The sequence below is a fragment of the Capra hircus genome, chromosome 6 (assembly GCF_001704415.2).
Source record: "Capra hircus breed San Clemente chromosome 6, ASM170441v1, whole genome shotgun sequence".
Taxonomy (NCBI): Eukaryota; Metazoa; Chordata; class Mammalia; order Artiodactyla; family Bovidae; genus Capra; species Capra hircus.
The window spans coordinates 115,969,634-116,021,805 of NC_030813.1; the positions used below are offsets into that span (position 1 = coordinate 115,969,634).

Sequence of the window (52,172 nt, forward strand, 5' to 3'; positions counted from 1 at the left end):
TCAAGAGATGGAAATACCAGACCACCTGACCTGCCTCTTGAGAAATCTGTATGCAGGTCAGGAAGCAACAGTTAGGACTGGACATGGAACAACAGACTGGTTCCAAATAGGAAAAGGAGTGCGTCAAGGCTGTGTATTGTCACCCTGCTTATTTAACTTCTATGCAGAGTACATCATGAGAAATGCTGGGCTGGAAGAAACACAAGCTGGAATCAAGATTGCCGGGAGAAATATCAATAACCTCAGATATGCAGATGATACCACCCTTATGGCAGAAAGTGAAGAGGAACTCAAAAGCCTGTTGATGAAAGTGAAAGAGGAGAGTGAAAAAGTTGGCTTATGCTCAACATTCAGAAAACGAAGATCATGGCATCTGGTTCCATCATTTCATGGGAATTAGATGGGGAAACAGTGGCAGACTTTGTTTTTTGGAGCTCCAAAATCACTGCACATTGGTGACTGCAGCCATGAAGTTAAAAGACGCTTACTCCTTGGAAGGAAAATTATGACCAACCTAGATAGCATATTCAAAAGCAGAGACATTACTTTGCCAACAAAGGTCTGTCTAGTCAAGGCTATGGTTTTTCCAGTGGTCATGTATGGATGTGAGAGTTGGACTGGGAAAAAAGCTGAGCGCCAAAGAATTGATGCTTTTGAACTGTGGTGTTGGAGAAGACTCTTGAGAGTCCCTTGGACTGCAAGGAGAGATCCAACCAGTCCATTCTAAAGATCAGTCCTGGGTGTTCTTGGAAGGACTGATGCTAAAGCTGAAACTCCAATACTTTGGCCACCTCATGTGAAGAGTTGACACATTGGAAAAGACTCTGATGCTGGGAGGGATTGGAGGCAGGAGGAGAAGGGGACAACAGAGGATGAGATGGCTGGATGGCATCATGGACTCGATGGGCATGAGTCTGAGTGAACTCCGGGTGTTGGTGATGGACAGGGAGCCCTGGCGTGCTCCCATTCATGGGGTTGCAAAGAGTCAGACATGACTGAGCGACTGAATCACCACCAATGTGATGAGAAGCCTGCACACCACAATGACTGCAACTAGAGGAAACCCACACACAGCAACAAAGGCCTAGGACAGCCGAGAATAAAAATAAATCCCGGATTATGTGATCCTGAAGTTCATTTGAGTTCTTAGCCAGTTAGCTCTTTTACCAATTAATTTTGGCAGGACCACATACCTGCAGTACACACATGCTCATGGATTCCTACCAACAGAGATCCTGGAGTTTTGAAACCAAACAGGACCCCATGGGGCTCCTGGACACACACCCTTCCTGACGCGCCCCCGCCCCCACCCGTCGGAGTTCTCAGGGTGTTAGCGGTAGTGGCCCTCTCTGCTCAGCAAAGCGATAAAACTTTCCTGCTTCACTTAGAACTCTCGTCTCCAAGATTCAGCCCAGTGCTGGTTCACAGAGACTGAGTTTCGGCATCACTTTGCATCCCCAAATTTCATCCGTGAATCAGGTACAGTAATACAAAACCCATCGGTGGCAAAAGAGGCTGGTTGCCCTGGCGGCCTAGTGGTTAGGATTCCAGGCTCTCCCTGCCGTGGCCTGGGTTCAATCCCTGGCCTGGGAACTGAGATCCTGCAAGCCTCATGGTGTGGCTAAAAAAAAAAAAAAAGTTGGATTCAAACTGGGTTTCTGACCGATAGAACAAACAAAGGTCCCCTGTTTAGATGGCGAAAGTCTTTTCACTAATACTCATGGAGAAGATACAAGCGTTGTCTTGTCCTTGACAAATCAAGTTTCAGGTTACCTATCCCACTTTTGTTTCTCTCTTTTGAGAAGAGTTACTTTCCTGAAATTTGCAGTTTCAAAAGGTGGTCCAGATAAGTGTTTCTGGAGAAGACCAAGTGGGCCATTGACATATCAGAAGCAGAGGAGGAAAAAGGCAAGTTCTAGGAGTAACTTCAGTTCCCTGAAGGCCACAATATTAATCTGTAATATATATATAATATATTTAAGCCTCAGGCTAAGTAAGGGGAGTCTGAGGAGCGGTAAAAAGACTGATGGGCTTTGAGCTTTCTGGAGCCTCATCTCAGTCCTGTAAAGACTAGACTTGTGAAATAAGGACAGCTCTTTTAATTCATCAAAGAATGGGGTGGCCACTTCAGGGAAAATGATACCAAAGTGCTGACATACCTGTCCACCTGCTGGCACGTTGTATCGTTCAGTTGCTCTGTCGTGTCTGGCCCTTTGCGACCCCATGGACTGCAGCACGCCAGGCTTCCCTGTCCTTCACCGTCTCCCTGAGTTTCCCAAACTTCTGTCCATTGAGTCAGTGATGCCATCCAACCATCTCATCCTCTACCACCCCCTTCTTTTGCCTGCAGTCTTTCCCAGCATCTGTTTTTCTCCCAATAAGGTAGCTCTTCACATCAGCTGGTCAAAGTATTGGAGCTTCAGCTTCAGCATCAGTCCTTCCAATGAATATTCAGGGCTGATTTCCTTCAGGATGGACTGGTTTTGTCTTGCTGTCCAAGCGGTGCTGGAATGCTTCACTTTCCCTCATGCAGCTTAGCGGAGAAGGCAAAAAAAAAAAAAAAAAAAAAAAAATCTCCCAGGCTCTGAATATCAGCTACGTTTAGTTCAGTCAGACCAGTAGCCTTTGACCTTGGTAATCTACTTACAAAAACCTAAGAGGATCCTCAGTTCAGTTCAGTCTCCCACTTTGCAGGCAGATTCTTTACCAGCTGAGCCACCAGGGACGCCCAAGAATCCTGGAGTGGGTGGCCTTTCCCTTCTCCAGCGGATCTTCCCGACCCAGGGATTGAACCCAGGCCGCCCTGTTCCTGGGAGCTGAATTAATTCTATCTGCCCTTTCACTACCAGAGGGTTTATTCAGACCATCTAGCGACTTTTTTTTCCAGCTTAAGCAAAACTTAACAAACCGGCCACTCCTGTTTCCCTGGGCCTCCTTCCTCGTCCTCCTGGGTCCCCAACTAGGAAATGCACCGGCCCGGAAAGGCTACAGGTCAAGTAGAAACTGCTTGAATAAAAATGTCAGGATCATCCCTTAAGAGCAGTGAAGGTGGCCAGGGGGAGAGCCCACCGGAACAGCCGAGGGGTACCAAGGAGCCAGTGGGCCCCGCGGTCCCCATGGTCCTGAGCACAGGGTCAGGTGTCAACTTAAACAAAAACAGTCACAACCCCAAAGTTGAGAATTACATTTTATTTGGTGGGAATTTTTAGGACTTTAAGCCCGGGAGACAGCATCTCAAGTGATCCTGGGAGAACGGTTCTGAGGAGGCGGATGGGGTGGAGAGAAGTTTGTAACAAGCGGCGGTAGTCTGAACAGCAAAGGGTTTTTGTCGTTAAGGGAAGCCAGGCGTCTCAAGCGAAGCCAGGCGTCTCAAGCCAAGGCGTTTCGTGCGTCTCCATGCGTGCGCTCAGTCGCTCCGGCCGTGCCTGACTCTGCGATCCCAGGGACTGTAGCCAGTCAGGCTCCTCTGTCCATGGAGTTCTCCAGGCAAGATTACTGGAATGGGTAGCCATTTACTTCTCCAGGAGATCTTCCCAAAACAGAGATGGAACCCAGGTCACCTGCATTGCAGGCAGATTCTTTACCATCTGCGCCACCAGGGAGGCCCGGGAATACTGGAGTGGGTTGCCATTCACTCCCCCGGAAGATCTTCCCAACCCAGGGACCAAACCCACATCCCACGTCTCCTGCGTCGGCAGGCAGTTGCTTTTCTTTTCTTTTAACTGGAGGATAATTACTTTACAATATTGCGGTGGTTTTTGCCATACATCCCCATGAATCGCCCACGGGTGCACGTGTCCCCCATCCTGAAGCCCTCTCCCACCTCCCTCCCCACCCCATCCCTTGGGTTGTCCCGGGAACTGGCTCTGAGTGCTCTGCTTCACACATGGAACTTGCACTGGCCGTTTCACACGTGGTAACAGGCAGCTTTCAGCACTAGGCGGGCGGGTTCTTTACCGCCAGCGCCAGCTGTGTACGGGCAGATGCAGGCGTCTGGGCTCCCTGAAATCACTCCTTCCACCTCAGCCTTCTGGGCCAGCGTCCTGCGATTGAGGTTATCCGTCCTTAGTTGCTTGCTCACTGTAGGGAGTGGCGGCAGCTCATGGTAGCAGCTCACTGGCTGATAGCAGGCTCTGTTCTTGCTGGGCTCAGAAATCACGTTTGGGGGGCCGAAACCCCTGACGGCCAAGATGTCTTTGTTTATTGACGTGGCTGGAAATATTCCATTTCACAGGGGCGAACTCCAGCTGTCCTCTGGGAAGGGTGGGTTGTCTCTGATACCCCAAGCCAGAATCGGCAGAAGACTCGTCCATAATTGACCTAAGAAAGAAAGGGAGATTCTTATTGGCACCAACCTGAGGATCCTAACCCGGGACACAGTCTTTCAGAAGCTCTCAGGCCTGCCCGTCAGAGGTCAGAGCGAGGCATGTGAGCTGTTGAGACAGAGGGCTGTACGTCTGACGACTCAGCCACGGGCCATGCAGTCCAGGCCTGCACACCCGGCGAGGGTGGGCCGCGGCGCCCCCTCACGAGGGCAGGAAGAAAGGTTCTTTCCTGGAGTCTGGTGAAGGCAGGCACTCAGCCCCTACTCGAGGGGCAGGAGGGGGCCCAGACGGGCACAGAAAAACTATACGTTCAAATATTTCTTGTTTCGTCCAGAATCACGACACAGAGAACAGACCGCGGTATGGGAAGCTGCAGCGAGCAGGTGTAAGCTTTTATACCTGTCAATGGAGCGAGCAGACACCACGGCCCTGGTGCTCAGCAAAGGCAGCGACGTTCAGCGTCCTGTATCAGTTTGCTGCAAGGCAGGAATGGACACAGCGTTGTAAATCGGCTATACTTCAACAAGAAAACGGAAACAACTCCGTTTCGTCATAAAATACGGGTTTTATCTCATCACACTGATCTCTGCTCTTTTCCATTTCATTAATTTCCGCTCTCAACTTCTTAAAATTCTTTTCTTCTGCTGACTTTGGATTTAACTTGCTCTTCGTTTTCTCATTTCCGAAGGTGGAAGCTTAGATGGTTGCCCACAGAGCCTCTTCTGTTCTGATACAGGCAAGCAATGCTATAAATTTCCCTCTAAGCACTGCTTTTGCTGAATGCCACACATTTTGATAAGTTGTGTTTCCTCTTTATTCAGTCATTTAGTTCAAATTATTTTTAATTTCTCTTGAGAGTTCCTCTTCGATTCACGTGTTTTTTAGAAGTGTGCAGGTTTTCTTGTGGCAGTTGTTTTCGGACTTTCGGGGGGTGGTTTGTGGCTCTGGTTCAGCTCCTGGGATCTTGGTTCCTGATGGGGGATTGAATCTGAGGCCTTGGAGGTGAAAGCATGGAGTGTCCTAACCAGTGGGCTGCCTGGGAATTTCTAAGGTCTCCGAGTGTTCAGAGATTTTCCAGCTGTCTTCCTGTCACTGGTTTCCACTTCCAGTCCACTGCGGTCTCAGGGCAGGCACTGATTTCTGTGACTCTGAGTTTGTCAGGGAGTGTGTTTCGGCCCAGAGTGCCTGTCCTGACAGGTGTTCCCAGTGAGTGTGAGAAGAAGGCACCTTTATTTATGCATTTCTTTACTCCCGGCTCTGCTGGGTCTCCGTTGCTGCACCGGCTTCCCCGAGCTGTGTGTGGGAGCAGGGGCCCCTCTCGAGCAGCGGTGCGCGGCTCCTCAGCGTGGTGGCCTCTCTCGTTGCAGGCCATGAGCTCTCAGCTGTGCCCAGGCCTGGCTGCTTCACGGCACGTGGGACCAGGGGCGGAACCTGTGGTCCCCGCACTGGCGGGCGGATTCTTAACCCCTGGACCGGCAGGGACGTCCAGGAGGAAGCGTGTCTTGCTCTGGAGCATGCCGTCTATAGATGTCTGTTATGTGCAGTTCTCGGCGGCGCCGTGCTCACCCACAGCCTTCCCGACCTCTGCCTGCAGGCTCTCCTTGCTGCCCGGGGCGTGGCAGCCTCCCACCATCACAGTGGGTTCATCTGTGTCTTTTCTGTGCTCGCCTTAAAATCCATTTTATCTGATGCTAACGTAGTGATCCTAGCCTTGCTTTTTAAAGAGTATTTACATGGTATAGCTTTGATCCATCCTTTTTTAAACAAATTTAGTTAGTTCGTTTATTGTCGGCTATGCGGGGTCTTCGTGGCGATGCTGGGCTTCTCGCTGGGCGGCTTCTCTTGTTGGGGGGCACGGGCTCAGCAGTTGTGACAGGCTCGGGGACCCTGCCACAGGTGGGCTCTTCCCGGGCCAGGGACCAGACCCGTGTCCCCAGCGCTGGCGGGCGGATTCTGGGCCACCAGGGAGGCCCCGCTCGTTCCTTTCCTCCCACCCTTTCTGCCTGCTGAGGGTGCAGTCATGTCCCGTGCAGAAGGCGTGCCGCGGGGCTGCTTTCCTTGCCGCTTCTACGAGTGCCAGTCTTTGTCTACCACCTGGAACATTCTGTCCGTTATTGTTGAAGAAAAATCGCTGCTATATTGGTTCTCTCCCTTTGTGTTTTCCTCTGGGCTGATTCTCCTCACCATCCATGTTGTCACACACACGAGTTTAGAAGCTATTCACTGTTTCTCCCTTTTTTCCAGTAGTTTCCCCAGCAAGCACAGTGGGTCTGTTTCGCTTATTACAGTCGAGAATGCGTGACACCAGTTCCAGCGTGTGTTCACCTGGCCGCCTCCTGTTGTGGAAATCACACAGTTACTGTCGTCCAGGGGCACAGTCGTGTCCGACTCTGCGACCCCGTGAACCACAGCAAGCCAGGCCTCCCTGTCCATCACCAGCTCCCGGAGTCCACCCACAGCCGTGTCCGTCGAGTCGGTGATGCCATCCAGCCATCTCATCCTCTGTTGCCCCCTTCTCCTCCTGCCCTCAGTCTTTCCCAGCATCAGGGTCTTTTCTGACTAATCAGCTCTTCGCATCAGCCTACGACTACTTTAAACATCTAAAAGTACTGGACGAAATACAGACCGAAGCTTTTCAGGTGGAGAGAAGCACTGCAGAACAGTGGGGGAGGCAGGCAGCAAGGTGGGCCCAGGGCCGGCCGACCGGCCCCTTGAGGAACGTTCCGGCTGTGGGGCAGGGAGGGGGAACCCCAAGACCACTGACTCAAGGAGGCAGCGCTCTGAACTCAGGGGCCCACGGGGACCGGAGCTTCTAGGGCAGGACCGTAGAGAGAAGAGGCTCAGCTCTCCGGCTCTGCCCTGTGTCCTGTCAGGCCCTCAGCGTGTGAACTGAACAAGGCTGGGCGCAGCCCCGAACAGCCCTCACGGGGCCAGAGAGGGGCTGTGTCTCCAGCGGCCACGGGGCGTCGAGCGGAGCGCTCAGAAAGCTACTGCTTTAGTGATAGGGTCAGATGGGCCCAGACCAAGGAGTTTTCTGAGCTTCCCTGGCAGCTGAGATGGCGGAGAATAAGCCTGCAGTGCAAGAGCCCTGGGTTCAGGCCCTGGGTGAGGAGTATGCCCTGGAGAAGGGAGTGGCAACCCACACCAGCATTCTTACTGGGAGAATTCCGTGGACAGAGGAGCTCGGTAGGCCACTGTCCATGGAGTCACGGAGTCAGACACGACTGAGTGCCTAACACACACAGACACACAAGGAGTGCTCTGAGCCCGTCTAGTGCCACCTAAAAGGATCAGGTTATTTCCAGGTAACTTACGTGCACTCCAGGACAAAGCTCAAAAACATTAAAAGAGAAGCAAATCCCAGTGACCCAACATGATGAACATTACAATATCTGGCACACAGCTCATAATGAAGAAGAACTCAACCGGGAGCTGAACCAGGAATAAGACAGACGGCAAGGGGAGACGCACGGGCATCAAAGGCCTTACAGCCATCTGAAATAGCTGGGAAGCTAGGGGAAACATGAAAGGGTATTAAGTAGTGATATTACAAACCCCAAATGAAAGCACATGTCCCTATGAAGAATTGTACGTGAATACTCAGAGCAGCTTTACTTGTAATGGCCAAATGCTGGAAATTACCCAAATATTTATCATCAAACAAATACACAAATTGTGGTTTTTCCAAACAATGGAACACTCTCACCAATAAAAAGAATGCACTATTGATGAGCCCAACAACACAGACAAATCGCAAAGTAATTTTACTAATTTAAAGAAGTCAGACAAAGGGACCTCCGTGGCGGTCAGTGGTTAAGACTCTGCTCAGGAGTGCAGAGGACGTGGGGGTGCAGGAGGCACAGGGGACCAGGGGTTCAGGGGATGCAGGGGGCACAGGGGGCACAGGGGGCGCAGAGGCACAGGGGATGCAGGGGTGCAAGGGCACAGGGGCACAGAGGACGTGGGGGTGCAGGGGGCACAAGGAACCAGGGGTTCAGGGGGTGCAGGGACGCAGGGGGCACGGGCACAGGGGGCAGATGGCCGCAGGGGCACAGGGGGCACGGGGTGCAGGGTGTGTGGGGGCGCAGGGGGTGCAGGCGTGATCCCTGGTGGGGGAACTAAGATGCCGCATGCTGCATGGTGTCGCCAAAAAATAAAAATAAAAACAGACAAAAAGTGGAATATATGGCATGATTCCACTTACATAAAGTTGTAGAAAATGCAAGCTAGCAACAGAAAGCAGACCAGTGGTGGTTTTGGGGGAGAAGCCAGTGAGAGGAGGTGGCGACCAACAAGAGGCTGAGGGTGCTCGGGTCGGGGTGGGGTGGGGTGCTCCCACCTTCAGGAGGTGATGGCCTCACAGGTGCATGCTGACCTTAAAAATAAAACAGTTATCTTACCAGCAAAACTGAGTTTGTTGGAGAACAGCGGAGAATTGCAATGTGGGACAAACATGAAATACAGAGGCCAGAGGCGGGTCTAACAAAGGAGAAGCGCTTTAGTTTACAGAGAAAAAGGTGGATGTCGGGAGGGGTTGTTCTGAACCAAAGTCCAGTGGAGAAAAGTGAGAGTTCAGAGTGGGGACGGTTTCTGCCTGAGTTGCTGGGGTGGTGAGTCCTTGTAGGAGATGCTGGCACGTGTTTCCCTGTGAAATTGAAATTGAAAGTCACTCAGTCGTCTGACCGCGACCCCATGGGCTGTACAGAATGGAGAATAGCAAAGAATTGCAGTTTGGGACAAACATGCAATACAGAGGCCAGAACACGGGAGTGGGCAGCCTCTCCCGTCTCCAGGGCATCTTTCCGACCCAGGAATCGAACAGGGGTCTCCTGCATTGCAGGCGGATTCTTTACCAGCTGAGCCACGGAGAACACGGGAGTGGGCAGCCTCCCCCTGCTCCAGCGGGTCTTCCCAACCCAGGGATTGAACCCAGGTTTCCCACATTGCAGGCGGATTCTTTACCAGCAGAGCCACCAGGGAAACCCAGTTTTCCTGCGGGAACCTGTGATGAATTCTTGCGGTGACTGATTTTGAGTGGTACTGCAGAGAGTGCCCCCTTCTGGCCTCCCGACTGCATTTTAGTGAGGTTTCCCTTTATTAATTTTCCCACCTATACATATATCAAAATTGATCAAATTGCGTATTAACCTGTCAACCACACCTGAATGAACGTTAAAAAAAAAAGTGAAAAAATATATTTAATGATGCTTTCACTGTCCTACCAGAAATACAGACCCTTTAAAGGGCATTTTATCCAGAGCATTTTAACCCCATTCACCCCTTCTTGATTTACATGTTGTCCCATATTTTAATTCTATTTTCCTGCTGCTGTTTAGCCGAATCACAGCCTCTTCTACACTCACTCCCAGGTTCTCCTCTCACGGCGCCCCGCCCCCCCCCCAGTTCCCGATCTTCCGCTTCGGGTCTCTTATCTCAGCCTGAACTACATCCCGGCATTTCCTTCCTGAGGACGTTCTGTCTCTCTCTGAATGCGCGTCTCTTCCGTGTCATTCTTTGTTTAGAACTATACCTAACTCTTCTTAGTAAATACGTACAGGACCGTGCACCAAGCGTGAATACACAGCTGATTTTGCACGAAGTAAACGCACTGTCTCTGACACCGGGACCAGGAACGGGAGAGCCGCCCACGCCCTGCGATCACTGCTGCGCCGGCTCCCAGGGCGGTCCTCCTCCTCTGCTGCTGAGTCCAGCATGCTTGGATTCTGTCGAGGAGTTTTGCCTCAACGTCCATAAGAACCGTTGGTCTGTGGTTTTCTTGTAGGTTCTCTCTGGCCTTGGTAGGCTGGCTTCATGGAGTGAGCTAGGAACTGTTTCACACTCTTCAATTTGGGGAAGAGTTTGAGAAGCCTTGGTGTTAACGCTTCTTTAAGTGTTTGCTCGCATCCGCCACTGAAGCCGTGGGGCCCAGGGCTTTGGGCTGTTGGGAGACTGTTGATCACTAACGCAGTCGCCTCACTTCTCCATTGGCGCTAGGAATTTGCGCATTTCATCCAGCTGACCCGACCTGCTGGCGCACAGCTGTTCACAGTACTCTGTTAATCCTTTTCATTTCTGCTGAATTGGTAGGAATGCCTCCATACTTCGTGTCTGATTTTAGTAATTTGTGTCTTCTCTCCTTTTTTCTTGGTCCATTTGGTTAACTAGAGATCTCTTCAAGAAAATTAGAGATACTAAGGGAACATTTCATGCAAAGATGGGCTCCATAAAGGACAGAAATGGTCTGGACCTAACAGAAGCAGAAGATGTTAAGAAGAGGTGGCAAGAATACACAGAAGAACTGTACAAAAAAGATCTTCATGACCCAGATAATCACGATGGTGTGATCACTCATCTAGAGCCAGACATCCTGGAATGTGAAGTCAAGTGGGCCTTAGAAAGCATCACTACGAACAAAGCTAGTGGAGGTGATGGAATTCCAGTTGAGCTGTTTCAAATCCTGAAAGATGATGCTGTGAAAGTGCTGCACTCAATATGCCAGCAAATTTGGAAAACTCGGCAGTGGCCACAGGACTGGAAAAGGTCAGTTTTCATTCCAATCCCAAAGAAAGGCAATGCCAAAGAATGCTCAAACTACCGCACAATTGCACTCATCTCACACGCTAGTAAAGTCATGCTCAAAATTCTCCAAGCCAGGCTTCAGCAATACGTGAACCGTGAACTCCCTGATGTTCAAGCTGGTTTTAGAAAAGGCAGAGGAACCAGAGATCAAATTGCCAACATCTGCTGGATCATGGAAAAAGCAAGAGAGTTCCAGAAAAACACCTATTTCTGCTTTATTGACTATGCCAAAGCCTTTGACTGTGTGGATCACAATAAACTGTGGAAAATTCTTCAAGAGATGGGAATACCAGACCACCTGACCTGCCTCTTGAGAAATCGTATTCAAGTCAGGAAGCAACAGTTAGAACTGGACATGGAACAACAGACTGGTTCCAAATAGGAAAAGGAGTACGTCAAGGCTGTATATTGTCACCCTGCTTATTTAACTTCTATGCAGAGTACATCATGAGAAACGCTGGACTGGAAGAAGCACAAGCTGGAATCAAGATTGCCAGGAGAAATATCAATAACCTCATATGCTGATGACACCACCCTTATGGCAGAAAGTGAAGAGGAACTCAAAAGCCTGTTGATGAAAGTGAAAGAGGAGAGTGAAAAAGTTGGCTTAAAGCTCAACATTCAGAAAACTAAGATCATGGCATCTGGTCCCATCCCTTCATGGGAAATAGATGGGGAAACAGTGGAAACAATGTCAGACTTTATTTTTTGGGCTCCAAAATCGCTGCAGATTGGTGACTGCAGCCATGAAATTAAAAGACGCTTACTCCTTGGAAGAAAAGTTATGACCAACCTAGATAGCATATTGAAAAGCAGAGACGTTACTTTGCCGATTAAGGTCCGTCTAGTCAAGGCTATGGTTTTTCCAGTGGTCATGTATGGATGTGAGAGTTGGACCGTGAAGAAGGCTGAGCGCTGAAGAATTGATGCGTTTGAACCGTGGTGTTGGAGAAGACTCTTGAGAGTCCCTTGGACTGCAAGGAGATCCAACCAGTCCATTCAGAAGATCAACCCTGGGATTTCTTTGGAAGGAATGATGCTAAAGCTGAAACTCCAGTACTTTGGCCACCTCATGGGAAGAGTTGACTCATTGGAAAAGACTTTGATGCTGGGAGGGATTGGGGGCAAGAGGAGAAGGGGACGACAGAGGATGAGATGGCTGGATGGCATCACGGACTCGATGGACGTGAGTCTGAGTGAACTCCAGGAGTTGGTGATGGACAGGGAGGCCTGGCGTGCTGCGATTCATGGGGTCTCAAAGAGTCGGACACGACTGAGCGACTGAACTGAACTGATTTGGTTAATGGTTTCTCAAGTATGCTGATCTTTCCAAAGAACCAACTTTTTGCTCCGCTGATCTTTCTCTCTGTCTTTCCTGGTCTGTGTTTCGTTCTTTGTGTCTCCATCCTAATTTTTCTTCCCTCTGTAGGTTCTTTCTTTTTGGCCACAACTCCCAGCTGCCGGGACCTCATTCCCCGCCCAGGGATGGAGCCCGTCCTTGGCAGCGGGCGTCGAGCCCTGGGCCACCGTGGAATCCCTCCTGCCTGGCTTAGGTTGCTTGTTCCTCTAGCTCCTTAAGCTGTAAAATCAGGCTGTTGATTCGATCTTTTTCTTTTAGCGTGTTTATAGCTATAGCTTCCCTCTCATCACCGCTCTCGCAGTGTCCCGTACGTGTTGGTGCGTTTTGTTTCCCTTCCATTCCTCTCCAAGTCACTTCTAAGTTCCCTTGTGATTTCTCCTCTGACCCTCTGGCTCTTCAAAGTTCCGCTTTTCCTTCTGTTATCGAGTCCCAGCACCATCCTGCTGTGGTCAGAGAATACAATTTTTACGGCATCGAGCTTTTAAAATCTATTGATGGGAAATCCCTGGTGATTCAGCGGCTGGGATTCTGTGCTCTTGCTGCTGAGGACCTGGGTTCAATCCCTGGTTGAGAATTAAAATCTCACAAGCTGTGCAGTGCCTCCCTGCCCCCAAATCTGTGAAGACTTCTTTAGTGAAAATGTTTCTCCTGGAAAGCATCCCACGTGTGCCTGAGAAGGATGGGTGTCATCAGGCGGGTGTCCTGGGCACGTCCGTTACGTCTGGTTGGCGAGTGCCGTCTCCTCCTTGTCCTCTGGTTGCTCCATCCGATCCTGTGAGTGGGGTATTCAAGTCTGTTGTTCCTGGAGAACTGCGTCTTACATTCTGTTCGTTTTTGCTCCGTGTATTTTCAGTCTCTCCCTGGGTGTGCTGACACTGATGCCTGTCTTACCTTCCTGCCCTATCAAGCCTTTCATTGACGAGAGAATGTCCTTCTTTGTCCACTGCAAACCTTTCTGATGTAAGCTCCTTTTTGTCTGGCGATGGTTTACCCACCCTGGCTCTCTTCAAAGTATCATTTGCAGGGAATACCTTTTCTCATCCTTTTGCCTTCGATCTACTTGTGTCTTTGGATTTAAACTGAGCCTCTTTCAGGGATGGACTTTGCTGGTGTCCAGTGGTTGAGAATCTGCCTGGCAAGGCAGGGGCCGGGGGTTCGATCCCTGGTGGGGAACAAAGATCCCACAAGCTGGGGAGCGGTAAGCCTGCCCTCTGTGACTAGAGAGCCACAGATAGAGTCCCAGCCCGGCAACCAACGAGGACACAGCTCAGAGCTGACACAGCCTAATAAATAAACACGCTTTTTAAAAAGGCGCAAATAAAAAAAAATTAAGTGAGCCTCTTGCAGACAGCATGGAGCTGGAGTGTGTGTTTTTACCCATTTCACTCCAGTTTTCCAAGGACCAAGGTGAAGATGCTTTCTTCCAAGTAGCATGTGAATTTTCTTCTGCCACTTGCGGGAGCATCCCTAGTCCAGAGCCATTTTTTAAATACCTTCCGCGCCGACACAGTCTCGGTGCAGTCAGCGGTGTGGGTTTTGTTTGTGGCGGCTGTGCTGCGGCTGCTCTTGCCCCTGCAGCGTGGAGACAGTCCGCCCCCAGGCTTGCAGGCGAGCAGAAGAGGCCTGCGCGGGACTCACGCTGCGCCCAAGCCGCTCGCCCTGGGTGCCGCGAAGCCGGGCTCACACTCCTCTGTCGCTATTTGCTGGCAGAGCCTCTGCCGCTGGAAACCAGCCTGCCAGCCCCCCACCTCCCAAGCACATACACCTTCCCCTCCTCCCTTTCTGTGCCCGCTTGCTCACTGGCAACCCCCCTGGGCTCCACCTCCCCACTGGGCTTCCCCTGGCGGGGGTGGGGGGTGGGGGTGGTGGTGGTGGTGTAAGTGCAGGGGGGTCGGTGACAGCCTAGAGTGGGCACGGTGAGTCTGGGGGCGGATCTCCTCCGGACCAGGGCCAGGGTCACCAGACGACGCCCGCGGCTGCGCGCACGAGGAGCAGGAGGCAGCTTCCTCCCGGGCCCTGATCAGATGCCCCTGGCCGCGGCCCCACAGTGGAGGGCGCCGAGGGGTTGGGGGTTCTGGGCCATCAAAGCCAGCCGCTCCCAGAGCTTCCTGGACCCACGCACCGGCCACGGTCACATGGACCACACCCCTCCGCGTCCATCTCCAGCCAGAAAGCTGCTGGCAACCCAGGCAACAGATGTGGGCTCGAGAAAGGACTTGCCTGGTGGTCGAGTGGTTAGCAATCCGCTTGCCTACGCAGGGGACACAGGGTCAGCCCCCGATCTGGGCAGACTGCGCCCGCTGTGGGACCACTGAGCCCGAGCTCAGCAGCAGGAGAAACTGCAGGGAGAAGCCCCCGCCAGACGACTAGACAGCCTGCCCGCAGACCCAGAACAGCCAAAACTGAAGGCATTTTAAAGAGAGGAAGGGGGAGAAACTGGACGGGGAGGAGAAGTGATAGGGAGTCGAGGGGCTCAGGAAGTTTGTTCCCCTGGGATATGAAAGAAATCACAGCCGGCTTGAGGAAGACCCAGTGGAGACGGAAGGTCCGCATCCGGGGAGGGCGGGGGCCGGCGGGGCGCAGGGAGTCCGGCGCGGGCGGGGGCGGGGCAGGGATTCAGGACCCGGGCGGCGCGGTCCTCTCGGTACCCGCTCGGTCGCAGGGAGGACGCAGCCGGGGGCCCGACAGCGAGCGGGGCAAGGACGGTGAGGCTGGACCGCGCCGCGGGGCTCCGGGCGAAGGGCAGGGAAACGCGCGCGTCCGGGAAGGCGGCCCGTCTGAGTTTCCGGACGCCCCCTGCCCAGCCCGACGGGGAGCAGAGCGTGGCTATCGCAAGCCCTGCCCAGCCCCTAGGCCAGCGCGCCCGCGTCAGGTCGGGGCCGCGAACGTCCCATCCCGTGCCCGGCCGCCACCCGACCCAAGGCCCGGGGGTGGGGTGGAGGCCGTCCGGCCCGGCGCTGCCCGGTGCCGCGCGGGCCGCTGGCGGCTCCAGGGCGCACGGCCGGGAGGTCGCCGCCTCCGCATCGGCGCTGCGCCTCGTAGTAAAGACCGGGTGGACGCCAAGTAGGCAGCACCCTTCTCAGAAGGACGGGTGGTTCCCGCGCGCCTCGGGGCGCCCGCGGGGGCCACACTCGGCTCTTTACTTCCCACGACCTTGTGCGATCGCTAGGGAGCAAAGGGCGCAGAGAGGCCACGCGACCCGTCCCAGGCCACGCGGCCGGCGTGGAGTGTGTCCAGACACGGAGCGCTGGCGGGGACCGGGCAGCCCGATGGCTTCTTACCTGCGCCTCTGGCCTGAAGGTCAGGCGCGAGGCTGAGCCGGGGCGAGGGGCGGAGCCCGGACGGCCCCCCGGGCCTGGGTCGCTCCGGAAGCCGATATCCCCGGCGCAACCCGCCCTGACTGGACCCACTGGCTCACTGGGCGCAGAGGCCGCGCGTTTGCCGTCGCTGTCCCCCAGCCCCGGGCGGGCACCGAGCCCTCTCCCTCGGTATCGGTCCAGGGACACCCGGGTCTCCCGGCCGCCGGCGGCGGCTCTGGAGCTGCTGCGCAGGTGCCGCCTCCTGCAGGCAGCCCTCAGGAGCCCACGCCTGTAGGGTAGGCCTGACGGCGCCTGGGTGCGGATCCCGGCCGGGGCCGCGAGCACCCCGTCCGGAGCCATCACCTCGGTCCCTTTAAGCGAGCGGTTCGCGCGGTCCCGGGGTTTCCATGACGACGACGTTGGACGGGGGGGGCTGGGGCGTGGTCGGGGCGCATGCGCGGTGCGCGGCGGACGCAGCGCGTCTTTCTCGAGTCGCCGCGCCGCTGTCGCGGGGTCCCCCGAACCGCGGTAAGGGCGGGCCGGGGACTCACTGGACGGAGGACGCGGGAGAGGGAAGGGGTCGCAGAGCCCGGGGGGCGTGGCGGGAGTTGGGGGTCGGTGGCGTGGGGAGCCTCCAGGCCCGGGGGCGGGGCCGGGGGGTTCGCTCGTCCCAGGGGGCGGGGCCCTGGAGGTGGGCTCACGGGTCCCGGGGGGTCGGGGCGGGTGGGTCGCCGAAGCTGAGCTCGGGGTCGGCTCCGCCTGCCCAAGGGGCGGACGCCGCAGACCGTCGGCTCCTGCAGGGCGCCCGGGCTCCCTCCGCTCGGCCATGGCCCCCCTGCCGCCGTGCGGACCCCCGAGGTCGCCGCCGCCGCGGCTGCTGCTGCTGCTGCTGCTGCTGGTGCTGAGCGCCACGCTGCTGGGCGCCCAGGCCCGCGCCGAGCCCGCCGCCGGGAACGCCGTCCCCGCGCAGAGTAGGTGCCGCGCGCGCACGCGGAGGGGTCCCCGGGGGCCCTGACCCCACTCGGGCGCCCGGGAGGGGCGTGGCTCGCCTTTGTTCCCCGGTGGTCCGGGCGCCCCCGCGGGCGGGAGGCGGGGGGCACACGGAGGCCGCTGCCCGGGGTTGGGGGGACCCGGCTGCGAGCGTGCCCTGACCCGGACCCCCCCCCACCTCGACCCCCGCGCAGGCCGCCCGTGCGTGGACTGCCACGCTTTCGAGTTCATGCAGCGCGCCCTGCAGGACCTGCGCAAGACGGCCTACAGCCTGGACGCTCGGGTGAGCCTCCCAAGGGGTGCACGGAGGGTAGAGGGTGGAATCTGCCCAGTTCGGCTCCTCCCGGTGGCCTCTCTGGCTCCTTTCCCGGGGTCACCGGAAAGGACAGCCTGTCCCAAGCCAGCCTTTCCCAGTGGGCAGAGAGGGTGACGCAGGAGACCATCCGGATGGGCTGGAAGGCCAGCTTGTGCCAAGCTGTCTGGGGGCTTCCACCCCGGACCCCCGCCTCCTCTGCAGGGAGTGGGTGCAGGCCTGGGGTGCCCGGAGTCACCCCGCCAAGTCTGGAAGCCAAGGAAGTTCTCGTCTGTGACAAACAGGTGTATTTCTGGGAAGGGGGAGCACTCGGAGAAGTAGGAAGAAGGGGACACCCTGCCCTGCTACCTCTTCTCCCAGTTCCCAAGGGTTTCCTCAGACCTGGAGTGCCCCCTGGGGACGCTTCTGGAGCCACGGCCAGCCCACCCTGGGGGGCTGGAGGAGCTGTCAGGACAGAGGGGCCCCTGAAAGAGAAGCCGAAAGAGTTGTTTAGGTGTGGGGCTCAGGGAGGCCAGGCCCAGGGCAGGAGCAGCAGAGGCAGGGGGAGTGCGGGGAGGTCTAGGGGCAGCCGAGGGTTCCCTGAGGGTCTCCTGCAGTCAGTCTGCGGGGCTGGGGCTGGGGGGTGTCCGGACGCAGTTGGGTTCAGGCGTCAGGAGTCCTGGGAGTGGGCAGGTCTTGGGGGGCAGCCAGGAGCTGGACGGCCCCCGAGGTCTAGGTGCTGCCTGGCGGAGTCCTCACACCCCTCGTTGCTTTGCAGACGGAGAGCCTCCTGCTGCAGGCCGAACGCCGGGCCCTGTGTGCCTGCTGGCTGGCTGGGCGCTGAGGACCCACACCAGCACATGCCCTCACCAATAAAAGCTTGGTCCCCACACCGGTGTCCTGTGTCCCTGCTCTGGCCACCAGGGCCCACTGTCATCCCCCGGAGTCCCTGCCTGAGCCTGGGTTTCCCCGCCAGGCAGCTCTCCCACCCCGGCACCAGGCTGGGGTGTGCACCCGTGGGCACCGTGGCCACCGCCCTCCAGGGGCCTCCCCTGTTCCGTTTGCACTTCCTTTTTATCGCGGAGGGTGCACTTGGCCTGGCGCTGCTGTCCCAGGTGGCCAGAGCTGGACACTCCTGGTCCCCTGCCCGGGAGGGCGACCCCAGTCCCTGGCCCAGTCTGTCCTGCCCTGGGGGTCTGGTGCACACAGCCGTTCAGATGCTTTGCCCAGGCCCTTCCTTGCCCCAGTGGCTTCCCAAGCCTTGACCATGACTTCCCTCCCATCCTCGATTCTCTTCTGCTGGACCCGTCCAGCCTGCGGGTGCTGCTCCAGGCGTCAGGACCTCAGGGAACAAACCAGAGTCCTACCTTGGCTTCACGGGGAGCTGAGCTCGATGTCTGAGGGGGAGGATGTCCATGGGCTGGTTTCAGACAGGCCAGAGCGAGGCTTGGGGGAGGGCGAGCTGGAGCCGCGGCTGGCCTCGGTAGCCTTCGGGCCTGGGCGTGGGGGCAGGGACTGGGGCCGACTGTCCTGGGGCCCCCAAAGGAGCAGAGGGTGGCAGAAGCAGGCACCTCCATCAGGGCGCTGCCAGAGAGTACCCACGCCCCACGGCTTGGCCTCCGTCACGTGGCCATTCCTGGCTGCCAGGGAGCCCAGATTCCCAAACACGAGGACCGCTGAGCCCTTCTCGGGGGCAGCAGGCAGGCATTTCGAGTGTGAGCACTTCTTAGTGTAGCATGTCCCAGGAAGTACTCAGGACGCATTTAAACTGAAAATCACCGGTTTATCCAAGGTCGAAGTCTGACTGGGCCGGGCAGCCCCAAGGCCTGGCTCCAGCTAGAGCCCCTGCGAACAGAAGGAGGGGTCCTCTTTGAAAAGCCTCTGCAGGGGGTGCCCTTTGGGAGGAAGAGACGGCCCCACCGGGCATGGCGGCAGGGGCCGAAAGCAGAAGGGCTAGGCGGTGGCAGAGCCATCTGCCCGAAGAGGGTTAGAGAGGTAGACAGGCTGAAGTCTGTCTAAGCCAGACCTTCCTGGCTGCTGGCCGAGGATGGACTCGGGTTGGGGACAGAGTCGGCACCGTCGGGAGTGAGGGGCCAGGGCTGGGGGACATGGGTGAGCAGAGAGGCCCAGGAGGCGTGGGGAAGACACACCTGGGAAGGCGCTGGGGAGAGAAGGCCCCTGGGGTTCGGGGGTGGGGGTGGGGAGGGGACGCCCCCGAGGAGGATGTGTTCACAGGGCAGGGAGAGAGTGGAGCCCCAGGGGGGCTTTGGGCAGAAGCCAGCCTGTCACAGGCCCTGGAGGCTGGAGCCCCAGGTGGGCCCCCTGGGGTGGGCAGCAGGAGCAGAGTCTGTTGAAGTGGGGAAGGGCCTCTGGGGGTGGCGCTGGAGAAGCAGCTTGGGCCCAGGGAAGGGTTTAGCCTTGTGTGCAGTCAAGGTCAAGGACATCCTGGCTCTGTCCTGAGCAGTGCCGCCGCTTTCTGCTGACTGGACCAAGCGCGTCTTTGTGGCTATGTAGGGGCCGCGTGAGCTGGGATGGCGTTGCCTCTGGGGCAGCGCTTGCTGCCCCAGCAGACTGTTCACCCGATCATTCCCTCTCGTCTGCCTTCGTCACACCCGTCCCTCCTCCAGCAGTCCGGTCCTTCCCAGCGTGTCCCCCCCGGCCTATGCCCTCTGGCTCCCAACCAGCTGGGCGTCCCCGCCGCCCACCTTCACACTTCTGGTTTGGAGGCACTGCTTCCTATATTCCACACCATCTTCTCACGGTGGGCTGCCTCCAAATAGCTTCCTCGACAACCGGGTGGTAAATTAGCCGCCTGAAAATTTCTGCGAGCACGTTGGCCTCCTAGCCCCCGCCACCCCCAGGCCTTCGCACGTGCTGTCCCTCTCCACGCAGTTCCCACGCAGCCTCCCCCACCCACCTCTTTCTTCAGCCCTGCTACTGCTGCTGCTGCTAAGTCACTTCAGTCGTGTCCGACTCTGTGCGACCCCATAGACAGCAGCCCACCAGGCTCCCCCATCCCTGGGGTTCTCCAGGCAAGAACACTATAGTGGGTTGCCATTTCCTCCTCCAATGCATGAAAGTGAAAAGTGAAAGTGAACAAGTTGCTTAGTCGTATCCGACTCTTAGCGACCCCATGGACTGCAGCCTACCAGGCTCCTCCATCCATAGGATTTTCCAGGCAAGAGCACTGGAGTGGGGTGCCATTGCCTTCTCCATCTTCAGCCCTTGTCCCAGCCTATTCTCCTTGGTCCCGAAGTCCAGCTGGAGTGCCGCCCTCTGTGCCTGGCGGGCTCCTGCACCCAGCCCCTAGCCTGGAAAGCATTAGGGGAGCAGAGCTTCGGCGAGAAGGCCGGGTGCTGCATCACAGACTCCCAGTTAGGAGCAGGCAGCCGGGGTACCGCGGGTGGTCAGGAGCGTCACACCCTCCCTGCCCTCAGGAGCACTTGGAGCCCAAGGCCCAGGCAGCCCCCTGGAAGTTTCTAAGCGGGGGCCCCAGACCTCCAGCTGGGCAGGCGTTTTCCCTTGCTTCCTCCCCTCCGCGGTCTCTGGGCCCTGGCCCCCCTGCCCAAGTCTGCTCCTGGTTTTCTTCACCTTCCATGCTCCTGGCCCTCCAGCCCACTCCCGCCAGCACCCCACCACCTCTGCAGTCCTCCCAGGTCCTCCTTTCCTCTCCCTAGGGTCCCGGAGATCCTCTCTGCCCTGGGTCCCTTTCTTCGCCTGGGCTGGGGGCTCTCCCACTCAATGAACGGTCCTGTGCTGGGCCCTCTTCCTCCCCACTCTGGGGTCTGGGCAGGGGTCTCGCTGTGCTTAGCGGACCCCTACTACCCCCGTCGGGGACCCATGGGGCTCTGGTAGGTGTCAGGCCAGGGTAGTCGGGTCAGCCAAAGTCAAGAAGTATGGGCAGGAATTTGTGGGGTGGGCCGGGGTGGGTGACTCTGGGGGTGCTGGGAAGACAGCTGGACTCTGCCCACCCCAGGCTCCCGACAGCACCCAGAACCCTGCCCCCAGTCCAGCTGCGCCTGACAGCGTGAGGGGACTCCCCTCCCTGGGCCCTGGGCCTTCTCCCCAACTCACAGCCCCTTGAAGTCCAGAACCCGGGCAGGCCTCCTTACGGGCCAGCCCCGTCCCTCTTCACCTGGTCCTGGCGCTCTCCCTTCCCAGCCAGGGGCTGGACCACTGCCTCAAGGCGCTGCGGCCTTTCCCAGCCCTGTGCAGGCTGGAGGGTGAGCTCAACCCACCAAGGCAGGAGGGCACCCTACAAGGTCAGGCTGAGTGGGGGCCCAGGCCCCCCTCCGTCTCTGGGCCTGGTTGTTGGGGTAGAGGAGGGGCAGGGCTGGTTATGCACCCGGGAAAGATTTGGCGACTCAGCTGGTAAAGAATCCACCTGCAGTGCAGGAGACCTGGGCTCCATCCCTGGGTCGGGAAGATCTAGAGACGGGCATGGCAAATGCTGCAGTATTCTTGCCTGGAGCCTCTCATGGACAGAGGAGCCTAGGGGGCTACAAGGGTGGGACATGACTGAGCAACTGAAAACGGCCAGCAGAGGCCGCAGGCTGGAGGGACCCCCGCAGACCCGGACCTAGGGGCGGGTGTCAGGACGCTGTCCGGGTGCTCCCACCCCCGCCCCCTTCCTTCCTGGACTCCTTGCACGCTCCTCTGGCTGCGACCTTCCTCCTGCCGTGGAGCCGGCCATCCTCAGAATGCCTGGGAGCCTGGCCTGCGGTGCGGGGCAGCCCGGGGCGGCGCGTGGAGGGCTCTCTGAACGGCCGGATGAGTGCCCCTGACATTGTCCGTGATCCCACCCGGCTCTCCTGGAAGGTCACAGGCAGACCCCGGGCAAATCCTGACACACGAAAAACGGCGAGCGCGTGACGCCCCAGCTCGGCTGCCCCTCCCGCTACGACCCAGCGCTTTGGGCCCCGGGTCCTCCCTCTTCTCGCGCCCCCTGGGTCCCTCAGCGCGACCTCGCGAGGGGCGGTCCCTTTCCTGGCCTCTGGGTGACCGCCGCCACCTCGTGGGCCCCAGCGGCCCGAGGGTCCTCAGGCCTGGAGCCCGAGGCTTGCTCTCCACTCGCGCGAGTGTGAGCTCCGCTCCAGGTCGGCCCGCGGGGTCACTTGCAGGGAACTGGGGCGTGCGGGGAAGCGGGGTGCGGGGATGCCGAGGGGCTGGGCTCGTCAGGCGCTGGGGGCGGGCCTGGGACTCCCGCCCTTCCCCTTCCACTTGGCCCCCTCGCCCCCTGCCCGCGGCGTCGGCGCGGGGGCCTCGCGGGGTACCGGGGCGCGCGCCGAGCGCCCTCCCTGCACCTGCACCGAGATCGCGGGGCGCATGCGCGGGCCGCGGAGGGCGGGGGCCGAGCCGGGAGGGGTCCTGCGGGCCCCGCGCCCCCGCGCCGGCGCTTGGGATCCGGCATCGGAGCGCCGGGACCCGCTGGGCTGCGGGCGGCGTGGGCATCGGACCCCGCTCTGACCGCGTCCCCGCGCCGCCAGCCCGTGCGGCCCCCGGCGCAGGTTTCCAGGGGCGCCGGGCGGGGCAAGCCGGGGCGCCCCCTCCCCAGGATCTCGGTCAAGCGCCGCGTTCAGACAAAGGGGCGGGAGATGGAGACGGAGACGCTTCCGTGACAGCGCCCGGCGGCCGAGGAGGAGGAGCAGGAGGACGAGGCGCTGCGGGGTCCGGCGGCGCGGCCCCAGGTCCGAGCGCTCACCGGCGGCGCGCGCGGGGGCGCAGGGCCCGGGCGGGAGGCGCCGGGCCGGGAGTCCTACAGAGCGCCCGTTCCGGGCCGGGACCCCGGCCGCACGCTCGCTCGTCCCCGGCCGGCCTCGCGTGGGCTCGGCCGCTCCGTCGCGCCCCGGGGACGGCCGCGCCGCCCCCAGCCGGCCGCGGTGCAGCGCCCGAGTGTGCCATCGGGCGGGCGCGGGGGCGGCGTCTGCTCCCACCCTCGAGATCACATGGTGACCCTCGGCAGCCAATGCAGTGGACGCTAGGACCCTGCGGGACCCCGGGCGCCGCGACTGCACCGGCGCCGCTGCATTATAAATACTTCTCCAAAATGCGGCGCAGCTCCCTGCGCGCGCCCCGGCCGCCCGCCGCCTCCGCCCCGCGCTCCTGAGCCGCCGCCGCCGCCGCCGCCGCCGCCGCGGGTCCGAGGGCGCCGCGCCCTTGCCCTGGGCCCGCCGCCCGGCCCGCGTCCCTGCGCTGCGCCGCCCGGCCGGGTGCATGCATTGTGGGCCTCCCGACATGGTCTGCGAGACGAAGATCGTGGCCGCCGAGGACCATGAGGCGCTGCCGGGGGCCCAGAAGGACGCGCTGCTCGCCGCCGCCGGCGCCATGTGGCCCCCGCTGCCCGCCGCCCCCGGGCCGGCCGCCGCCCCCGCGGCTCCCCCGCCCGCGCCGGGCCCCAGGCTCTCGGCGGCGCCGGGGGCGCGGATCCGCCCGAGGGGCGCGGCGTGTACATCCGCGAGTTCCGCGCGGCGGAGCAGGAGGCGGCGCGCCGCATCTTCTACGACGGCATCATGGAGCGCATCCCCAACACGGCCTTCCGCGGCCTGCGGCAGCACCCGCGCGCGCAGCTGCTCTACGCCCTGCTGGCTGGTCAGTGCCGGGGACCTGGCGGGGCGGCGGGGTCGGGGCCGCGGGGCGCACCCCAGCCTGCCGCAGTCCGCGCCCGCCCGGCCCTCTGGGGACGCGCACGGGGCTCCCTCCGGCCCTCTCGCCCCCCACCCCCCGACCTCGGCCCAGGAGGGAGGCGGACCCCTGCCTTCCCCTCGGACGCGCACGTTCTGCAGCGGCCCCGGGGCGAGGTGGCCCCCGGCGCTGGGGCCGGTCCGGGCTCCGGGCCAAGGCGCGCTGGGCGCGGGCGTGGGAACCGGTGTGGGCCGGGTGCAGGGGCTGCGGGCGGGGAGGACTGGGGTCTCCATCGGCGTCCCCTCCCCGGTCATCCCGGGTGGGGGTTGGGGGAGCGGCAGGTAGCGCCCGCCGCCGAGGCCCCGCGCCCGGCGCGTGTAACTATATATAATCCACCGGGCGGGGGAGGTTGCCTCGCCGGCTCCAAGTGCTAATTTATGAGGGGCAGGCAGCCAGCTCCCCGGGGTGCCGGGCGGAGGGAGCGCGCCGAGGAGGCGGGGCGAGGGGCGGTGGGCCTGACGCGGGCGCCCCTGTGGGAGGCTTTGAGGCTTGGTCCCTTGAGGCCTTGCAGCAGGAGGGCGATTCTCCCCATTTCGTAGATGTGGAGCTTGAGGCTGGGCAGGCGGGACTTCCCAAGGTCACGTAGCAGAGGCCTTTCACTGCAGGCACGTCTGCCTCCTAGCGCTGGAGGCCGGGTTCGGCCTTCCTCCCTGGCCCCTGCCCTCACGACGCCCAGAGGCCGGCCCTGAGGGTCCTTGGCTGGAGTGGGGCCCCCCAAGTTCCCAAGAGAGGGACGGTGCCTGGCCTGCCGGCCCTTTGACTCCCCCCAGCCTCATGTAGGCCAGGATATGGACCCAGCTAAGGGTCTGGGGTGATGGGCAGGGCTCCCCCTCTCCGTAGTCATGCCCGGATCTGTGCCCGCCAGCGGTTGAGGGCAGCCTGCCAGAGGCCGCTGCTGCGCTCAGGACACTTGGAAGTCCTGATGTCAGGGGTGACGGCATCGCGTCCTCACAGATGAGAAGTTTGCCAACAGGGCCAAGTGGAAGCGGCAGCTGCGATGGTCTTTGCTCTTCCAGAGAAAACAGGCCGGGCTGCGCGCTTGGGGTCTCCTCTGCCCATGGCCCCGGTGGTTATCGACCAGGGGCCAGTGCGGTGCGGGACTCGGGCGGCCCGCAGGCCCCGCCCCAGAGGGCACTCAGTGCGCCCTCTCCCCGCAGCGCTCTGCTTCGCCCTGACGCGCTCGCTGCTGCTGACCTGCCTGGTGCCCGCAGGGCTGCTGGCCCTGCGCTACTACTACAGCCGGAAGGTGGTCCTCGCCTACCTGGACTGCGCGCTGCACACGGACATGGCCGACATTGAGCAGTACTACATGAAGCCCCCCGGTGAGGCTCTGGGCCCCGCCCCCACCCCGCAGCCCTTCCTCCCCGCAGAGCTGCCCCGGCCCCAGCAGCCTGCGGTGGGCACGGGGCAGCCTGGGCTGGATGGGGTGTGAACTGAGCCTCCCAGGGACGAGGGCACTGGCCAGCGGTGGGGTGCTGCAGGCTGGCAGGGCCGGGCTGGCAGGACTGGGTCCTCCCGGAGCATCGCTGGCTTCCGTCCTGTGTCCTCTGAGGGCTGGGTGCTGCTGGCCCAAGCTGGCCCTGGGCCACGCTGACCCGCCCTACGGCTCGGGCTGCCGCTGCCGGTCGCCTGGTGCCCATCTCACCCCCCAGGGGCCCATTCGGTGCGTCTCGTGGGTCCCAGGCTGGCCTGGAATGCTGGGGCCCTGAGTGGCAGGACGGGGACCCCACGGTGGGGGGACGAGAACCCCAGGAGGACGGGGGTCTCATGTCACGCTTTCACTTCTGGTCCCTGGGCCGCTTACTAATCCCAGGGTCTCACCCTGGCCCTGGCTTTCTGTAGAAGGAGGGGCTGGCACCTGCTCTGGAGCCATCCCCTCTAGGGAGTTTATGCTCCAGGCTGGCATGGGGGCAGGGGCAGGCTTTTCTGCGTGCCTGGAGTTGGGGTGTGAGGGTCCCCCAGGTGCAGGAAGGTCTGAGTGGAGAGGGGCCTGAACGGCTGGTGAGGGTCTAGTAGGACCCTGGTGGGAGGCAGGGAAGGGCAGCCGGGCCAGGGGAAGCAAAGTTCCCAGGGCAGGGCCGAGCTGCCCGGTGTGACCAGCTCCGTGCTGTGGCGGCTGGTCCTTTCTCAGCCCCGAAGCCGCCTGGCAGGCCTTGGGCATCCTCGGTTCTGCGTGACCTTCTCCCAAACCCAAACAAAACATCTTAGCGTCCTGGAGCTTCAGCCAGGTCTGCCCAGGACGGGAGGGGCCTTGCACCATAGCCTGGAATGGCCCCTTGTCTCTGGGGCGCAGTCCCCCTGGATGTGAGATCAGGTGGGCTGAGACAGCTGGTGGGTCTGCAGGAAGGCCCTGTGGGGGTGGGGAGGCTGGACAGTGGCTGACGGGCCACGCTGGGGCTTGTGGGGGCTGCTCCTGCTCTGGGGAAGCTGAGGCTGTGCTGACCTCTGACCTGGGCTGGGTGGGTGGGGAGAGCCCACGCCCCCGGCCAGTGGGCAGGTCAGCGGACGGGGGTGGGGGGGCGGTCATTCCCAAACTCTGGCTGCATGCCCAGACTCAGTCTTGGGGTTCGGCAGTGAGGAGACCCCCACAGAGGTGACAGGCTGGGGTGGTGATGGGGGGATGCTGGGGAAGCAGGCAGGGGGGACCCAGAGGACGGGAGATGAGTCACGTGGGTCACGAGAAGGTGCTTTAGTGGGAGGTTAGGGCTCCCACGAGGGACAATATGGCAGTGGAGGCTGGTGTGGCTGTGGGCAGGGCGGGTGCAGGCCAGGCTCCCTGGAGTGGGCACCACGTTGGCCTAGCCTCCTGGAGCCCCTGGGCCTCTGGTCACCAGAGGAGATGGCTCTCCCCTCCAGGCTTCATCCCTCTGACCCTCCTGCCCTCCCGGCTCCCCAGAGGTCTCCCATGTCCCCTCCTGCCCTGCACAGGGCTGTGATGGGTCTGGGCCTGGGGTGGGGGTGGCTGGCCTGACCACAGGGCTTGCTGCACAGCCTCGGGCCCAGGGGCAGGGTGGCTCCAGGGCTGCTGCGGGCGGCAGGCAGGTTGGGCCCGGTGCTCGGCTCAGAGGGGCCCTGCCAGCTGGCCGAAAGGCGGTGGTGCCTGTGGCCCTGACCGCCTTCCTCTTCCCCGCAGGCTCCTGCTTCTGGGTGGCGGTGCTGGATGGCAACGTGGTGGGCATCGTGGCGGCGCGGGCGCACGCGGCGGACAACACGGTGGAGCTGCTGCGTATGTCCGTGGACTCGCGCTTCCGCGGCAGGGGCATCGCCAAGGCTCTGGGCCGCAAGGTGCTCGAGTTCGCCCTGGCGCACCACTACTCCGCGGTGGTGTTGGGCACCACGGCCGTCAAGGCGGCCGCCCACAAGCTCTACGAGTCGCTGGGCTTCAGACACATGGGCTCCAGCGACCGCCACGTGATGCCCGGCATGACCCTCTCGCTGGCCGAGCGCCTCTTCTTCCAGGTCCGCTACCACCGCTACCGCCTGCAGCTGCGCGAGGAGTGACCGCCGCCGTCCGCCCGCCACCCCGCCCGCCCGCCCGCCTGTGCCCGCCCCGCCCGCCGCCCGGGCCGCTTTCAGACGCTCACCTTGGTGTGTGTGTTGGGCTCCTCCCTTTTCGACACCACACGGTTCCTTGGCTGGTTCCTGGGGGATGCCGGCCGCTGTGCATCGGTGACACGCGGGAAGGTGGGTGGTCCCTCCAGCCACGGCCCCCGCCCTCCCTGGGTCGGGCCACGCCCTGAAGAGTGACAGCGTGGGCCGCCACGAGCCCACGCAGCTGCTGGCCCCGGCCGGAGCGGCCCCGGCCCGCTTAGCCCCGAGGTGGCCAGGGGCCCCGCCTTGCCCGTCAAGCACAGAGCCCCTGGGGTGAGGCCCCCGCGCCCAGCAGACCCGGCGGCAGCGGGGCGGGGCTCGGTCGCCCGCCCCCAGTGGGCGGGGCCTGCTGCGCGCGGCGCCGGGCTGCCCGCGGCCGCTTTGCTCCGTGCATGCCGAGGATGAGGCCTGGCTGCAGCATGCCGCATGCGCGCAGCCCCCCGCCCCCGCCCTGCCCAGACTGGACCCAGACTGGTGAGCGCCCCGGCCCGCGCCCCGCTCTCCGGAGCCCTGCTCTCCACCTCGCCCCTCGCTTCCCCCAGTCCGGCTCAGCTTCAACGTCGATCACCTCTTTTCTTTCGGTACCTGCCCCTCCTCCGCCCGGGCTTCGCTGACTGGCGTCGTCATCCAGGTGTGGTTCCCATAGCGACGTGTGGTCCAGCCGCGGTCAGGGCCCTGCCGGAGGGCAAGGTGGAGGCGGCCGTGGGGGTCCCCGCTCCCCCAGGGCCAGCTCGATTGGGCGTAGTGGCCGCTCCCGGACCTCCCTGGGAACTTTCTGCCCCACAGCGGCCGGGCTCTGTCCTGTGAATCTTGACCAACCCAGGCTGATGCCCGCACCACCGAGCCCGTAGCTTCTCCCAGCCTGAAGCCGACCTATTTTTTAATGTTATTTAGACAGAATAGCACTCTGCATGACTTTAACTCTTGGGACAAAACGGTAGTTGATACCTACACACACACACACACACACACCTGTGTGGCCCAGAATATGCACTATTTCCGGCCCAGTTTGGTAGGGGTGGGTGCCGGGGGGTGGAGTGTTGGTTTGGAGTCTGGAGGGAGACCCTGACTGAACGTCGTTTCTGCCCCGAGAGCACTCCAGGGTGGGAGCAGGCAGGAGCAGCTTGCCAGCAGCATCCAGTGTAGGAGCGGGCACCTTCCAAGTGCCCACCTGCTGCCCCAGGTCGCAGGCAGGGGCTTTTGGGGGTGGGGGTGGCCCAGAGTCAGGGAGGAAGGTGGCGGCTGGAGGGGCGTAGAGGCCTGCAGAGGCCCCTCGCTTTGCGGGGGGAGTGGCAGGCGGCGTGGGCCATGGACCTGGGCGCCACGTGCGGGGCCCTGGAGGGCGGGTCGTCAGAGGCGCTTTGAGCCGGCGCCGCCTGGCCTCCCGAGGGGCCCTGGGCACTGCGAGCGGCTGAGGTAGCCTCCAGAACCTTGTACAGACCCCGCGCCACCCTGCGCGTTCTCCCTGGTGGCGCCCGGCCCCCGTCGGGGGTGGGAGTTTTGTAGACTGTACAGAAATCGGCCCCCTATTTTCTTGCAGCTCTCAGATTTTGTTAATCTGGATAATACAGACAGACGTAAAGTGTTTTAGCAAAACGGAAAACAAAGCTGTGCCTTTCTCCTCTTTCTGTTCGGTTTGATGTCGGTTTGGGGTGGCCTTAGGTGGTGAGGGGCGCGGCGGGGCTGCGGCCGGCCTGGGGCCTGGCGGGTCGAGTTCTTGTCCGGTGGTGGCTCTGGGATGCTGCAGGCTTCCTCCGACCCTGTGCCTCTGGGGGCCTCTGTCTCCGGTGGGGGTGCGGGGGCGGAGGCCCTTGGCGTCTGTTGGTGTGGACTGGAGCGCCTCGAGGGGGTACCTCCTGGCAGGGGTGTGGCCCCTCCTGTCCCCTGGTGTCTGTTCCTGCTGCATGACCCCCGCCCCACCCCTGCAGATGGCCCAGAGGGTGCTGGGCACAGGCTGGGCCCTCAACCTCCCCTCGTGCCCTTTGTTGCTGCCAGGATGGATGCCAGGAGGGGTGTGGCAGGGTGGCCATGTGTCCGGAATGCTGTTGTCCAGCCACCACCCGGCCCTGAGGTGGGCAGAGGTGCCTGTGTGGCCCAGGCTGGGTGCGTGCTGAGCCCGGGTCGAGACCCCTGCCCGGCCAGCGTGCGGCCTGGGCTCCTGGGGGCAGGTCTCCCAGCCTCCCCCAGCCTGGGAGCTAACTGCTCCATAGACATGCACTGGGTTGTGAGTTTTATACCTTTGTAGAAATCCTGATGTCACTTCTTCTACCTCTGTGAAGCGTCGCCCTGGGGTCCTGCCTGGGGGTGTGTCTGGGCAGCTTCTCTGTGTTGGGCAGCCCTGGGCCCCTCCTGGCCCTGCCGACTCCCGGGCCTCCCTGGGCTGGAAGGCCAGCCCTGGGGCCTGGCACCACGCTCAGGGGTCCGGCTTCCAGCCAGCAGAAGCGGGAGGCGGAGCCTGAGCACATCTTTGTTAGATGGACCTGAAGCGTTGGCCTGATGGGCCCATCCCGGTCCTGGGACCCGGAGCGGCTGAGGCTCCAGCACTGTTGTACGGCCCAGTGTCCTGGCCCGTGGCCGGCAGGCCTTGGCCGAGTAAAGGCTCTTCAGGCAGCTGGTCCTGAGGGCGGGTGGCCAGAGCGGGTGTGTGTCGGGGCCAGCCGGGTGGTCTGGCCCCACGCAGGGCCATGGTGGTGTCCCCCCGGGTCCCTCCGTCTATGTCGGGGCTGGTCTCCCCCTGCTGGCCCAGGGCGGGGTTGGGGGCAGACAGATGAGGGGCTTGGACCGGGAGGCCATGTGGTCCCGGGGCCCCCATCCTGCTCTGGGGGTCCTTTCTCAGAGATGGTCCTTGGGGGTAGGGGGCTCCTTCTTGTGCCTGGCAAGGGCTTGGAGGTTCTCTGGGTCCCCGGGCCTGCCTCTGACCTCCGGCGGGCATGCTGGAAGTGTGGGTACAGCCGTCTGCCTGCCCGTGGGGGCTGTCGGTGTTGGGGGCTGCTAGATGGTGGCCTGGGCCCTCCCTGTGCGTGCCGCGTGCCGCCTCTGCCTTCGTGTCTGTCCGCAGCAGCTGCTGTGCGTCATTCCGGCTCCTGAACCTGAGCTGGTGGCCCTGGGGCCTTTTGGGAGTTGAGTTCTGGGCCGAGCACAGGCAGACCCTGGGCTGAGTTTGCTCGGGGTGCCGACGACAGGCTTCTGGCGGCGGCGTGAGGTCCGCTGACTACCAGCGTCGGATGCGGTTTCTTAACAGCAATAATCAGCCGCTTCGGAGAAGGGGTGTGCCTGTGTGTGCCTGTGGGTAGGTGCACACGTGTGCCTCTGTGTGTGTGCATGTGTGCAGGGGGAGAGCCTGGTGTCTGAGGACTCCGGGGGGCTGGGGGTGCTTGGCCGGGGCGGGCTGGCCCCGAGGCCTCGTCCGCTCTCCTCTGGCCCGGCCAGCCTGGGTCCCAGCCCTCCTTCCTCCTGGGCTGAGGCTGCTGGACAGGCCCGCATGCAGCGAGGGTGCCCGGGTTGAGCTTTTGCCCGGGGCACTGGCACTGTGGGGAGGATGGCCAGGGCAGGGACGCTCGGGGACACTCTGCGGGCTGGTGGAAGTCAGATCTGGGGACGGGGGCCCAGGCGGGCTGCTGTCACTGGCTGAGTCCACCGTCGGTGTGGTCCGTGGGAGGGCCCCAAGGGGCACCGAGTTCCGGGGGCGCAGGCTGCCGGGCAGGGGGTCCCTGTGAGCCGCGGGGGGGGGGGCCCGCAGCCATGGCCCTGCGCCTGCCCGGCCCCCAATGCTGCTGTTTTTCAATAAAACTCGAGCTGATGGAACCACGGTCCATGCTTTCTTGCCACGTCCTCTGTGTAACACTGGGCCCGGAAGGGCTCCTCCCTGAGGTGCTGGGCTTCCCCCTGACCCCAGGGCGGGGGTCGGTGGTGGGGCGACCTGTGGGCAGGGGAGGCCCCCTGCTCCTATGTCCGTGGCCTCGACCCAGCCGCCCTGCGTCTGCCTGCCTGTCTGATGCTCCTTGGAGCCGTGGGCTCACGGGATGGGGTGAGGGGTGAGGCTGGGTGGGACCCCCAGGTCCTGTAAGGAAGGGCCATGGTGGGGGTTGGGGTGGTCAGCCAGGGATGGGGGCACTGAGAGCCCGGGGGGAGGTGCCCAGCATGCCCCGGGGCTGCGGAAGCCCGCCAGTGTGATGGCCCCCATGGCTGTCCCCTCCTGCTGGGGCTGCCTTCAGGGTCGGGGCGCGCCCCCTCTGCCCTTGGGGTGTCTGGCACGCCCCCTTCTCTGAGCCTGACTGGGTCCTGCCTGCCCCACGGGGCTGCCCGCACGCACAGGGGCCCAGCCTGGCCCCAGGACGGCGCTCCCAGGATGGTTGCTGGTCTGCACGAGGTCCTCCACAAGAGGAAGCAGTGGTCTCTGCCTCTGCGGCAACGGCATGAAGATGGGCTGTTGCTCAGACGCCAACACACGCCGGATGCAGTGGCATGGGGGGACCCCGCGCCCCCCACGAGGGTCAGGCGTGGCCATCAGGCCCTGCGTGCCCCAGGAGACCAGCGACAGTGATTTGAAGCATGAGAAAAACAGGCCTGGGCACGGTGAGCGGTGACGACCCCGTCACCCGGAAGAGTGAGGCCGTGTCCCGTGGGCTCGAGTCGCTGTAAGGCCAGGGTCCAGGCCGGGGCGGGGGGCCTGCTCCCCTCCTGGAGGGGCTCACCTCGGCCCTGCCGGATGAGCACCGTGACCCTCTTGGAGGGGGCTCTCAGAGTCGGGACCCAGACCAGGACGCAGGGGCGAGGCTGCACGGGGGGAGGGGAGCCCTGGGGTGAGCCGGGGTGGGGCGGGCCTGCTGGGGCCTGTCCAGTGAGGAGACCTCTCCGGCCGCGGTGTCCCTGTCGTCCAAGGTGGGGCGTCTCTGCTCAGGCCGCAGAGAGGCTCTGGGGTGCTCAGGCCAGACCCTCCCTTAGCCCCGGGGTGCCTGTGAGAAGCAGCTGGCGAGTGCCACCTGTGGGCCCACTCGGGGGCTCTGGGAGCCAGGCTGCTGGCTGCTCCTGGCTCCTGCGAGTGCTGCGCAGCTGCCCGGTGGGGGCACCCAGAGCGGCCCAGGCGCTTGTCCTGACTGAGGGGCCGAGGGCTGCGGGCACGGTTTCCCACCCCCAGGAAGGATTCACACAGACAGGTCAGGACAGCTCCTCCAGAGGCGTTTACTGCAGGTGGCCCCAGGGGAAGGTAGCGGTGACCACGCATGAAGCTCCGGCCTCGGGGAGGCCCGACCGCCGGCTGGGCGACGCAGGCTCTCTTCTCCGCTGTTGCCTGGGGCTACGGACCGAATGAAGGCAAAAAATGCAGGCGCAGGGGTCGGCGCTCCAGGGCTGGCGGGGGCCCAGCTGTTGCTTGGAGACTCGGCGGGATGTTGGTGGGGCCGGGGGCCCCCTGCAGGGGCACCAGGTGTCCCCACGAGCGGCCCACACTCAGGCTCACCTTCAGGGGCACCTGTGCAGGCAGCAGAGGTGAGTGCCCGGCCTTCCCGCCACCTCCTGGGCCCCCTGGCAGGCGGACTAGGGCCCATGGTGCACAGGCAGCCCCTTGCTCAGACACGTGACTAGGCACCCTGGCAGCTCTACTAGGAACAGACACACTCACACACACGCATGTGCACACACACTCATACACACATTCACACTCATACACACATGCACACACACATTCAGACGCATACACTCACGCACTCACGCACTCACACTCAGATATATGCACACACATACACTCACACACGCATATGCACACATACACACATCCACACACTCAGATACACACACATGCACACACACATTCAGACACATACACTCTCAGGCACTCACACAGGCATACATGCTCTTGTACACACATTCACACACGCAGATATACATGTACACACGCATATGTACACACGCATATGTGCACACACACATTCACACTTTCAGAGACACATGCACACACACATTCAGACACATACACTCTCACGCACTCACACGCACCCACACTCAGATATATGCACACACATACACTCACACACTCACACATACGCACACATACACCCACACACACAGATACACACACATGCACACACACATTCAGACGCATACACTCACACTCACACGCACCCACACTCTCAGATATATGCACACACATACACTCACACACACATGCATACGCACACACATACACTCATACACACATTCACACTCAGATACACATGCACACACACATAGACACATACGCATATGCACACATACACACACAAACTCAGATACACATGCACTCACGCACTCACACTCTCAGATATATGCACACACACACACACGCACACACATACACACTCAGATACACACATGCACTCATGCACACACACACATTTAGACACATACACTCTCAGGCACTCACACACAAGCACACATGCTCTTATACACACATTCACACACTCAGATATACATGCACACACACACGCACATTCATACACACAGACACATGCACTCACAGGGACATGCACACATACTCATACACACATCCACACACTCAGATACACACACATGCACTTACACACGCACACACACACACTCTCAGGCACTCACACATATGCACGCACACTCTTACACACACATTCACACACAGTCTCAGATACACACACATGCACACACACATTCAGACACACACACTCTCATGCACTCACACAGATGCGCACACACACTCCTACACACTCTCACACACACTGGCAGGCTTACAGGCTCCAGCATACCCACCCTGTCGTTGACGCCTCAACCTTGGCTGAGCCCCCTCACCTGCCAGGGCCTCTGTGTGGCAGGGAGGCCTTAGGGGCTGGGCCAGGTGAGGGGCTCAGGGATGGGGGGTGTCCCGGTGCCCTGTGGGCCCCTGGGGGATCGGCTGGCTCCAAGGTGTGCAGAGGGCCCTGGAGAGCTCTCCCTGAGGCCTGACCCTGAGTGGGCCCTGACCACAGCTCAGCAGCTCCTTCCCCACTGGAGGGTGGAGGGCACTGCAGTGGCCACCACAGGGCTACTAGTGGGGTGAGGCCAGGCTTCCTGGGCTTCCAGGGGGCCTCGGGGTCCCCACGTCTCCACCCACCAGGAGAACAAGCACAGACCACCCTGGATGATGGGTGGTCCCGCCCCTGGCTGGGCCCGGGGGTGCTCCTTCATGCTGCCAAGCTGCCACCCAAAGGGCGAGGTCGGGGTGAAGTGAACAGGGGACGGAGCACAGAGCAGGCTGCTCCCAGAGGAGCTGAGGGGAGACCGGCCCTTTCTTGCCACCCTACCAGCGGCTCCAGGCTGCCTGCAGTGCCTTCGGGGGGCGGTCTGCACGGCTTCGAGGCCTCCCGCCCCCTTGTTACCCCTCCACCTCCCGCACCTCCTGGGGGAGCCTGGACCCAGAGCTCTTCCCACGAGGACCTGGGGCCCTTCTGAGGGCTGCCTGCCAACGCTTTGGCTGGAATGGGCCTGGCGGGGGCTGGGGGAGGGCTGGCAGGGCTGAGCGTGGCCCGCGGCTCCGCCCCTCACCTGCAGCTGCAGCTCCAGCGCCGGCACGTGCTGCAGGGCCTCCATGGTTCCCTGGACAAGGGCTGGACAGAGCAAGATGGAGGCCGCTCGAGCCGACGGGCAGAGCCGCGCCAGGACACTCGGCCCCGGCTCCCCAGTCCCCCTGGGTCCTCAGGCTCCCCCCGGGTCCACAGGCTCCCCCCGGTCCACAGGCTCCCCCTGGGTCCACACGGTCCCCCCTGGGTCCACAGGTCCCCCCCGGGTCCACACGTTCCCCCCGGGTCCACACGGTCCCCCCGCGTCCACACGGTCCCCCCGGGTCCACAGGTCCCCCCGGGTCCACACGGCCACAGTCCCCCGCTGCTCGAGCAGCCCTGTGGCTCTCCCTGACAGCTTCCACCTCCCACTGGCCACGTCCACAGCTCGTGCTGGAGGCACCTTAACTGGCCCAGCTCCAGGCAGTGGGGAGCAGGGCCCTTGGCCCCCAGGGGCACCATAGCCTCCCCACTTCTCTGCCGCTGCCCCCGCCCCCTACCCACTGACCCCCCAACCCCCAGATGGCCAGGCTGGAGCAGCCCGGGTAGGATGGCCTGTGCCCCCGCCGAAACCCCTGTGAGGGTTCAGGTGGCAGCAAAGCCGCTAGGACAGCTGGAGGCACTGGGGGCTGGGGGCCTGTCACTGGGGGAACTGGGACGGGAGCGGCCCGTGGCGGGGTCAGCCGGCTCGGGCTTCCTCAGCGTTTGCACCAAGCCCTGTGCCCCAGGACGAGAGGACATTCCTCCCGCCCCATGTCAGCTGACGCTTGGGTACAGAAACTGCAGGCGGCTGCTGCCTGACCCCCACGGCCTCGGGGTTCACGGTGGCCTCGGGGGGCGCTGGGCCTGGGGCGCCTGAGCTGGCAGAGGACCCTGCTGGTGACGGGGCGGGGTGTGGGTCGGGCTGGGGGCCCCAGCCTGCTCTCAGGGTGCCAGCAGAGGCCCCAGCCTCGCTGGGGACTGCCGGGGTCCAGGGCTTCCCGCAGGGAGTCGGAGTCGGGACCTTGGCCCCTCACTGGGTGTGCAGGAGCCGCCAGGCCCTCGTGTGTCCCCTCTTTGTGAGATGGACCCGCTGAGGGACCCCAAGTAAGCAGCGGGCGGAGCTGGTGCTCCCTGTGGTCACCCTCGCTCCGAGCCCGCTCCGCAGGGTCCCTGAGGGCAGGCACCCAAGTGCCATGCAGCCTCAGCTGGCGTCTGCCCCCTGGGCCCCACCGGGTGTGTCGTGCCCGCCCAGCGTTCAGAGATGAAAGCAGCCCGGGCCACACCAGGCTTGCCTGCCTCGTGGTCCCTGGCTGGGTCGTGACCCCGGGGTGCCCCGAGCACAGCACCAGGTGGTGGCTCCCGAGTGCGGGCGGGGGGCCCCGTGTGTCTCAGGGAGCCTCGCCTCGCCGCCTGTCTTGGTGGCCAACGGCTGCCCCCACAACGAGGGGGACAGGACTGTTCCTAACGGGCTCTCTCCAGACGTGGGACTTTCTCTTTCCTTTGTGACTACAGGGAGCCCACAGCATTCCCTTCAGATGGTTTGTTTCAGACTTGTCATTTCCAAATCCATAGCTACCATGTAGGATGCGACCCTGTGTGGGGTGGGTCTGCGCAGGGTGGGGTCCCGTGTAGGGTGGGGCCCCTGTAGGGTGGGGTCCGTGCAGGGTGGGGTCCCGTGTAGGGGGGGTCCCGTGTAGGGTGGGGTCCTTGTAGAGGGGGGTCCCGTGCAGGTGGGGTCCCATGTAGGGTGGGATCCGTGCAGGGTGGGTCCCTGCAGGGTGGGGTCTGTGCAGGGTGGGGTCCCGTGTAGGGTGGGGTCCGTGTAGGGTGGGTCCCTGCAGGGTGGGGTCCGTGTAGGGTGGGGTCCAGTGTAGGGTGGGGTCCCTGTGCAGGGGGGTTCCGTGCAGGGTGGGTCCAGGCAGGGTGGAGTCCCATGCAGGTGGGGTCCCGTGTAGGTGGGTCCGTGCGGGGGGGGGGGTCCACGCAGGGTGGGGTTCCGTGCAGGGGGCGGTCCGTGCAGGGTGGGTCCGTGTAGGGTGGGGTCCGTGCAGGGTGGGTCCGTGCAGGGTGGGGTCCTGTGTAGGGTGGGGTCCGTGCAGGGCGGGTCCCTGCAGGGTGGGTCCCTGCAGGGTGGGGTCCGTGCAGGGTGGAGTCCCTGTAGGGTGGGGTCCCGTGTAGGGGGGGATCCCGTGTAGGGTGGGGTCCCGTGTAGGGTGGGTCCGTGCAGGGTGGGTCCGCGCAGGTGGCCTTCCCACTGGCAGGCTGGTCCCTGGAGGTGCAGCACTGAGGCCTGGAGTCTCCTCTTTACAGGCAGGTCTGCAGGCGGGTGGTGGTGGGGGGCTTGGCCAGTTGTCGCCCCAGAGCCGGGGGAGCAGGGGACCCAGCCCTGAGACCCTTGCCCAGCCTCCCTCCTCCACCAGTGGGGCTGGGCCGTCTGCTCCTGCACTCACGGGAGGCAGGAGAGGCCCCACGGCTTCGGGCACGGTTGCCGTGGCAGGAAGCCTGGGCCCCCTCGAGGACAGAGTCGGGGGCCAGGCTCTGGGCCGACAGCCGGGGGGCGGCCCCTGCTGCTCTCCTGCAGCCCGGCTCCCACAGCGGGGGCCCCAGTGCTGCCCCCATTTTCCAGGGCCCCCAGCAGGGCACACAGTGTTCTCTGGGGGCTGCTGGCCGAGGTGCGGCCCTCTGGGCCTCTCAAGGGCCCCTAGACCAGCCTGGGCATTCTGCAGGTGCCCCTTGCAGCGGGTAGGGAAGGGGCCTGTGAGTCCCCCAGGAGAAGCTTTAACTATTCCTGAAACAGGAGCAACCCCGGCCCCTGGGGGCTCACCTGTGAATTCAGGAAGCTGTGAATCCTCCACTTCAAACAGCAGCTCATCGTGAATCTGGGCAAGCAACCTGCAAGGCACGTGGGGAGGAGACGCCCTGGTGCTCCTGCAAGGCACGTGGGGAGGAGACGCCCTGGTGCTCCTGCAAGGCACGTGGGGAGGAGACGCCCTGGTGCTCCTGCAAGGCACGTGGGGAGGAGACGCCCTGGTGTTTGGGCCTCTGCCTGTGCCCGGCGGCGGCCGTGGGGCAGGGGGCGGGTGCCCGGGGGTGTGCGCGGTGCCCCACGGCGCTGGCACCAGCAGCCCAGGGGGCTGAGGCTCGCGGGAGCGGGAGGACCAGGGTGGGGAAGCAGCTGGGGTCACCGCTCTGTCACAGGACAGCCTCTGGGAGGAGAGAACGGGGCTCAGGAGGGAGGCGCCTGTGGGGAGCGGGTCAGCACGAGGGCCTGGCGCCCCGCCTGCCCCCTCCCCCAGAGGAAGCTGAGGACGCGCTGGGGCAAAGCCTTTGAGAAGAGCCCCTCTCCCCACCCGGGACTTCCCTGGGGTCCAGCGCTTAAGAATCTGCCTTCCGGCGCAGGGGATGTGGGCTCCATCTCGTATCAGGGGACTGACGGCCCACGTGCCTCGGAGCAGCCAAGCCCACAAGGCACAGGCACCCAGCCCAAGCACAGACCCCGTGTGTCGCAGCTACGGCTCGACGCAGCCAAACACAAACAAAAGGATGAACACACGCGGAAAGAGAGGGGCTGAAGACCCCACCTGCTGCTGCTCAGCCAGCCACACAGTCGTGTCCGACTCTGCGACCCCACGGACCACAGCATACCCAGCTTCCCTGTCCATCACCAACTCTCGGAGTTTGCTCAAACCCATGTCCGTCGAGCCGGTAAGGCCATCCAACCATCTCACCCTCTGTCATCCCCTTCTCCTGCCCTCAATCTCTCCCACCATCAGGGTCTTTTCCAATGAGCTGGCTCTTTCCAATAGACGTTAGAGGAGCCCCCAAGACCATCACGGGGGCAGGACCCCAACAGGGACTGATCTCTAGCTCTGAGTGACCTCTCAGAGGCCACTCTGCGGGCACACGACCCCAGCCAACAGCCTGGGCACCTCAGAGCTGTCCTCTGGGCCACTTCCTGCCCTGAGACACCACCGCACTCCCTACCCTGCACCCTGGACTCCGGGCCCCGGGGCTGAGCCGCAAGGGAAGGGTTCGCGCCCACTCCAGCCCCTTCCGCTGGGTGGGTCCTGGCTCCATGCCCTCTCTGAGCGCCCTCAGGCACCCCCTGGAGAGGGTCTGTCCCCACCCACCTCGGGGTACATGGACGCCGCGGTGGGAGGAGGTGTGGGGGCCACAGAGCACTGTTGAGGGGCTGGGGTCCTGGGGGGACTTGTGCTCACGTGCTGTGTGCCCGGGGTGGGGGTGGAGGAGGGGGGCACCCCAGGCATCAGGCCCTGCAGCTCTGCGTGGCCGCCCAGGACCTGGCCTGCTGGGGCCGTGACCCTGGCCCTGGAACCAGCCCCTGGCTTGGCAGATGGAGGAGGCGCCCCCTGAGCGCTCAGGGAGGGGACGGCGGTGTGGTACCCATGGCCCTCAGCAGGGTGGGCAGCCTGCCCTCTGTGTGAGCCTGCCTCTGCTTCCAGCTGCTTCCCAGGGAAGGGGCCACCCCCTGCCCTCGTCCCCGCACGGCCTGTCCGCAGCAGGCACAGAGCTTGCAGGAAGGGGCAGCACATGTGGCGAGGCGCGGTACCCCCCCATCCCCGACAGTGGGCAGCAGGGTGGTGGGTCTTGGCTGGAGGCAGGGAGCTTCAAGACCAAGAGGCACAGGCCACCTGGGTCTACTCGCCCCTTCTCTGGGGCCTGGTGGGGTGGCAGTGAGGCTGGGCCCCCGCCACCGGCGGTGGGGGCCCCGCTAACTCCCAGGAAGGCTCTTTAAAAGGGTAACTTGCGGGGGGATGGGGGTCAGGTACACCTTCTATCACCACTACTTCCTCATTGTGCCTGTGAGGTGCTGTGATTGCCGGAGCAGCCACCCCCGTGCTGGCACCAAGAGGGGAAAGGCCAAGGAGCCAGAGGGGCCTCAGCCTGCTGCCCTGAGCCTCTGAACCAAAGCCAGCACTGGTGCTGGACTCCTGCCCGTGGGGACAACCCACCTGGGGGACAGAGCTACTGGGACCAGGCACCTGCGACCCAGCTTCCTAGGGGTGTGCGGGAGCGGATTCACCCACAGGGCACGTGGGGTCCACGGGGAGCGGGCCGGGGGCCGGAGTTTTCTGCACAGCCTTGGGATCATGGCTGGCACGTGGTCCTCCCGGAAGACAGCCCAGCCGGCGGCATCAGCACTCGCTCTCTGAAGCCGACGCCAAGGCCTCTGCTGTGCTCTTAGGCTCCCAAGGGGACTGAGAGTTCCGAGGGGCAGAACTCAGAATAGGCACTTGTAACTTCTTCCAGATTTAGCAGCAAGAGTTCTCACACTTCCCGAAATCACACGGTGAACTTCTGAGCTGCTGGCGCGGCCGAGACCGAACTGCAAGGCCGTGAGTCACTCACACCTCGCTCCACAGCTGACTGCGAGGTCACTGTGCTTCCAACTGCAAACTGGGGCACGGGAGGTGCCCCAAGTGGGTGGTGAGCGCGGGTGTCAGACCCGCTGCTTCCTGGGAAGCCAGCTGATGCCCCGTCCACTCGTCCTGCGCTGATGGCAGGCCAGGCTGCACAGAACGCGCTCCCGTGGAGACGCCCCATCAGAGCCGCAGCCCGTCTCCCGTCTGTGCCCAGGGCGGCTCCCCGCCAGGTCAGCCCAGCTCTGAGTGCTTAGAGTGCAGGAGGCCTGGCTGCAGGCCTTGAGGGGTGCAGCGAGGCCCTCGCCCTCTGTTGCGCTGACGCTCAGGGCTCCCTCCTGCTGTGGGCTGACCGGCTGCCCCTGGGAGGGGGCAGCTCACGGCCTGGTGCTCACAGGCAGCTGCTGTCGGACAGGTGCCTGGAGGATGCGGACCCTGGGGGCCACAGGGCCAGCTGCTGGGAGGCTCGTGTCCGCCCCGGCAGGGGTGGTCGGCACATCCTGGGGCTGCAGCGCCCGTGGGGCTCGGCCTGGACGCCCGTGTCGTGGGCGGCCCCGGTCCCTGTGCCCTCGCGCCCCATGAGGCCGCCTCTTGCTGCCTGGCGGGCCCAGTTGTCTCCTCTGTCGCCCGGGCACCTCCGCTGCCCCTCCTGTGGCCGGAAGCGCAGGGGCCCAGGTGCGTCTCAGCCTGATGGGGCCCTGGAGTCGCTGCTGCCTTCAGGAGGGCAGAGAGCAGAGGGCAGAGGGCTGCCGGTGTGGAGAGATGAGTCTGCAGTCCTATACCCCAGGCAAAGGGGCAGGGAGGGTCCTCTGGAGGCCATGTTGCCGCCGAGGGGCTGCGGGCCTCTGAGAGCCCAGGGTGAGGAGGTCCGGTGCTGGTCCAGGTCGGGTGAGCTGGGCCGTGTCGCGATGCATTCCCAGCCTCCCTTCTCTGCACGTGTGAGTTGGAATGCACAGTCCCCAAGCTTCCCTCCAGCCCCGACGTGTTCTAAGACCTGGGAGGCCTGTCCCCCGTAAACAGAGAGGAAGGGGCTCCCTGGGCAAGGGCGGTGTGGGGGTCAGGAGCCCCCAGCCTTCCACCGCAGCCCGTGGGAAGCGAGCGGGGTTGGCCCCGTGGCTCCAACCCGGTGAGGGCGTGTTGGCAGCCCAGGCGACGTGGCCCGGCCTGGGCTCCGGGCACCTGGCGCGTGCCTGCCCCTCCACCGTGTGGCCACGTTCTTGGGCACAGTGTGGACGCCCTGCTACAGTTTCTAAAGCGGTGGGATGCGGTCGACGTGTCTTGTTTCAAAACATGTCTCTTGCAGACAGTGGGTAGAGGTGCCCGCGTGCTTCTGAATTCCTCTAAACAGCCCCAGACCCTCGTCTGCCAGCACCCCTCCCGTGGCCTGCAGAAACTTCCTGGACCTACAGCAGCGCGAGGCAGAGCAGGCCCTGGTTTCTGGCCTCTGCCAAGATGGAGAGCGGGCCCGGGCCGCGCACACCCTCGGCCAGGTCACCCCCGGAAACGACGCCTCCCTCCAGGCCTGGGTGCCGGTGCTCCTCCCCAGGCTGTGAGGTGACCCACGGCCAGGTGCGCTGACGCCCCACAGGCTGGCGAGAGCATCCCCCTCCCGCGCCGCGGCGCAACACCATGTTCCTGGGCCAGGCCTCTGCCCAGGACGTGTTGCTCTACGGCGGCGCCGAATCACCCAGAGAATGCAGGCTCCTTTGCTGCCCTGCACGCGGGATTGTTGGTGCCGTCTTTCTAAATTCCGAGAACAGACTTTTGGACTCAGTGGGAGAAGGTGAGGGTGGGATGATTTGAGAGGATGGCAGTGAAACACGTACATTCAGTTCCGTTCAGTTCAGTCGCCAGTCGTGTCGACTCTTGCGATCCCATGGAGTGCAGCACGCCAGGCCTCCCTGTCCATCGCCAATTCCTGGAGTTTACTCAAACTCATGTCCATCGAGTCAGCGATGCCATCCAGCCATCTCATCCTCTGTCATCCCCTTCTCCTCCCGCCTTCAATCTTTCCGAGCATCAGAGTCTTTTCCAATGAGTCAGTTCTTCGCATCAGGTGGCCAAAGTATTGGAGTTTCAGCTTCAGCATCAGTCCTTCCAGTGAATATTCAGGACTGATTTACTTTAGGATGGACTGGTTGGATCTCCTTGCAGTCCAAGGGACTCTCAAGAGTCTTCTCCAACATCACAGTTCAAAAGCATCAATTCTTCAGGGCTCAGCTTTCTTTACAGTTCACCTCTCACATCCATACATGACTACTGGAAAAACCATAGCTTTGACTAGACGGACCTTTGTTGGCAAAGTAATGTCTTTGCTTTTTAATATGCTGTCTAGGTTGGTGATAACTTTCCTTCCAAGGAGCAAGCATCTTTTAATTTCATGGCTGCAGTCACCATCTGCAGTGATTTTGGAGCCCAAGAAAATAAACTCTGCTACTGTTTCCCCATCTATTTCCCATGAAGGGATGGGACCAGATGCCATGATCTTAGTTTTCTGAATGTTGAGCTTTAAGCCAACTTTTTCACTCTCCTCTTTCACTTTCATCAACAGGCTTTTGAGTTCCTCTTCACTTTCTGCCATAAGGGTGGTGTCATCTGCATATCTGAGGTTATTGATATTTCTCCTGGCAATCTTGATTCCAGCTTGTGCTTCCTCCAGCCCAGCGTTTCTCATGATGTACTCTGCATAGAAGTTAAATAAGCAGGGTGACAATATACAGCCTTGACGCACTCCTTTTCCTATTTGGAACCAGTCTGTTGTTCCATGTCCAGTTCTAACTGTTGCTTCCTGACCTGCATACAGATTTCTCAAGAGGCAGGTCAGGTGGTCTGGTATTCCCATCTCTTTCAGAATTTTCCACAGTTTATTGTGATCCACACAGTCAAAGGCTTTGGCATAGTCAATAAAGCAGAAATAGATGTTTTTCTGGAACTCTTTTGCTTTTTCCATGATCCAGCGGATGTTGGCAATTTGATCTCTGGTTCCTCTGCCTTTTCTAAAACCAGCTTGAACCTCTGGAAGTTCATGGTTCACATACTATTGAATCCTGGCTTGGAAAATTTTGAGCATTCTTTGACACTGCCTTTCTTTGAGATTGGAATGAAAACTGACCTTTTCCAGTCCTGTGGTCACTGGTGAGTTTTCCAAATTTGCTGGCATATTGAGTGCAGCACTTTCACAGCATCATCTTTTAGGATTTGAAATAGCTCCACTGGAATTCCATCACCTCCACTAGATTTGTTTGTAGTGATGCTGCCGAAGGCCCACTTGACTTCACATTCCAGGATGTCTGGCTCTAGGTGAGTGATCACACCATCATGATTATCTGGGTCATGAAGATCTTTTTTGTACCGTTCTTCTGTGTGTTCTTGCCACCTCTTCTTAATATCTTCTGTTTCTGTTAGGTCCCTACCATTTCTGTCCTTTATCGAGCCCATCTTTGCATGAAATGTTCCCTTGGCATCTATAATGTTCTTGAAGAGATCTCTAGACTTTCTCATTCTATTGTTTTCCTCTATTTGTTTGCATTGATCGCTGAAGAAGGCTTTCTTATCTCTCATTGCTATTCTTTGGAACTCTGCATTCAAATGGGTGTATCTTTCCTTTTCTCCTTTGCCTTTCACTTCTCTTCTTTTCACAGCTATTTGTAAGGCCTCCCCAGACAGCCATTTTGCCTTTTTGCCTTTCTTTCTCTTGGAGATGCTCTTGATCCCTGCCTCCGGTACAATGTCATGAACCTCTGTTCATAGTCCTTCAGGCACTCTTGTCTGTGAGATCTAATCCCTTGAATCTGTTTCTCACTTCCACTGTATAATTGTAAGGCATTTTAGTTAGGTCATACCTGAATGGTCTGGTGGTTTTCCCTACTTTTTTCAATTTAAGTCTGAATTTGGCAATAAGGTACATAGGGCTTCCCTGATAGCTCGGTTGTTAAAGAATCTGCCTGCAATGCAGGAGAGCCCGGTTCAATTCCTGGGTTGGGAAGATTCCCTGGAGATGGGAAAGGTTCCCCACTCCAGTATTGTGGCCTGGAGAATTCCAGGACTGTATAGTCCACGGGGTCACAAAGCGCTGGGCACGGCTGAGTGACTTTCACTTTCTCGTTACATCATGGGGAACAGATGACCAGTGTAAGTCCAATGCGTGAAGCAGGGCACCCAAAGCCAGTGCTCGGGGCGACCCAGGGGGATGGGTGGGGAGGGAGGGGGCGACCCAGGGGATGGGTGGGGAGGGAGGGGGCGACCCAGGGGGATGGGTGGGGAGGGAGGGGGCGACCCAGGGGGATGGGTGGGGAGGGAGGGGGCGACCCAGGGGGATGGGTGGGGAGGGAGGGGGCGACCCAGGGGGATGGGTGGGGAGGGAGGGGGCGACCCAGGGGATGGGAGCGGGTTGGGGCGACCCAGGGAATGGGTGGGGAGGGAGGGGGGCGACCCAGGGGATGGGGTGGGGAGGGAGGGGGGCGACCCAGGGAGATGGGTGGGGAGGGAGGGGGCGACCCAGGGGATGGGAGCGGGTTACGGGCGACCCAGGGGATGGGTGGGGAGGGAGGGGGCGACCCAGGGGGATGGGTGGGGAGGGAGGGGGGCGACCCAGGGGGATGGGTGGGGAGGGAGGGGGGCGACCCAAGGGGATGGGAGGGGGTTAGGGGCGATCCAGGGGATGGGGTGGGGTGGGTTAGGGGCGACCCAGGGGATGGGTGGGGGTTAGGGGCGACCCAGGGGATGGGTTGGGGTGGGGGGGGCGACCCAGGGGGATGGGTGGGGAGGGAGGGGGCGACCCAGGGGGATGGGTGGGGAGGGAGGGGGCGACCCAGGGGATGGGAGGGGAGGGAGGCCGTGTGGGGGTCAGGATGGGGGGCGCATGAGCGCCTGTGGCCGATTCATGTTGATGTATGGCAGAAACCACCACAGTATTGTAATTATTCTTCAATTAAAACAAACAAACAAAAAGAATGTAGGCTCCACGGTGACCATGGGCAGGAGGAAATGTCTGGAGACTTAAAGGAGAAAGCTTCCTGAGGGAAGGTGGGCGACCTCAGGTGAGGGAAGCGCCCTTCGCCCTGAGGATGTACGAGCGCCAGAAGCCACAAGGAACGTGGCGAGCTCTGCCGAGGGTGGCCCCGGGCGCAGGTCCCCGTGCCCCAGGAGGGGTCCCCTGCCCCCTCCCTGCCCAGGGGGGTCCCCGTGCCCCAGGGGGGGTCCCCGTGCCCCAGGGGGGTCCCCTGCCCCGGGGGGGGGTCCCCTGCCCCAGGGGGTCCCTGTGTCCCAAAGGGTCTCTGTGTCCCAGTGGGTCCCAGTGGCGGCAGGAGAGGGGTCCAGCTGTCCTCACCCCTGGGGACATGCTGCAGGCGCGTGGGGGTGAGCACATGCCCCTCAGGGTGGGCCCATGACACGCAGCGTTTCCGGAGCTTTCCCCACCTAACCCGACGCGCACTTTGCCCCGGGTGGGGGCAGGCTGAGCCCCAGGGAGGGGTCCTCGGCAGGGCAGGCTCCCCCCATGGCCACCCGCAAAGCCGGAGGCCTCTAGGGTGAAGCGGGCAAACGTCCGTGGAGGCCAAGGTGGGAGGGGGAGACCGGGGGCTGTCAGGAGGGGACCCTGGAATCCAGGGGGAGAATTCACCCCCCCACCTGCGCCCAGGCTGGGACCTCGGGGGCCAGCAGGGCTGGGTGGAGCACACCAGGGCAGAGCTGGAGCTGGGGCGGGCAGCAGGCCCACACCCCACCGGGGAGGGCAGGCCCTGGGGGCCGGCGGCTCGCTCACTGACCTGGCCGTTAGGGTAGGTGATGTGGCCACAGCCGTGAAGACGCAGATCATGGCCATCTTGCAGAGGTCGGCAGCCGAGCCTGTGGGACCAAAGGGCTGCAGTTCAGGTGCTGTGTGAGGCCCGGCCTGCACCCTGCCGCCCGGGCAGGCAGGCTGAGCCGTCCACACCGCAGGGTGTGTGCCCCCGCACCCAGCAGGTCAGAACCGCGGGTCTCCCTCTGGCCTCTCTGCTCCTCTGGACCTGGCCCCTGGCCAGCTCCTCATCTGGAGGCTCCGCTAGGCAAGGCTCCCTCTCAGACGACCTCGGTCACGGCCAGGTTCATTTCCTTGGAGCCAGCGGACGGAGGTTCCTGCTTCCTGGGGGCCGTGGGCCTCACCCTGGAGCGCACTTGACTCCGCCATGGTCAGGGCCTCGGACTCTGGCCCCTAAACCTTCTCTCGAGGGCCCACCTCGTCAGGCCAGGGCCCCCTCGGATGTCCCACCTTGGCCTGGCAAGCTGAGGTCAGCTGACTGAGGTCCCTGCAGACTTGCTTTTGCCTCATAACGCGGCTTCCCAGGAGTCCCGGGAGCAGGGTCTCAGCGCGCTCATGGGTTCTGACTGCACCGTGTCCCCCACACCGGCCGCAGGACAACGGGGCCGGGACTGAGGCCCTGGATCATCCCTACTCCCGCAGCCCGCCCACCAGGTGGCCCTTGACCCTCGGCAAGCCTCAGGCTCCCAGTGTGCGGAGTGGGGCGGGGCCAGTCACACAGTCAGCGGGCACTCTGCGAGGTGGGGGCCAGCCTAGGGGAGCTGCTCATTCTGGTACCCAGCTCACAGTGGGTGTCTCAGCAAGTGGCTTTGCTCCTGGGATGGGACTGAAGCTCAGGTCTCCGTTGCTGGCCTTAAGCCCTTTGAAGTTCCCAGGTTCACAGAGAAACAAGCCTGCAGTCTGTGGGCCGCCTCCCCCAACATCAGGGCAGCAGCTGCCCCCAGGGCACAGTGGGGTTGCTGGCCGTGCCCGCTGGTCTCTGCGGCCAGCCTGCTGGCCTCTCCGTGGGGCTCGTGGGGACTCGGGGCCTGGGGACGCTCTGCCCTGGCTGGTTGTTGAGAGGCTTGCTGCCTTAGGAGGAGTGGGCGGGCTGAGAGGAAGTGAGGAGACCGGAGGGAAGCAGGGTGTGGCTGGGGGGCCAGGGCGGAGGTGGGGCAGTGTCCTCTCTGCTGGCCAAGCGAGGCACGAGGCTGAGCCAGGGCAGCACCGCACCGGCCTCTCCGTGGGCTCGCCCTCCGTCCCCCGCAGCCCACGCCTCCCGCTCCGGATCTGCTGGGTGCCTCCTACGGCAGACACCCCTCCCAGGCTCCGTCCCGCCTCCAGCCCTGCCTCTGGGCCTGCAGGCCTTGGCTCTCCACCCCTGAGCCCTGGGGTCACAAGTGGGGCACAGCTGGGCTGCCAGGCTCCCAGGGCCTCCTGAGGAGGGTGCCGGGTGTGTGGACCGTGGTCACGCCCCTGCCCTCTCTCCGCCCGGAAGCCCAGGGGCTCCCAGAGCTGGAGGCCCGAGCACGTGGGCCCTCCACCCGCCTCCTGCACGGGTCCCTGGAAGGTGCGCTGGGCCCTTCCACACCTGCCAGGGGTGCAGTGAGAGTTTGGGCCAAGAGTCGTGGGACGGGTCTCCGTTTGACTCTAGCGCTGGCGGACGACCTCCAGGAGCATGCCTGCTGCCTGCAGAGCTGGCCTCGCAGGGGCCGCCCCGACAGTCGCCCGTCCGGCGGGGCTGACAACCCGGGAGGAGAGGGGCTCCGGCACCTTGCACCACGAAGTTCACCGCCTGCCGCTCCGCCTGTGCCCGAAGCTGCGGGTCGTGAGCTCGGATCCTGGGCAGTGGCCTCCTGCGGCCCATGATGGACTCCACGTAGCCTGCGGTCCGGGAGGAAAGCAGGCGGAGGGCAGTGGGGAGCGGGAACGGCGCCCAGGGCCCTGCCCTCTGGCCGCAGCTGCTCCAGCGGAGGTCCAGCCCAACGCCCCGCCCCACCCCGCCCCACCCCGCCGCAGCCAGAGCTCCGCCCAGAGGCCTTCAGTCCGTGTCCAGCGCAAAACACGCTGTTCTGTGTGGACACGGATTCTGTGTCGGGAAGCGGGACAGAGGCAGGGGCCTGGGCTTGCCTAGTGGCAAGCTTCACACCCTCTGTGACTTCTGTGATGCACTTAGATCTGACATGGGACAGAAGGGTGATTTTTACACTAAAAGGTGAAAAGCCACGTGGGGGACTTGGGTGCAGGAGTAATTCTAGACAGTGGCAGCTGGAACTGGGGAGGAAACATCAACCCTTGGTCTGCTCAGGGAGCGGCTGGGGGTCTGCGCACATCCCTTACTCCAGGGCCGGGCTCCGTGGGCCCCAAGCTTCCGTCCCTGGGATCCTCTTTAGGGAAAAGAGCCAAGAAGTGCCCTGTTGGTGATGCTCCTGACCGGTGAGGACGCTGGCTTTGCTAGGTGTTGGTAAGAACTAAATCCCCAGCTTGATCTTACACGTGTCTGGGGCCTGGGAGAACCACTAGTACACGTGGTCATTACAAGAACGACCGTGTCCTGAGCGCTGGCTACAGAGCGCCTAGTGAAGGCCGCCTCTGCCTCTGTGGTTTCCCAGGGATTTCTGACTGCATGCCGGGCACCGTGCTTCCTAAGCCTGCATCGTCTGGGTGGACTTGCTCACTTGCGGGCCACGTCCCAGGGTTGGGGCTCCAGGGAAGCAATGAGCTCCTGGTGTCAGCACGGTGCCTGGCACTGGGTAGGCGTTCAACACACGCGTGTGGCATAACTGAGCATCACTCTCTGCTCACATGTGCAACGCTGGGTCAGAGGGCACCTGCGCTTCGCGCTGGGAAAAGGTACTGGGCAGGCCTGCAGGGCCTCCCGCGGAAGGGACCCTGGCCTCACCGGGCAGCCGGGGGCGGGGCGGGGGTCCCAGCTGGCACCTCCGCGAGCCCCGTGGACTCGGGAAGCGGCTGTCCCCTTGGTCTCCTCCTCTCCCTCTGGAAGTGGGCAACGGGGCCGCCCAGGCGTCTGAGTCGTGGTGAGGACTAGGTCAGTGTGATGGGAGCCCGTCGACACCGGCCCACGCCACGTGGCACAAGGGCCTGCATTTGACTGTCTCCACCCGCAGTGGCTCCGTGGACTGACTCATTAACACTGCTTCTGTCACCGTCTAACCTTTCGTAATCGGTGGCCTTTTGTCCCATCCAGCTGTGGGGGTCACCCTCGGCCCAGGGAGCCTGAGGCCCGTGGGGCGCTCCTGGGGGGTGGAGATGGTTTGCCGGCTTCCTGGAGCCCCCAGGAGGCTGCCGCACCTGAGCACTGACCTGGCCCCGCTCGGGCTGGTCAGCCCAGGGGGAGCTGTGCTCGCGGGCTCCTGAGAGAGGGTCAGCAGTGAGCCCCTGGGGCGGGGGTGGGCCCCGGACCTGCTCTGGGATGCGCGCCGAGCCCCGCTCCGCGTCTGTTCCAGGAGCCGCCGTGGCGCCGACCTCCTCCCCCTTTCGTCTGCTCTGCTGCTCTTTGCCACGTGTCTCGGGTGGAGGACTGTCTTTTATGTCCACAGACTTGTCTTCCTTTTTGAAACACTTAAAAAAAATCCCTTCATCTTTAAATGGTGGCCACGTCTCACCGTTTTACAATGGGACACTTATACTGGCATTCATTTCTGAAATGTCTGTCCTTCACTTGGGACTTTTTAGAGCCCTACACTGGAGACTTCCCCGGTGGCCCAGCGGTTGAGACTCCGTGCTTCCACTGCAGGGGCGAGGGTTGGATCCCTGGTTGGGGAACTAAGATCCCCCGTGCCGTGAGGTGCACCCAAAGAAACAACCAAGAAAAATAATCTCCAAGATGATCCAGGAAAGCGGTGAGCCTTTCAAGCAGGCAGATGGACGGATGGCCTCAGGTGCAGATGTGAAGCTGCCTTCCTATCCCACCATGGTCACAGAACAGCTTCTATTTGATATCCTTGGAAATCTGTGGCCAGACTGTGGGCAAATTCTGTAGCTAAACCACAGCTTTCCATTTCCAGGTGCGGGACTCGCTCTCTCCGTGAGCCCGCCCACTCAGCATTTCCCACTCACGCCGGGGGGGTGAGGCCTTGAGGAGGGCCTGGCTCTGGACCCTCCTCACATGGAGTTTGTGGTCCCACCTCCCCAGCGGGGCGGGAGCTCACCCGGCTCCAGTGGCCCCCACCCCCCACCAGAGGGGGGCCCGGGAGGAGGGGCTGCTGCCCACAGCTGTGCTCGCAGCTGGCTCACCTGTCTGCTGACATCGAGCAAGGGTTGCTTGGGTGAAGTCCTTTATTTTCTTGTACTTCTGCAGAAAGCTCTCCAAAAACCGGGCAGCTTCCTGAGCAGGAACTCCGAGGCAAGCAGCAAGCCGGTCCTTCCCTGTGTGAGCAGAAACTCGGTCAGCAGTCAGCCTAACTCTGACCCCGTGGGGCCCAGGGGCACCAAGCAGTGACCAGCATGCGTGGAAGCGAGTCCACAGAGGCTCTGGAGAGACTCGGGGAGTCAAGGCCTGGTGGGCACTCCTGCCTCTTCTGACCACTCAGGATGGTGCTGGCTTTTGGCTCCAGGATCTAAGTGCTTGGTGCTGGCCAGTCTGGACCGGGGCCTGGTAAACGCTCGTTGATTAGAATGCTGACCAGGGCGTGGCAGGTGATTCAGGGGGTGCGGACCCGATCGCAGCCTGTCCAGAGGGAGGCCTGCCCCAGAACTGGGGAGGCTGGGGAGTGTGGGGGCATAAAGAGGAAGGGAAAGCCCCCGGGCCAGGTCATGAGGGTATGGTGGTGGGGAGCTCCCTTCCAGGGGATTTTTTTTTTTTAACAAATACATCTGGTCCAGGCTAATATTTGGTTCTTTCAAATCAGTTCTTTGGTGATCTGACGAAGCTTCTTATAGCAAGATCTCTGGTCAGAATAGCACCCCAAGTTCCAGGACAGGACCCCAAGTTCAAGAACAGGACCCCATGTTCCAGGACAGGACCCAGAGTTCCAGCGCTGCACCCCGAGTTCCAGGACAGCACCCTGAGTTTTAGGGTGACACCCCAAGTTCTAGGATGACACCTGAGTACCAGGACAAGTCCCCAAGTTCTAGGATAGAACCCCAAGTTCCAAGATGGCACCCCGGGTTCCAGGACAGGACCCAAGTTCCAGGATGGCACCCCGAGTTCCAGGACGGCACCCCGAGTTCCAGGATGGCACCCCAAGTTCTAGGACAACACCTGAGTTCCGGGACAGGACCCCGAGTTCTAGGACAGTACCCCGAGTTCCAGGATGGCACCCCGAGTTCCAGGACATCACCCAGAGTTCCAGGACAGCACCCCAAGTTCCAGGACAGCACCTTGAGTTCCAGGATGGCACCCGAGTTCCAAGACAGCACCCCGAGTTCCAGGACTGCACCCGGAGTTCCAGGACAGGACCCCGAGTCCCAGGACGGCACCCCGAGTTCCGGGACAACACCCTGAATTGTGGTTGTCTTCAGGTCCCAGGAAACCACTTGTTTGCTTTCTATCAGTGCAGATTTTCTTTTCATTATTTTATTGTGGGAAAATGCATATAACATAAAGTATGTCATACTGTAAATTAACTGTGAATGTCCTAGAATTTCATTTAAATGGTGTAATCAATTATATACTATAAGTTCTCCTTATAGTGTCTGGATTTCTTTTCTCATTTGGCATAATATTTGAGGCTCATCCACACTGACAGATGGATCAGTAGTTTGTTGGATCTTTAATAACTGAGGTGTAGTTGATGTACTGGAGAAGGCAATGGCACCCCACTCCAGCACTCTTGCCTGGAAAATCCCATGGACAGAGGAGCCTGGTGGGCCGCAGTCCATGGGGTCGCTAAGAGTCGGACACGACTGAGCGACTTCACTTTCACTTTTCACTTTCATGCATTGGAGAAGGCAATGGCAACCCACTCCAGCGTTCTTGCCTGGAGAATCCCAGGGGCGGGGGAGCCTGGTGGGCTGCTGTCTATGGGGTCGCACAGAGTCGGGCGGGACTGCAGTGCCTCGGCGGCAGCAGCAGCAGCCAGTGTCCAGCGCTGGCTTCAGGTCTGCAGCAGGGTGACTCGGGTGTACGTCTCTGCTTCTGAGTTGGACCAAGCTGTCCTCCTTCTTCACATTTCGTGGTTTCCGGCTGTCCTGGCTTGTAGATGGCTTGTTGTAGACGCTCTAGGCTCGCCTGTGTTTCTCTCAGCAGCACAGGGTCAGTTAATTAGGCTCGAGTCAGACTTCAAACTCGGCCCCCCTTGCAGTGGCTGAAGCGGGGCTGTCTGAAGCCGGCCCCTTCGTGCCCAGTCGGGGGGGCAGCCAGAGGTGGGGGCCGAGTTCAAGGTCAGGATGTGGTGCCCTCCTTCCATTCGT

General features: G+C 61.8%; 3 protein-coding genes across 4 annotated transcripts; 2 read left to right on the top strand and 1 right to left on the bottom strand.

The window, feature by feature from the left end:
* On the top strand, nt 15,995–17,735 carry C6H4orf48 (chromosome 6 C4orf48 homolog). 2 transcript variants are annotated; one of them, XM_018049820.1, is made up of 4 exons: nt 15,995–16,091; nt 16,364–16,534; nt 16,748–16,836; nt 17,624–17,735. In XM_018049820.1, the coding sequence occupies exons 2-4, from the start codon at nt 16,390–16,392 to the stop codon at nt 17,687–17,689; spliced, it is 300 nt and encodes a 99-aa protein (XP_017905309.1). In that variant the 5' UTR covers nt 15,995–16,091; nt 16,364–16,389; the 3' UTR covers nt 17,690–17,735. The 2 variants fall into 2 exon arrangements, with proteins under 2 accessions (XP_017905309.1, XP_017905310.1); XM_018049821.1 differs by having other exon boundaries at nt 16,018–16,091; nt 16,332–16,534.
* NAT8L (N-acetyltransferase 8 like) lies at nt 22,983–30,921 on the top strand. Its single transcript, XM_018049822.1, is given in 4 exon segments — nt 22,983–23,233; nt 23,236–23,433; nt 24,684–24,848; nt 26,660–30,921. Coding segments are annotated over 4 exon segments (906 nt in total). The 5' UTR covers nt 22,983–23,058; the 3' UTR covers nt 27,028–30,921.
* On the bottom strand, nt 32,276–50,326 carry LOC108636241 (DNA polymerase nu-like). The gene is made up of 6 exons (XM_018049823.1): nt 50,055–50,326; nt 47,571–47,681; nt 45,787–45,865; nt 37,465–37,532; nt 34,645–34,706; nt 32,276–32,587 (listed from the first exon to the last, which is right to left on the bottom strand). Exons 2-6 carry the CDS (start codon nt 47,662–47,664, stop codon nt 32,414–32,416), a joined length of 477 nt encoding a protein of 158 aa, XP_017905312.1. The 5' UTR covers nt 47,665–47,681; nt 50,055–50,326; the 3' UTR covers nt 32,276–32,413.

Coding starts and splice junctions, on each gene's coding strand:
- C6H4orf48 (XM_018049820.1), top strand. CDS start 16,390: ATGGCCCCCCTGCCGCCGTGCGGACCCCCGAGGTCGCCGCCGCCGCGG. Junction 16,535..16,747: donor GAACGCCGTCCCCGCGCAGA/GTAGGTGCCGCG, acceptor ACCCCCGCGCAG/GCCGCCCGTGCGTGGACTGC. Junction 16,837..17,623: donor CCTACAGCCTGGACGCTCGG/GTGAGCCTCCCA, acceptor GTTGCTTTGCAG/ACGGAGAGCCTCCTGCTGCA.
- LOC108636241 (XM_018049823.1), bottom strand. CDS start 47,664: ATGGGCCGCAGGAGGCCACTGCCCAGGATCCGAGCTCACGACCCGCAG. Junction 34,707..37,464: donor ACAGCTTCCTGAATTCACAG/GTGAGCCCCCAG, acceptor TGCTCTGTCCAG/CCCTTGTCCAGGGAACCATG. Junction 32,588..34,644: donor CGCTGGAGCTGCAGCTGCAG/GTGAGGGGCGGA, acceptor CTGCCTGCACAG/GTGCCCCTGAAGGTGAGCCT.